At 32.4% G+C, this 72,089-nt stretch overlaps 3 protein-coding genes and 1 non-coding gene across 4 annotated transcripts; all 4 read left to right on the top strand.

Annotated features, from left to right (window-relative positions):
* Positions 1 to 6,774: 6,774 nt before the first annotated feature.
* TRNAA-UGC (transfer RNA alanine (anticodon UGC)) lies at positions 6,775 to 6,846 on the top strand. The gene has a single exon. It is a non-coding gene; the product is annotated as a tRNA-Ala (tRNA).
* Positions 6,847 to 30,747: 23,901 nt separating this feature from the next.
* Positions 30,748 to 31,831, top strand: LOC135957694 (putative mediator of RNA polymerase II transcription subunit 26). Its single transcript, XM_065508480.1, has 2 exons — positions 30,748 to 30,810; positions 30,885 to 31,831. Exons 1-2 carry the CDS (start codon positions 30,808 to 30,810, stop codon positions 31,743 to 31,745), a joined length of 864 nt encoding a protein of 287 aa, XP_065364552.1. The 5' UTR covers positions 30,748 to 30,807; the 3' UTR covers positions 31,746 to 31,831.
* Positions 31,832 to 50,411: 18,580 nt separating this feature from the next.
* LOC135957712 (cuticle protein 16.5-like) lies at positions 50,412 to 51,368 on the top strand. Its single transcript, XM_065508506.1, has 2 exons — positions 50,412 to 50,472; positions 50,591 to 51,368. The coding sequence occupies exons 1-2, from the start codon at positions 50,470 to 50,472 to the stop codon at positions 51,191 to 51,193; spliced, it is 606 nt and encodes a 201-aa protein (XP_065364578.1). The 5' UTR covers positions 50,412 to 50,469; the 3' UTR covers positions 51,194 to 51,368.
* Positions 51,369 to 52,587: 1,219 nt separating this feature from the next.
* LOC135958425 (cuticle protein 16.5-like) lies at positions 52,588 to 64,684 on the top strand. Its single transcript, XM_065509330.1, has 2 exons — positions 52,588 to 52,632; positions 63,824 to 64,684. The coding sequence occupies exons 1-2, from the start codon at positions 52,588 to 52,590 to the stop codon at positions 64,568 to 64,570; spliced, it is 792 nt and encodes a 263-aa protein (XP_065365402.1). The 3' UTR covers positions 64,571 to 64,684.
* The last annotated feature ends 7,405 nt before the right edge of the window (positions 64,685 to 72,089 follow it).

Here is a 72,089-nt window from a genome sequence, read left to right as displayed (position 1 = left end):
ACATGTCTCCAAAAACTGAATAGGGTTGGTAGTGAGTTCCTCATTTAAGAATAGAGGATGAAATCCTCTATCAGTCTATAAGAGACTCATCAGACGGAAATGATTGATGTCAAGCAACTGGCGATATTTGAGTATTTACTAGTAGTATGGACGATATTAATGGAACTGCAGTATCAAGGTTAACTGAAGAATTAGGGGAATCTCTGATTGAACTGTAAAACGCTTAATAAACTTGCACAGACACTAGGCGATCCAATAATGCTGGCAGGACGAATTTACCTATTAAATTGCGTTGCGAGCAGATAAGACAAAGTATCAAATATTACAGGACATGCGGCTGAGTATTCCGTTCAACAACTATTGTAGATGTTTTCATAATGAGGGAGACACCTGTCTCTAGGATATGTTGATTCCAGTGATACTCCAATAGATATATAATCGAGAATAAGCCGGATAAACTCTACAAGCTCAAGACATTTGAAAGACTTTCGCTGGTCACACTGTATTAAGGTCTCATATTCAATATATTACTCACTTCTGGTCCATCTACCTATGCACAAAATCTGGCTTAAGCCAATACTTAAGTCGTCATCTACCAAACTGAAACTCTGCAAAACGAAAAAAAACACAGATTTTTTTCACTAAATTTATGCGAATGTTAAATATTTACGCCATGCACATGAGCATGCGCTAAGCACACAATTCAAATGTTATTTGTTGCTCTTTCAGCTGATGTTGCTGTTGTTGTCATAGCCGCTTAAGCCTTTTTTTTATTGTTGTCTTCTATTTTATATATAGAATATACATAAAAATCACGACCCTTGAAGCCAAAAATAAAGAAAAAAAAACAATCAAAAAAAATCGACAAGATGAAAAAAAAGTAAAGTTGACTTTTAATAGAAGGCGATTACTTTTCTATGGATTATTGTTAAAGTTGCAAGTCAAATGGAGGGGACAACAAAACAAATCGGCGCTGCATTTATAATGAGGCATGTTTATTGATATTGTTGTTGCTGATGTATGTAGCTGTTGTTGGGTGTTATGGTTGAACATGTTGTTGTTCAATTCCAGCCAATATGTTTTATACAAAATATTGCCTGTGTAAATGTTTAAATATGACTACAGTTTTTTCTTTGTTGTTCTTGCTGAATTTTTTTATTCCTTTGCTAAAATGTTTATTGAGATGTTTGGTTTTTGATACGATGACAACAGTTAAAAGTTAAGTGGAATTAACATGCAAGAAGTTATTTTTATTGAATTTTAATTTAAACGGGGGAAAAAAATTACTCTATTAGCTAAGAACGATTAGTCGTTGCTGTAATAAAATTGAAAGAAATATGTCTTGTTTTGACTAATTTGCAAGATATTTGTTAGATCAATGTGGGATTTAAAGGGTGGGAAATGTTTTCATTTTGAAGTATTTATTTTTTTAGCTTTTATGCAATGTATTGGCCACTGTTAGCTATGACCTTTTCCCATATTTCTGGCAACATATGGATTCCGTGCCAAAAGAACTGCACATCAAGGCCAAGAACGAATCAAGCAAATTTCGGATACTCTGTTCCAAAGTGAAGCGTATCCCAGAGAGAGCGTTCTGCTTCGATCGAATAGTAGTAGGCCGGGCAAGGCCTGGACTATAAGGTGGGTGAGACAAAACTTCCCAACCACTTCATTCTAAATAGTTTTTAACAGGTATTGCAACATGTGGTCGATCGTTGTCATAATGGCGTTTATCGACCAATGCTCGCTTCAAACGAATCAGTTGCATTCGGTACAGGTTCCCTGTAATGGTCTAGTCAGATTTCAGCAACTCGTAATAGATAGGACCCTTTTATTACCATCAAATATAAAGAATTACTTTAGCGCCAAGAATATTTGGCGTTGGTGTCCATTCGGCTGGTTGTCCTGGCTTTACATAAGATCTCTTACATTTCGGGTTATCGTAATAGATCCATTTTTCATCCATCAAAATCATCTTTCAATGTCTAAGGGCTTCCAATGGTATCCAATTTTTCTGCATTTGCATGCATCCCAGTGCTCCAAACGTTTTAAAATTGCAGCTTGAGTAACTCCCAATGATTTTGCAAGCTCTCGTTGAGTTGGACAACACTCTTCATGGAGTAGTGCCTCCAATTCTTGGTCTTCAAACTATTTTAGCTGGCCTGGGCGATCTTTGTCTTCCGTATCAAAATCAACACTTCTGAACCGAACAAACCATCACTTTCGCAACAAAACCAATGGAATCGGTGAGTAATCGGTATGTTTCAGCGGCACTTGTTTAAAATTAAAGAAGTAAAGCAAAACTTCCGGGCCTATAAAGATTCGTTGGTACAAAATTCCAAAGACAGATCTAGTTACTTTTTATCAAATGTCATCAGTACACAATTTGCAGGTTGTCAAAAGTGCTGACATTTTATTTAACGGAAATCTAATAGAATTTTCAGTATTATGGCAGCCTGATGACATTTAAAATTATTAAAAATGCAGCCGAAACAACAAGCAAACTGTGAATTTCTTATAGATTGTTAATAATCTGACTTTAAAGATTGTTTATTACCATTTATTTTTGATCGGTCCCACTGTGTTACATTGCTTTAACAAAACATGTAACAGAAAGTGTTAACATGTTTAACAATTTAACATGATCATGTGGTTTAACATTTTTAACTTAAAGTAACAAGATCAAATTTAGAATTTAACACCTTAACATATGCTATAGAAATATTAAGCTTCATCGATATTTGCAATTTAAATAGATATTATTTAATTTCTATAGTTTAACATTTTTATTAAAAGCAAGAATGCAGAGAATATTTTGGGGAGTTTGTAAATCATGCGATCACAAAATCAAGATCTAACATTTTTTAAACACTTTAGTGGAAATTATATGAAAGTTTTTGAATATAATTAACTAATGTTAACAAGAAATTGCAAAAATCATGAAAAGTAAATGTAAGTTATATAAAACAGTCGTCAAGCAGTTAGATTTTATTAAAATGTCCATTTGGTTGGAGAAGAATGACAGAAGAAGTCATGAGAATGTGAACGACTTTCCTGTTGAAAACCTCTAGAGGAGATCTAGATCGTATAAACACTGATGAATCTTGTACATGATACTCTCGATCATAAATCAAAACTCTGCCTAAAAAGCATCATACTGAAAATGTATAGGATGTTAAAAGTTAGCATTTCGTGCGCATTGACTAAAAATTAGATATTTTTTAAAATTTGTAGCTTTTATTTTGAAACATTTGTACCAAGAAGACCAAGAATATGAGCCAAAATAACTGTTCGTCTTTTGAGGCCAAGAACGAATCCAGTCAATATCGAATACTCTGTTCCAAAGTGAAGCGTATCGCAAGTGATCGAAGCAAAAGTAGACGGACGGGGCACGGTGTGGACTATAAAGCGGGTGAGGGAATTCTTCCCAACCATTTCATTCTAAATACTTCTTAACAAGTATTGCAACATGTTGCCGAGCGTTGTCATAATGAAATATTACAGTTTCATGTCCGGCCACATATTCTGATCTGGACAGATTTCAGCAGCTCACGATATATAGGACCCTTTTGTCTATGGTGTCAATTCGGCTGGTTGGCCGAGCTTCACATACGCTTTGCGTTATCGTAATGTATCCAATTTTCATTGAAAATAAGAATTCAGTGCAAAAATTATTTTCTTTTATAGCGTTCAAGCATTATTTCAGACATGCAAAATCGTCTTTCAATGTCTCTCGGCTTTAATTCGTATGGTGCCCATTTTCCCTGCTTATGAATGGTGAATCCTGCTGCAAAAGTTTTGAAATCGCTGCTTGAGTAGCTCACAATGATTTTGGAAGCTCTTGCTGAGTTTCACAACAATCACCATGGAGCAATGGCTCCAATTCTTCGTCTTTAAACTTTTTTAGCTGGCCTGGGCGATGTTTGTCTTCCGTGTCAAAATCACCACTTCTGAGAATAAATGACGTTGGATCTGATGTCTTCTATAATGAGCTCGGGTTTGAAATATATCTTCCAGATAATGCTATTGTCTTTAAGACCGAAATATTGGGGATCAATAATGATTGCAAAGTTTCAAGCGTCAGGAACATTCGAAAGAGCAGTGGCATCTGTATTAGGTGGAACTTAAGGTACTAAAAATTATTCCACGTCTTCTAATGTAGAGAGGATGCTCAAGAAATAGGATAGAACGTTTACCTATGCTTGTGCATATTCCAATGAGCAAACGTCTAAGCTAACCGTAGGGGGATCTGCTTTAAATGCAGTATTGCAATATCGCTTAGGATGATTATTAAAAGCTAAATATTACATACCTTCTTCAGAAGGTTGACGATAAATAGCGCAAAATTGTAATATGAAAATAGCCAGACACTATATTCAAAAGGATGACAATAGATGGCCCAACATGGAAATATGCAGTGTTTCCAGGAAATTTATACCTGCACTATACAACTTTTGAATGGAAACAGGCAGGGTTTGCATTCGGTAAGCATGCCATCAAACTGGGTTTTCCTTTCAACAGTTACAGTCGTAGCCGCTGGGATCCCGGAGAGGAGACAGGTTTGCAACTTCTCTATGAATAACCGTCTTTTCATTTATTAAGTTATAAATATACAGTGGTGGTCAAAACATATGCAACCAGCAACAGAATTTTACAAAAGTGGTTTAAACTAGTTTAAGATGTAAACAAAAATATTCATTTGCTTATAATATTTTTTAATTAATGCTTTAAAAATAAGAATATGAAATTTAATTCAGAATTTTTTGCATTGAAAAGAAAAAAAAAATAAAAAACTACGTATGGGTTGATATTTCATTGGCCAAAACATATGCAACTAATTGCTTTTAAAACATTTCTGTCTATAAAACTTAATATTTCGTGGCAAATCCTATATTTTCAATGACGGCCTTACATTGGCAAGGCAGTGAAGCTATCATGGAGGATGCAACGTAATGGTATGGGGGCAGTTTTTCTGTTGCTGGAGTTGTCCCATCGCTCTAAATTAATGAAATAATGGATGGATTTATCTATAGAGACATCTTGAAAAGAGTAATGCTTCCAAATGCTGTGGATAATATGCCTCTTCGATGAGTTATTCAGCACGATAACGACCCCAAGCATTCTTCACATGTTGTTAAATCGTGGTTAGCACAAGAAAGAGTTTCGGTAATGGAATGGCCACCACAATTACTAGATTTAAATCCCATTGAGAACATTTGGGAAATCGTTAATCAAAGAATCGACCCCGAAAATTGCACTAATTCAGATATTATGTTTCAAGGATTGGTAGATGCTTGGAACGCTATTCCTGCAAATTTTATTACCAATTTGATAGCTTCACTGCCTTGCCGATGTAAGGCCGTCATTGAAAATATAGGATTTGCCACGAAATATTAAGTTTTATAGACAGAAATGTTTTAAAAGCAATTAGTTGCATATGTTTTGACCAATGAAATATCAACCCAAACGTAGTTTTTTAATTTTTTTTTCTTTTCAATGCAAACAATTCTGAATTAAATTTCATATTCTTATTTTTAAAGCATAAATTAAAAAATATTATAAGCAAATGAATATTTTTGTTTACATCTTAAACTAGTTTAAACCACTTTTGTAAAATTCTGTTTCTGGTTGCATATGTTTTGACCACCACTGTATGTGTGAACATACAATGAACGATCTATCTGAGACAGTGCGACTTTATTGGATCATTTCAATATACTTATATGTTGATATAGTTCATGAACTCATTAAGAATTGTGGTCTTGTCTAGTCAGTCAGATTTATTGAAGTTTTGGTTACGGTACTATGGATTAAAATAAGTGAGAATATAGTGAAAATAATTAACTACAAAAGATCGTCGGTACTTGTATAAGATTTTATTTAGGGTGTAACATATTAGTGCTTTGGTACAGGGTCGATATACATAATTTTACTAATAATAGCGCTATCAATTGATTGATTATGTTACTTTTCATTTAATAAAATCGTAGACAAACTTTTATGCAAGAAGATCTTTTTAGATGATCATTACACAAGATTTTGTCATTATATGATCTAAATTCTAATTCATATTCCCAATTTAATTACAGAATTTAAATTTACTGTCCCAGCTCCACATTAAACAATTCTAAAAACCATTCCACATTAGTGCTTGTTTGAGTAAAATGCCTCAAAGCCAAAAATGTACTTCAACTTAAGGCACCCTAGAAATAAATCTCCAAAAAAAATAAAACACAGCAAGAAACAAAGAAACTGAAAAGGCGACATATTAAAATCATTCATATGAAGACAATTCATTCAACTTTTTCTTGTTCCCCAACTAAACAAAAAAATAGGATTTTCTTAAATACATGATGGTAAGAGTAAGAGCTCTAAATAAAAAGAAAGACAGGAACTAACTATCCTTTGGGGTATATGAAAAGATATTAAGAAACGGAAATTATAGTAGATGATGACAATGAGATGAGCAAAAATAAAAGTGATGAACGTTCGAGTGTTGAAATGTTTTTAATTGACAAAAAAAAAATTTGAAAACTCCAGTTTTTTCCCAATTTTTTTTTTGGTAAAATTTCATTTGCATTGAAAGTAATTTTGTTGATGTTTAAATTGCTGTGTAGTGTTTTGGTAAGTAGTAAAATGACTCATTAAAAACATTTTGGCCAACTCTTTTTTTTTTGGTAATTTTGTTCTTATCTTCATTATTGTTATTTTAATATAATGATCATTATTGTTGTGTTGGGTTTAAGAAACTCATTAGATGGCCATTTGATAAGAGGGGATGTAGCTCAGTGGTAGAGCGCTCGCTTTGCATGTGAGAGGCCCCGGGTTCAATCCCCGGCATCTCCAATTACTTTTTTGTATTATTTTGTTTTGTGGGTAAATAAGTAGTTAAATACGTATTAATTGTTAACAATTGTTTAGTAAGTATTGCAATACAGCCTAAAAGTATGTAATTAATAATCTGTATTAATTTTATTAGTATAAATTTTAGATGCACAGAGAAAACAGATTCGTGATAGCAACCGAATTTGTTGCCAATCGTACGATTCTACCTTACTGACTGAATTTTACAGTTGTGGCTAAAAAATTTTAAAAGTTTTATTGCTTCAAGCTAAATTTCTCTTTATGAACTGACTTTCTGTTGATAGAACCAAACAATGTGCAACCGAATCCTTCGATTAGGAACAAATTCGGTTGCTACGACGAATCTGTTTTGTCTGTGTGTAAATTGAATACTACCCTAGTCATATAGCGGAAACTCTCCTGTCAAAGACCTAACTCAGTTGTCAAAAACCCAAGTGGTGAGAATGTTATTTTTTTTTTCAAAAATTGTTTTTTTTTGTTATTTAAATATTTTTTTTAAATTGTTTAAATTTTTCAAAAATTTAAAAAAAAATTTTTTTTTATTTTTTTGTAAAAAAAAAATTCGGGTTAAAAAATATTTTTTCCGATTTTAACCCACAACTTACTATGGTCTTATATACGTCGCACAGTGGTATAAGAAAAAAAAGAGGGAAATAAATCTGTAACTTAACCCTTAGCCCGATTTGAATGAAATTTCACATGCGCAAAGAGGAAGTGTAGTTTAAGTTTTGAATATGGACATCATGAGTCCACCAGGAGCGGGACCAGGGGTCCCCAAAGTATTACACCTCGGGTATGGTCAATTTTAAAAATGATCCTATTTCTTCATTTGTGTTCCGATTCATCGTAGCTATCAATTATCTCTTAAAACTTAGGAGATATTCGCATTTGAAAATTAAATTTTCAACATTTTTACCCACCCTAATCCAGTTTTTTCGATGAACCCAAATTATTTCCGATTTTCTCCATCTTCTTTTATAGGATTAACAACAGATATATATATATCAAATAAAGAAAGAATTGTTTAAAAATCATGACTGAGTCCAATGTTACATGCATTTGAATTTAAAAAAATTAAAAAAGACGATTTTTTTGGGAAAAAAGTACATTTATTCTTTTTACGTTATCTAAACAATTTTTAAGAGGATGTATAATGAATTTGTACTTTTTGAAAGGCTAACTTTACATCAAATATTTTAAATGAAAAAAAAAAATTATAATTTTTGATACCAGGTCCACTCAAAAAAACGCATATTTTTTATGTAAAATTCAACTTTAGTGCAAAAATTCTCAAATCGCATAATCAATATTAAAATATAGTAACCCATTTTAGATGGCCCAATATGTTCTTAATTATTTTGTAAAGGGTTCCGATAACTCCGCCCCTGGTATGGATATTATAGCCAAAAAACGAAAATATCCCATTTTTGAAATTTTTCAATACTTTTTTTGGGAATTGCGGGTTTCCTGATTACAAATTTCAAAATTTGTTTTTATATTTCCATTTTCAATAAAAATGTCTATAAAAGTGTAAAATTTCATTAAAAAAATATTTATAAATAAAAATTTTATTTCAATTTGAAAAATTTGTATCTATGCAAAAACTCAATAAAAAGCATTTTTTGTCATATTTTTCAAAAAAGTATTCCATTAATTTTTAAATTGTCAAAAGTTATATACATTATTGAAAAGTAGACAAAATCCTCTATGCATTGATATATAACATGTCTACCTTATATTTTTTACGTGGCAAATTAATTAGGGAAAACTTAACAACTCGCAGAGAATATATATACCTAACGTTAACCCTTAAATCGTGAAGGTCATAGGTCAAATTTCTCAATATTTGGAATTTCTCTTGAAAAGATTTTGAAATGTTGGAAATGTTTTATATTTTTGGGCCGATTGATGAAATTTAACAAAAATATTTACAAAAACAGCAGAAAAAGTAAAATTAACCCTATATAGCACTCGGGGTTAAAATGACCCCAAACTTCTAAAACAATAAAAAATTATGATTTTAAAAGTTTGGGGTCATTTTAACCCCAAGTGCCATTAAGGGTTAATTTCCATTCTTGTGCTGTTATTATAAATACTGGAGTTTATGTTATATTTTTCTTAAGTTTCATTAAAATCGGCCCAAAAGTATATAATATTTCGCTATCTCTCCATGAACAATTCCAAATATTTGAAAATTTTACATTTGACCTTCACGATTTAAGGGTTAACGTTTTCCGATTTTAGTAAAAGTTTCAGAGAATATTTAGAATTATCTGGACTATAATATTCTGACTAGGTTTTACTTAAAGTTCTTAAGAGTGAGGAAATAGAGCTCATTCGCCAAAAAATGGCTTTTCTCGAAAATTTCAAAATTTAAATCGCAGGTACGGAAAAACTATAAGAGATATTTTCATAATTTTTATTCCCTATTATATTCTTAATAAAGCCCAATGAGATTATCAAAAAATTCTGAAATTTGTTTAACAAAATTTTTAAAAATTTGAAATTGGAGTTTTGAAACTGCGTTTAAAAAATTTAATTTTTTTGGTCATACCTGCGAATAGGTTAACGGTATCCTACAAAGACAAAAACTCATATACAAGTAAATATGGACATATCTTAAGTAAAAATGAACTTTTAGTTTAATATTTATCAAAATATGTTAATTTTGTTCCTACCTTTCTTGTTCTAGTTGCCTGAGACACGTTAATGGCCTGGCGAATTTTTAATAACTTTAACATTTTTTGACCAATTTCTGTTTTTTATGTCTCATTAGAACAACAATTACGTACACATTTCGATTCTTTTAAATTAAATTGCAAAAGTAATTTTTTAATGGCAAAATTTTTACAAAAACTGAAAAAAATGCATTTTTTCCCCTTGTAAATGCATCTCAAAACTTCAGAGGGCTTGCGGCACGTCTTAACCCCAACCGATTTACCTAAAATTTTTTCAGGATGATTTTTTTACTAATGTTCACCAAACTGGAGGGTGAGAATGGCCAAAATCCAACTTTCGTTTATTAAGGGCCACCCTAACATACATACATTATTCTTTAATCAATTTGTGAGAAAATAAAATTTTATACTATCAATAACATATTCCTAAAAATATATGTAGTTTAACACGATCGAAGACGTCTTAAAAGAAAAGCGCAACCAATTATTGTTGTCGTTTATGACAATTCGAATCGTAAAAATCAGCAAACATCAGAAATACTTTCCGAGTTCATTGCATTGGAAAATGAAAACACATCTAACGCAACATTCTTGGATAATAATAAAGTTATTAAATATCACTTCAAGAAAAAATTGCTCGATGGTCCATTGAACATGGAATAATATATGCAGCAGCAAATGATTTGCTTAAAATTATGAATAAACCCATTGATACTATTAAGGTGCCAAAACACATTCGCACTTTAAGAAACACACCAGCAAGGATACCAAAATTGAGCATGGGGGGAGGAGAATATATGCATTACGGCCTGAATTATAACATTGATGGCTTACCCCTCAACTTTGGCTACTCCTTGTGAATATACAGAACACGCATTTTGTTTCACTAATAGGAGTTTATGAGGGAAACAGTAAACCCATCGGTAATAATCATTTTCTTGTTAAATTAAGTACTATTATTTGCGATGCCCCTGCGAGGTCTTATGTGTTAGGAATAAAGGGTCACACAGGTTATTATTAGTTAAATGTTACCAAGAAGGTGGATAATATAACGGGTTTTAAGCTCTAACGGGTTTATATCCACGAAATTGCTCATATATTAATCGAAATCCAATCATTTTAGAAAATTTTTAATATCGAAAGAGGTATAGTTTATCGATAAAAATTAGATTCAGAATAATAAACGATTTTCGACTCTATATCGCTCTGCACTTTACATAGGAAAACACGCACATTCTCGACATTATATCGAAATCTATATCGATACAATTTTACGAAAAAATTATTAATTTTCGATATAACTTCGAATCATTTTGCATACTGGGTAGATATCCATATTGTCTATATTAATGACTTACTAATCCAGATATAGGTAAAAAATCGAGGTTGTCCTGGTTTTTTCCTCATATCTCATATTTGTGGACCGATTTTGCTGATTTTAAATAGGAAACTTTTCGAAAACATGTCTGACAGAATTATTGAAGATTTGAATCCCGAAGATATCGGCTATCTATAAGGATCCAGAATATATATACTTTATAGGGTCGGAAAATTATATTGTTGAAATAACAAACGGATTGACAAATTTATACCTTCTCACGAAGATGAAGGTTATAAAAACTATGTGATAAAAAAACAACACTTGCTTATGTGACTTTTTTGAGATTTTTCTAGTTTCCGTTCTATGTGTATTTCTCTACGACCCTAGTACAATAATTAACTAAATGTTTGTGCTGAAAAAATTAAATAATGCAGATTTGTTCTCAATACATCATTATAATGTATTGAAATTTTAATTTTTTCAAAAAGACATGTGCAAATAATTTCTCCTTATTAATATTATTAATATCTTTCGGATCGCACAAAGATATTTAAATTTGAAACATCCCTCAGTAAAATAATTAATTTCCATTGTGATATATTTATTATACTAGTAGTCATAGTCCTTTTTTGTTTAAACAATTTGTATCTATTGATTTATTAATTGTTTTCACTCAAGCTTCATTAACTTTATGAAAGTAAATCTTTTGTTTAAAAACTGAACGGTCATAAAAATTAATAAAAAAAAACTCTAATAAATTTAAAATGTAAAAAAATCTGAACAAACAAAACATGAATTCATTATACAGTTTTTTTTGTTTTAAATCTAATATTTCCAATCCAGGTATTCCCTTTAATAAAACATCTTCTAAAATGTTAACCAGTTTTACAAATGAGAACATTGACTCAATTAACCGCAGATGATGTCAAACTTAATGACTTTATATGTTTTAATGCAGAAAATTAGGAGTATAAGGAGGCTATACGAGGCGGTATATAAACATTTGTGTTAAGTCAAGCAGCAAAACTAGATCAAAACTAATTTTAGAATAAGGTGGTTAGTTTATTAACCACCATGGCGGTTGGCATTAAAAATAGTTATGATAACAGTTTTGTAGTGTATCCATTTGTTTGAGTAGCTCCCAATGATTTTGCAAGCTCTTCATGAATTTTACAACAATCTTCATGGAGTAATGCCTCCATTTCTTGGTCTTCAAACTTTTTTGACTGGTCTGGGCGATCTTTGTCGATCACCACTTCCGAGCCGAAAAAGCCATCTCTCGCACGTTGAAACTGATGAAACACATTCAAAAGATACGCTATCTATTGTAAATCCCTTATTATAATTATTGTGGTCTAGCCAGACGTATGTGGTCCAGTCAGATATATTTTAATCAAGTAGTCAGATAAGTTTGAAATACCCATGAATCTAACTAACTTCTGTTCTCACTAACTGATATTACCATCTAAATTTAGTATAGTGCGCTCTTAGACTGAAATTCCCATCAATTTTGAAAACAATAGTAACAGTATGTTAATGAGTGGAAACTAAAAGAAATGCCAAATAAAATATATGAATAATTTATATGATATGACGTCTTGATATTGATTCTGGGGGGATATTTCCAATGTTTTTTTTTGTTATTATTATTTATTAATATTTTGTAACGGAGTGCTAATTTGACATTAAACTTAAAGTTCAAGTGGATAAGATAAGCAAAATAAATTAACATGATCTTAAAAAAAATAAACAAAATTAATAAATAAATAAATAGTGGTAAATATTTGTGTTTGCTTAAGGTGTAAATTGATGCGTTAAAACAAATATGTATGACTGCTTAAACATGTAACAAATTGTGTTAAAAAAGACATTTTAATTAAAATGTCGTTAAGGCGAATTGAGATGATTGACCGCAGCGAATTTAGATGATACGCTATACTGTCTATGTAGAAAATACTATGACAAGCCTTTAGATAATTTTTTTGTAGACTATTTCGTATAAATTTGATGAAATATTAATTTGCAGTAAGTTTTTCCAATATCCACATCCAGGTTTAATTAAGTGACTGCAATTTCTTATATGTAGTATCAATATATAAACTCAAAATTATTTTTAATAGGGCAATGATTATAAAAGGATTCCTCAAAAATTCTTGAAGGGTATTTACTATTCAGTATAGCCTTTTGTGATAAACCATAAACTGACCTACACTTGCAATAAATCTTTGCCGAATTTAAAAGCAGTTATTTTGTTTTTATTTAATTTGTTAAACTGGTATTAAGACCTCAACAAATATTGTCAAATATATTTTTACTCAAACGTTAATAAGATTTTAATTATCATGTCATAACGAAGCAAATAAGTCGTATATAAAAGTAACAAGTAACTGCAAGCAGCAACAATTAATTACAGACGTCTGATATTATAAAAATCGTTAACCCTGCAAAGGAGAAGTGATCTAAATGGACAACTTGACAGAGCATGTAGAATCTATAGATTTTTTTAAAATAAATGCATTTGATGATAATTGCTTATCTCTGTCAAGTGTTAGCGCGAAGTTTTGCTTAAAATCTTCAATTTGAAAAAAGTGCCGCTAAAGTGTTCCATCGGTTTCAACGTTCAAGAGATGGAGTGGTCGGTTTAAAATTGGTGATTTTGACACGGAAGACAAAGATCGCCCGGGTCAGCCAAACAAATTGAAGACCAAGAATTCGAGACATTACTCCATGAAGATTGTTGCCGAACTCAACAAGAGTTTGCAAAACCATTGGGAGATATTCAGGCAGTAATTTCCAAACGTTTGCGAGCAGGATTCATCCAAAAACAGGAAAATTGGGAAAATATGACATGAAGCCGAGAGACCTTGAAAGATGGTTTTGCATTGAATCACAACTATTGATGAAAAATGGATAGATTACAATAACCCGAAGCGTAGGAGATCGTATGTGAAGTCCCACCAGCCCATTCGACACCAAAGCCAAATATACATGGCGCTAAGGTAATTCTGTGTATTTGGTGGAAGAAAAAGGTTCATATCTATTATGAGCTGCAGAAATCTGATCGAAAATGTCCAATTTTCTTCAAAAATGTCCAATTTTGTACCAACGATCGATCAAAGTTCCGCTGAAACACACCGATTTTTCATCAAATCGATGGTGGATGTGTTCCATCGGTTTCAACGTACGAGAAATGGTTTGTGCTATTGAGAAGAGGTGATTTTGACACGGAAGACAAAGATCGCAAAATGCAAAGTTTAAAGACTAAGATTTGGAAGCATTATTCCATGAAGATTGTTGCCGAATTCAACAAGGTCTTGCAAAATCATTGGGAGCTACTCAAGCAACAATTTGAAAACATTTGCGTGCAGCAGTATTCATCCAAAAAAACAGGGAAATAACGAACCATACGTTTTGAAGCCGAGAGACCTTAAAAGACAATTTAGCATGTCCGAAGTGATGCTTGAACGCTATCAAAGAAAATAATTTTTGCACCTAATCATTACTTGCTATGAAAAATGGATCCATTACGTAAGATATCGTATGTGAAGCCCCGCCAACCAGATCAATCAACACCAAATCCATATATCAATGGCGCTAAGGTAATGCTCTGTATTTGGTATGAGCTGCATCACAGGGAATCTGTACCGAATGCAACTGATTCGCTTGAAGCTAGCATTGACCGAAAAATGCAGAGAATATGCGGCCAGACATGAAACCGTAATATTCCATCATCACAACGCTTGGCCACATGTTGTCCAGACCTTGCCCCGTCCGACTACTATTTGTTTCGATCGCTGCAAAACGCTCTATCTCTCTGGGATACTCTTCACTTTGGAACAGAGTATCCGATATTGGTCTCAATCCATATGTTCCCAGAAAGATGGGAAAAGGTCATAGCTTCTTTGAATAAATTTATATTGTAAAATGTTTCAAAATAAAAGCTAAAAATTTGAAAAAATCCCGCATTTTTATGGCATACACCCAATAATATTAAAAAAAACAAGTGTTTTTGGGTTAGTTCCGTGACCAGTCACAGATTCACTACAAATTGTCAATTTAACCCTCTAGGACATTGGTGTATTAAAGTGACAGGTCCCTTTCAGAACTAGAACAAATCCCTACAGCGAGGAACAGATCACTGAACCGTTTAGTAAAAGTTGTCTTCTCTCCAGTTATAGGAGTTATAACGAACTCATAGGGATCACTGAATTATGTTCATTAGAGGTTTTTCAATATCAGATTTTAATATTTAAAATACTAAAATGTTATAAGTAGTTACATATACTTATTATGTAACAAAACTATCTATTCCTGTTATTTAATTTCTTTCACTTCACTTTCATTTTTCTTTAAAGCTAAACCCATAAACTAGGTTGACTTTAAATATTAAAACATCAACATCAAAACAGCTGAAAAATATGTGTCAAAATGACATAAAATGTCATCTTTAAATTAAAATGCAAATATACTAGTATTTCTTGCCCACTTTTTGTTTTACTATTTGCCATAAACGTTTACCGCATTTAGTAAAACATTAAGAAAAAAAAAACGCATTCCATTATGTTAATTTTTATGTTCGTGTCTATTTTTCTTTTCGAAATCTTGCATATTTAAAAATAATATATATAAAGTATAAATATTTATGTATTCGTCTTCATTTATACGAACGCACTTCAGAGGTAAATGACTTTTATGGCAAAAAAAAAGTATTAAACGCGTAAGAAAATTAAATAAAAACTACATATTTGAACTTTAATTTTATCACTTTAAAAGATATTTGGGTGATGGCCCCGTCAAATGCAGGCCAGTAAACATGTGCTTTAAGACTACAAGTTGGGGGAAGTATGTTTTAAAGAATGTCAGGGAAATACATTTGAAGATAAAAAAGGAAATAGATATTTGAAGATTTCACGTGCAAACAAAACGTTTAATTCTGCATCATTTTATATGAAAACAAGTAAGCAAGTATGATCGGTCAAGCCCGACCATATAATACCCTACACTAAGTAAAAGAGCAAAAACATTTTTCTTTTAAAATTTCAATAATTTATATTTTTGAGTGATATTCGGTAGTGGGCCTTATATGGGGGCTATGACTAATTATGGACCGATCACCATGAAATTAGGTCGTGTTTGTGTCCACATGAAAGTTTACTATGTTGAATTTTGTGAGTATACCCACATTTTTAAGCGATTTATGCACGTTAAAGTGATTTTCGGAAGCGGGTCTATAAGGGAGCCATGACTAATTATAGACCGATCGTAACAAAATTTGGTGACATGAATTTTGTATATTTAAAACTTATTTAGAGCGCAATTTGTGGAGATACATATATAAATTAAACATTTATGACCGATAAATGTCCAATTTCGGGATTACATTTGTATGGGGGCTAGGTGAAATAATGGACCTATTTTAGCCAGTTTCAATAGGCTTGGTCCTCGAGCCTATAATATGTCCCAAATTTCATCGAAATATCTTCAAAATTGCGACCTGTACTCTGCGCACAAGGTTTACATGGACAGCCAGCCAGCCTGGCTGGCTGTCCGACCATTATAGGTCGGACCTACTATGTTAAATACGTCGTTGCAAAGGTCTTTGAAATATCTATCATTAGATATCCATATTGTATATATTTATTCGGCTGGGCTGAATCTTATATACCTTTTACCAAATAAACAATTAAAAAAAAAATTTTTTGTTTTTAATATTTATGTAAATATGTAAAAAATCAAGGTTGTCCCGGTTTTTTCCTTATGGAAGCCATTTGTGGGCCGATTTTCTAGATTTTATATACCCAACACCGAATCTTAGGACCTACGACCAATAGCGTAATAACAGAATATTTTTTGGTGGAGTGTAATGTATTTTCCGGATGTAGGCTTTACGGATTCGGATTTGTTTTGTTAGTTAGACAACTAAATTTCCAATAATATACAAAAGATTTCAGAGCAATATCAATTATGTATCTAAAAAAATAAACGATTTTCAATTTAAAAATTAAAAAAAATAGTAGATTTTTGCTTTTTTTAACGAAAAGATGACGAAAAACTTTCTTTAAAAATATATAACAATTTATGTTTTTCTTTAAGATATATTCACAGAGAGCATTTTGGTATAAAAAACATATCCAATTTTTTATCACAATTTCAAATTTGGGCCACATGTTCTAAAATCCCAAAGCTGGGATCAGAAAACGGAAACTAGCCTTGGAAACCTTGATGTGTTCACTATTTATCCCCAAAGTATTTTCCCAGCTCCGAAAGAAATATGGTCAAAATTTCATAATAAAAAATTTGTATAAATTTTCTTAATATTTTATTTATTCTGAAAATTTATACTAAAATATGAAAAAGTGCAATATTTTTAAAGGACGGAGTTTTAAAGTGGCATATTTTTGTACCTAATTGAGATATTGACTTGAAATTTTTTTTGTAATACCAAAAATATCAGCCTTTTAGAAATATATTTCGAATACATTTTGATTCTGTCCCACTATGGGCTGGGAGAAATAATCGACCTATTCTTACCATTTTCAATAGATCTTGTCATTTTATCATAGGAATAATGGGTGCAAAATTATTCGCAGATGGGATAGTTAAGAAAGTTTTTGAGAAATTTTGTACACAAAAGAAATCCTATAGAAGAAGTAGACAATAATTTCTATCCAAAAAAAACTGGATTGTGATTTTAATTATCATTTTTATTACCATTTTATTGATTCGTTTATAAATTGTTTAAATAGAAGGTAGATTTTTCTAAATTATGATTTTATCATTTAAAAACCACTTTTCAGTTAATTTAAATTTAGTCTAACCGTTGTGATAGTGTTTTAATGATGATGCTGCTCCAAATAAAGTCCATAGTCCCATTTGAACTGTTTTTCTGGGTTCTTTTGCCAATACTAATACTTTAAATTTTATGTTGTTTGTTATGTTTTCTCATAATAAAGTATTATTTTTATATTTATTATTAAACTAGTTTATGAATCGTAGAACACTTCTAAATTCATTTCAGAAACATTTTTTGTTATGAATAGTTAAAAGTAATCTAATGGGTATGTAAATTAGTTTCTTAAACGAAAACAATATGATGTCACAATGATTAAGGTATTTAATTGCATAATAATATTAATTTTTATTAACTTTATTAATCTAATTATTGATAGCATTTTGTTAAATGTTTAGAGTAAATGAAAAAACAGGAATTATTTTAAAATAAATTAAGAAATTTGTGGTCCTAAAATGTGTATGAATAAATTATATTGGTATATAAATAATAAATAAATAAATATTTAATTTCTATTAAATATAAATTCATTCATATTGAATTGATATTTCGAAATAGAAGTTTTAAATTAAGTTTCTATGACGAAAATAATATGGAAAATCTCAGAATATGAGAAACAAATAAGTTTAACATTTGTTGTTCTCCGCTAGAGGATCTTTAGATGTTAAGCAAATGACACTTTGATCTTAGCAATACTAATCTAAAATTTCCTATAGAAAATGTCTTACATTCTGTGGAAATTTTCCTCTAGACAATATCTCATAATCCGTGCAAATGTTTATCTAGAAAATGTCTTAAAGTTTGTGCAAATTTGACTCTACAATATGAGTTACAGTCTGCTCAAATTTTCCCCCTAACAAATGTCCCACAGTCTATGTAAATTTTCCTTTAGAAAACAGTCCGTGGAAATTTTCATCTAAAAAATGTCTCACAGTGTAAATTTTCTTCTAGAAAATGTTATTCAGTCTGCACTAAAAATGTCTCACAGTTTGTGCAAATTTTCCTTAGAAAATTTCTAACAGTTTGTGAAGATTTTAGCTATAGAAAATGTTTCAAATTCTGTAAAAATTTTCCTTTAGAAAATGTCACACAATCCTTGCATAATTTCTTACAGTCTGCGCAAATTTATCTCCAACATATGTCACATAGTATGTGTAAATTTTCCATTATAAAATGTCTCACAGTCCGTCGACATTTTCATCTAGAAATTGTCTCACATTGTATTAAAATTTTCTTATAGAAAAATCATTCAGTCTGCGAAAAAAATATCTCACAGTTTGTGCAAATTTTCGTCTAGAAAATAACTTAAAGAATGTGCCTGTGGATTTTCCTCTGGAAAGTGTTAAGCCAATTAAAACCGGTTTGACAAAAAAGGAATAGTGGTTTAGATAGATTTTATTTCGAATATAATTCCGTTGCTCGTGAACCAATGAATTTATCTTTAATGAAAATTTACAGTTTGTAAAAATTGACCTGTAAAAATGTCTTACAATCTGTTCAAATTCCAGTATGTGAAAATGTTTGCTCTAATAAATGTTTCATATTCTGAGTAAGTTTTTTCTCTTAAAACTGTCTACAGTTTAAGAAAACTTTCCTTTAGAAATTATCTCACAGTCTGTGCAAATTTTCCTCTATAAAATGTCTGAGTCTGCGGAAATTTTACTCTAGAAAAGGTTTCTAAAGTAAATTTTCCACTACAAAATGTCTGACAGTCTGTGCGAATGTTTTATCTCCAAAAAACGTCCAAATTTCGATCCAGAAAAATGTCTATTGCAAAAATTTTCTGCAGAAAATTTTCCACTCAAAACTGTCTCTCAGTCTGTGTTTCCTTCTAGAATAGATCACATTCGATGCAAATTTTCCACTAAAAAATTTACAAATTTCGAAAATTTTCATCCACAAAATGTCTCAGAGTCTGCGCAAATTTTCTAATAAGAAATGTCTTATAGTCTTCGGAAATTTTCCTGTAGAAAGATCTGTTAAACTGAGAAAATGTTCCACTTGAAAATTACCCACAGTTTGTGTAAATTTTCCTCTAGAAAATACTCACAGTTTGTGCAAATTTTCCTCCAAAAAATGTCTCAGAATGTGTTCAAAGTTTTTAGAATTTGTGCAAATATTTTTCAAGAAAATCTAAAAAACAGTTCTTTTGATAATTTATCAAAATCTCTGAAATTACTTAAACCATAGAGAAATATCACAAAATAATCACACATACGTGTATTGTTTTTGTATTCACGTAGCTTTTTTTTACTAATACATTCTTAACACTTAGGTTTTGGACAACTGAGTTAGGTCTTTTCCAGGAGAGTTTCCGCTCTATGGACCTAACTCAGTTGTCAAAACCATAAATGATGAGAATGTATTAGTAAAAATAACAACAAACAAAAACAATACTCGTATGTGTAATGATTTTGAGGATTTTTTTGTTGGAGTTTTTTTCTAGTTTCCTATCTATGTGTATTTTCCCTATGACTTAAACTATAGAGTAATACACATAGAGTGGATACTATGAAAAAACTACAACCAAAAAATTACCCAAAATAATCACAAAAACGAGTATTATTTTTGTTTACACAGGAGAGTTTCCGATCTATGTGTATTTATCTATGACTTAAACATTTTTCAATATATTTTTTTTTATGTATTGTATTTCTTAGTTTATTTACTCTAAACACTTCAAGACTGTCAGTCTTGTGTGAAGTTTGATTAAAAAAAATACATTGCCTTAGGGAATTTTTCTTGTTAGATGTTGATAAATGGACATTTTTGTCAAATTTTGCACAATGTATTTGCATATTTTTTTTTTAACTATTAACTATTGTCAACAGCCATTAAGTCAATATTAAGTGGATTTTAAACAATTTCGAACAGTAAATAAACAAATGCGGAAGTAAATACCAGCAATTAGTTAAAGACAAATATGCTTGAAGATTAACATGTGGGTAAAATTGCAAGGGGTAATGATTAAAAAGACAAAAAAGATAATAAGTTCATTAATATGCATACAGTGGGGGTGAGATAAAGTAGATAATTGGTATTGGTTATAAAGCGTTAGTACAAGTTTGATCTTCATTCCATTTTTGCTAGTGTATACTGAACTGCATCTTTGTTTAAACTTATAAATGGTTATTAATACTCGTTTAAATAAATAAGCTATTGCATTTGTTGGTTAATAATTTAAACAAAAAAATATTGCAATCGCAGGTGTAGAAGGAAATGCATTGTCAAACAAAGTGCGTTCACACTTCAGTGAGGGGCTTGTCATTTGTATGTATTACTGACCGAATGATCGACAAAGTTTACAACAGCAAATTCATGTAATTTGTTTGCAATTTTATTGAATATTTATTCAAGTTATTTGAAACGAATTCGCTACGCTCTACAGTAAATGCATTGGAGTTATATGTTTGTTTCTCGCTCATTACTGATACCAATATTGATGTGTATTGTGTCCCATGAACCGACTTAATTAACAGATTCTAAATATAAAGTACGTTAGATTCTGCCGATCTTCACTACTGGGAATATCAAATGTACATATATATTTTGGGGTATTTGTCACGTATGTATGTGCTTTTATAGTGCAGAGAGAAGTCAATTGGTTACTTTATACAACCCATGTAATCTAGCGTGAAGTCCATTGTCACATTAGTGTCTCTAAGTAATCGAGAGAGTAATCAATTTAATCGTTTATTTTGTACTGCATTTTAAAGAAAATTTATTTGATATACCAGAAATAATCTTATGGAGAGTTGTCGGAGGAAGGTTTGTTTAGAAGCAATTGGTTATTGGACTGTCTATTAGATGCCTTTTTAACTGACTATAAAAATTACTAGTTATGTAGCTGATCAAGTATCCAGTTAGGTAGCTCGTAAGTTAACTGCATCTATGTAACCGGCATGCTTTGACTACTTTGGACCAGCTATCAGACTGTCTCATTGCAATCGAAAAGGCTCAAAAATAACTACTCACGTAGCTAGTTATGTAACTAGTTGTCATCCAAAATGATAGGGACAGCCTCCTATACTGCTGGGTGGAGAGTCTTAAAATCCCTTCATATTTACAGTAGGGTGCAAATTGCCACATTTGAATATATGTATTTTTGAAAAAAACTATCCGCTTGTGTTAAACACAAAACAAAAACATAATAATAAAACAATAAAACAATAAAATAAATATATTTCTTTTCCAAACAAACTTTATTTATTTACTTAAGTTTTACTTTGTTGTCTATATCTGTTAAAAATAGTTTTATTTATTTTATAATTTCGTTTTTTTTTAACACAAATCAAACAATATGTTTATTGGCCACTATGAGTAAACATTTAAGCCACAACTCACTTGCGTATTGATGATCTTAATCAAATAAAATTCAACAGCACCACTCACTGCTTCAAGACACACAACTGACAAAGACGGTGACGACCATATTAAATGTCGTTTGAATAAACCACCTTCTCCTCTGATCTGATGTGTGATTTAAATTGTGTGCAATATAAATAAATATATTTAGGTATAAAAAGCATTTGTGGAGTTATACGGGTAATAAAGATGTTTTTTGTGATATAAAGGAATTAGTTCAAGGTTAAATTATGGCAAGAGTTTAAAACGTTTTATTTTGCAAAAATACAACAGGCTTCAAAGCTTAAGTTATCAAATAAATTAAAGGTAGGCTATTGTTTTAATAGTTCGATTAGTCCATTATACAGATCACCAACTTGGATCACCAACATCGAAATAAGTAGTACAAATGCCATACAACTCAGAAAGATCTCTGTGTAAAATTGCATTAAGATATCTCCAATTGTTTACGAGCAACGGATTTACTTTCTAAATATAATCGTTCTAAACCACTATGCCTTTTTTGGCTTTGCACTTTGCAGAGGAAAATGTACAGGCTTCAGACATTTTTAGGGCCAAATTTGCACAAACTATAAGTTATTTTCTAGAGGGAAATTTTTCCAAACTCTGATACATTTTTTGTGCTAATTGAATGACATTTTCTAGATACAAATTTGCACAGACTGTGAGACATTTGTTAGTGGAAAATTAGCGCACACTGTAAGACATTTTGTTGAGTCAAATTTGTACAAACTGTAAGGCATTACCTGAGAGAAATTTGCACGGACTGTGAAACATTTTGAAACATACAGAACAATTCGTGCAGAATGTAAATTTGCATTATAGATATCTTCAATGGTTCACGAGCAACGGAATTATTTTCTAAATTAAATCTTTCTAAACCACTATGCCTTTTTTCGCAAGCGGGTTTTGTTTGGATTAACACTTTCCAAAGGAAAATGAACCGGCTTCAGGAATATTTGAACATACTGTAAGTTATGTTTTAGAGGAAAATTTGCACAAACTGGGAGATATTTTTGAGCAGACTGAATGACATTTTCTAGATGAAAGTTTGCACAGAAAGTGAGACAATTTGTTAGAGACAAATTTTTGCTCAAACTGCAATACTTTTTCTAGAGATAAATTTTCACAGATTATGAGACATTTTGTAGAGTCAAATTTGCACAAACTGTGAGACATTTTCTTGATGAACATTTCCGCGGACTCTGAGACATTTTCTAGAGGAAAATTTGCACAGACTGTGAGACATTTGTTAGAGGAAAATTTGCGCAAACTGTCAGACATTTTCTAGAGGAAAATTTGCACAAACTTTAAGACATTTTCCAAAGAAACAGTTTTACATACTTTGAAACATTTTCTAGAACATAAATTATGACAAACTGTGCGAACTTTTCTAGAGAAAAATTTGCACAAACTGTGAAGACATTTTTTGCGCAGACTGAATGACATTTTCTAGAAGAAAATTTATATTGTGAGACATTTTCTAGATGTACATTGAATGGATTGTGAGACATTACTGACAGACTGTGGGACATTTTATACAAGAAAAATTTCACAGACTGTGATACATTTTCTAAAGAAACATTCGCACAAATTGTGAGAAACATTATCAAGAGGAAAATTTGCACAGCTTATGAGACATTATCTGGAGGAAAATATCAACAGAAGTTTTTTAGCGGAAAATTTGCACAAACTGTTAGTAATTTTCAAGAGAAAAACAAGCACAGACTGTCAGACATTTTCTAGAGGAAAATTTTCACAGATTATAATTAATTTTTTTATGAATATTTACGCCGAGAAACATTCTCACACTGTACGAAATTTTTTTCAAAGAAATACAAAAAGCTTCTCATATTATATTGGGTGTAAAATATACAAATGCGGGATTGACAATAGATGGCGCATTTTTTAACGCGCAATTTATTCTCACTTATTTATTGAACATTATAGTGCAAACAACATTAAAGTTTTTTACTTCTTAAATTTGAAGAAAGTGTCGCTGAAGCACCCCGATAGCTGACCAAAGCAAATGGTGAGCTTGCGCGGATCAGAAGTGGTGATTTTGACACGGAAGACAAATATCGCCCAGGCCAGCCCAAAAAGTTTGAAGACCAAGACTTGGAGGCATTACTCCATGAAGATTGTTGTCAAACTCAACAAAAATTTGCAAAATCATTAATGGGAGCAATTTCAAAACGTTTGTGAGCAGCAGGATTCATCCAAAAGCAGGGACATTTTTGCACCGAATTACTTACGAAGTATAATGGATCCATTACCATAACCCGAAGCGTAAGAGATCCTATGTGAAGCCCGGACAACTAACCGAATCGATACCAAAGCCAAATGTCCACGGCGCTAAGGTAATGCTCTGTATTTGGTGGGAGCAAAAGGGTCCTATCTGTTATGAGCTGCTGAAATCTGACCAGACAAGAAATCTGGCAATACTGTTAAAAACTATTTAGAATGAAGTGGTTGGTAAGTTTTGTCCCACTGCATTATAGTCCAGGCCTTGTCCCGCTCTACTGTTATTTATTTCGATCGATGCAGAACGCTCTCTCTGAACTATGCTTAATTTTGGGACAGAGTATCCGATATTGGCTTGATTCGTTCTTGGCCTCAAAAGATGAGTAGTTCTTTTGGCTTGGAATCTGTTTTCTCTGTGTACATCTCAACGATTTTTCTTTTTTTCGTCGTTTGCCAACTAGAACCTCCTTTAGATGATGGATATTTTCCATTTGGAAAAACTCCTAGTGTTAAAAAGGCATTATTGCCTCTTTAGTTAGGTTTTTGATTGCCCATTCCTTTAATATACTTAGTTAACTATAAAGAATATAATAACGACTTAGCACAAGTATTAAAACAAAGACTAAATGACAAAAATAAAATCTTTTATTAACCAACATAAATAAACAAAACTAAATTCAGCAATTTAGCACGATTAACAATAAATCGAGTTATTTCAGTCGCTTTTATGTAGATTTAATAAATCTTCTTCAAAATCAAACTTAATAAAAACAGAAAATTTAACTTAAAACCTAAAATATCTTAAACTCTAAACCCGTTTCTGACACCCAGTTTTGTTGAGTGATGGATAATGGGAAGTAAGAAGTCTCTTACATATGTATTTATGTGACTATAATTTTATGCAAGAATTATATTACAAAAAATTTAAATAAACTTGTATATTTATTTTAATGATCTTTTAATGATATTACATCATTAAGAAGTGTTTGTTGTCTATCTTCGCTAATAAAACAATGTTGTAAATTAAGAAAATCTTAATTATATTAAACCATAAGCACTCGCTAGAGTCGTTTGGGAATACCTGTTTAAAGGCAAGGGATTATTTGATAAAATACATTATTTCTGTTAATGTTAAAACAGATCTAGTCCATCTCTAAACCAGTTTGTGAGACATTCAGCGGAGTGACTCTGCTGGACACCGGCAAATTCAATTCTGGCTTGCTTTTAAATCACCCATATCGCCCGATTGATAAGTTCTAGAAGAAACTCTATTATTGCACGCAGACAAGATGGTTTCACGAGAATAGCTGTGTACAAACATATGCGCCGATCGATAGCTCTGATAAATATTCCGTGTGCTCAAGCTATGAGAATTGAGACTTGGTGCTTGATGCTTCAGAAGAGCTTCGACATGTTCGGTAGCTTGTTTTGTACGACCAGGCATGTTTATTGGATATATGCATTGATACAGTTCGTGCTTTGAAATAGTTTGGTTAAGAATTTTAGAGGATCGATCGATATCATTTGATCATCTTTATTAATTATTGAATTTATTTATTGATAAAAAAATTAATAATAGGTATCACCTTATAAACTAATATTTATTGGTATTTTCTTGTTGGACGTTAATGGGTTAATGATACATATTACTTTGTTGTACAAGAATTTAATGAGTCCACTTATTATTCGTTTAGAAAGTGAATCTTGTTGGATAACCACTAAAATTGTTATCAACAAATGGCCAATAAAATATGGACAAATATTTTGAAGTAAAATATTTGAAAAATGTAAAAATAAAGTATTTTTTGGTTAACTAATGATTTATTTGACATTAGGTAAAATCGGAAAATTTAATTTTTTTCAAAATTTTATTTTTTTAAATGTCATTAATGACACATGAACTAACTAATACGAGGTATGGTAAATAAGTCTACGACTTTTTGAATTTACCGGCTCTTAACTGAAAGGACAACACTGTTCCTGTCAACAGGCATCTGTCAGTTGACTTCTGTCGAATTTTGAACAAGCTACGTCATTTAGTTTGTGTTTGATAGCAGACAACCTCGTGACTTGAAGAAAAATAGGAAAAAAGTGAACATCGTCTGCACATTAAGTATTATTTTTGCGAAAAAACTATCACCCAATTGAAGGCTAAGCTTGATAAATACTATGGGAACTCTGCACCATCAATTTCAATGGTAAAAAAGTGGTTTACTGAATTTCGTACAAGCTTGGACGATGCCGAACATTCTGAATGCCCAGTTGAGGTCTCTACACCCGAAACAATTGGAAAAATCACGATATGGTGTTGGCGAGAGATTGTGGAAGAATCTCACATGGCTGTGGTTTCTATTCTGAATGATCACTTGGGTATGAGAAAGCTTTCCGTAAGACAGCTGCCACGTTTGCTCGCAATCGGATGCACAAAAGGGTATACACCTGTGAAGATTCCATGGCAAAAATCCATGAATTAGGCTACGAAATGCTCCATCTTCAGCCCTATTCTCCGGATTTAGCCCCGAGTAACTTTTTCTTGTTTTCAAACCTGAAGAAATATCTCGGCGAAAAGAGATTTGACTCCAACGATGAAATCATCTCACAAAAATACCTATTTTGATGACCTCCACAAATTTGGTTTATGGGCAAAGTGCATTCAGCTCATATACCTCATCCAATACAAAAATGTAGTTAATGAAGTGAGTCAAAACACTTCAGTGCAATTTCCCAGCAAAAACTTTACTTACTTAGTAAGCCAGCAAGTAATATTGGAGCCAAGGCATAACTACTTATTATTTGACTTAAACACTACTTATCTTTGTTCGAGATTTTTAAAAAATGTATGGGTCAAGCTTACAAATGTACTTACAATCAGTTAAGAAATAAGTAGTAAATTGACAACAAGAATATGTAGCTAAAAAAATAAACACAAAAAATATTGCCTTGTGTGGGAATCGAACAGTCACATTATTTGCTTGTGTTTGATAGTCAAACTATAAATGAAAAATATAAATGAATATGATATGAACAAAAAAATTAATGGCTTTGACAGGTGGTGAACCACTAACCTCCCGTTTTTCCGTCAAACACACTAGATAGCTGTGCTAAATGCAAAAGTTCATTACCAACCTGTATAAAAATAAGTACTTATTCTAGTAAATAAAATAATGTGCTGGGTAACCACCACTCATTACAAAATAATGCATGAAATAACTAGTTGTTTATATCGAAATATATGGATTTCATGGCAGCTTTGTACAGTTTAATAGCAAAACGGTTTATTTTCTGTCAGACATCTGACTATTGGCAATTGACATTTCTCCTTAATGTTCACAACTTATTACGAAACATGCCATGAGAAGATACGTTATTATCTGAAATTTCGACCAAAGATTAGCCAGGAGATGGCAGCCCCATTATCCTAGCACCTGCTACAGCCAAAAAATTATCTACTTAGCTGGGACAACAACCGATTAACGAAACTGATACAAAGCAAAATAACAATATACTGGATATTATGGCAACATCGTATATGGAGACGTACAATACTCCAAGAACTAGGTCAGTGCAATCTTACATGGGAAGACGCGAAAACATATGCAAAAAGATGGAGATGCTTTGTGGAAGCCCCAAGAGAGGTAATGGAGATTTAAAAAATAATAAAAGTTCCAGTGAACTTTTTGATGGGGTTTGGCTTATGCCTTAAAATCGTAATAACACAGAAATCGTTTCTACAATGGTCCAAGGCCGTTTCTGGCAAACAGCATGACTCCAAAAACACCTTGTTTGAATTGCCAGGATGAATACTAGATAGTAAAATTAAAACTTAGTAAGTAAGTTAGTAAGTTTGTAGGTAGTAAGTTTGTAGATCAGTGAGCTAGTACAAGACGCCTATTAGTTATAGTGAGTGAATGCCGTGGGCAATTTAGTGTCAGGACGAATGAGCTTGTCATTCGGTGCAATACCTTATGGCTTCCATTAGCTACTCTCTTCCAAACTAAGAGCCGTAGAAGCTTAGCTCCGAAGATCGCCACCAGAAACTGTGTCAGGATCTATATATAGTCCTTGCTTGTTCGATGACTAAGTGGCATATATCTGTGCTAGTGTCTGTGACAACTGAGCTCTTTTTGTGCGGCATTCGCACCGATTTCTATAAATGATTTCCGTTTGAGTTATGGAGATGAAGAGTACCAAAATCCAGTCTTATGGTATTATAATGGCGACTAGTTCTAATTATATTAGACCAACATACATTTCAAAAATAACAATGAAAAAACAATTCGATCAGTGTCACGTAAATGAAAATATTCTGCATCTAGAGAATATAATATTTTAACAAACACAGAGCCATAAGCATAAAAACTCCACATCGTATGTGAATACCCTCTAACATTCGCGGGGTTTCTACAATATTGATCAATTTAGTTTATATTATTTCAAATTAATGAACATGTTAATACAACGCTAGTTTTATCCACCCATAATTTATCATAAATCTTGTCCAGCAATTATAAAACAAAAATAGATCTAGTGTTTAAATTTACTAAAACCAAAAAAAAAAAAAATCAAGTAATAGAGCTATATTCGGCTTTGCCGATTCTTATATACCCTTCACCAAATTATACTTAAAAATATTTTTTTTTTTTAAATATTTTTATTTAAACAAAATCAAATTTTTTTTTTAATGTTTTAAAATTTTTTTTTCCAAATTGTTTTTTAATTTTTTTTAAAATTTCATTAATTAAATTTTTTGGAAAAAGAATTTATGACAAAAAAAAATTTTTGGGGAAAAAAAAATTCGGGTTAAAAAATATTTTTTCCGATTTTGACCCATTGTGTGTCCAACTTACTATGATCTTATATACGTCGTTGCAAAGGTCTTTGAAATATCTATCATTAGATATCCATATTGTCTATATTAATGACTTAGTAATCCAGATATAGGTCAAAAATCGAGGTTGTCCTAGTTTTTTCCTTATATCTTAGCCATTTGTGGACCGATTTTCTCGATTTTAAATAGCGACCGAGCCGCAAGAATTTCGGAGATATTGATGTATGAATCGTGTATGTAAGTTATTTGGGGGCTTCGGAAAGTTGATTTCAACACACAGACGGACATGGCTATATCGATTCCGCTATCTATAACGATCCAGAATATATATACTTTATGGGGTCGCAAATGAAAAATGTGGAAATTACAAACGGAATGACAAACTTATATATACCCTTGCCACTCATGGTGAAGGGTATAAAAACAAGTAAGAGAGCTATATTCGGTTGTGTCGAATCTTATAAACCCTTCACCAAATTATACTTCAAAATAAAAATTTTAAATATTTTTAGGTAAACAAAATTAATTTTTTTTTGCACTTTTTTGAAAATTTTTTTTTCCAAATGTTTTTAAATTTTTTAATTTTTAAAATTTTTGTTTTGGTTTTTTCAATTTGTTTGATTAATATTTGGCGAAAAAAAAACTTTTTAAAAAATATTTTTTCCGATTTTGACCCATTGTAGGTCCAACTTACTACGGTTTTATATACGTCATTGCAATGCTGATTTTAAATAGGTAGCTTCTCGAAAGCATGTCTGACAGAATTATTGAAGATTTGGATCCCGAAGATATCTGGGGTCTTCTGAAAATTGATTTCAACAGACAGACAGATAGACGGACATGGCTCAATCGACTCCGCTATCTATAAGGATCTAGAATATATATACTTTATAGGGTCGGAAATGAAAAATGTAGAAATTACAAACGGAATGACAAACTTATATATACCCTTCTCACGAAGGTGAAGGGTATAAAAAAGATAGTAAAGTAGCACAATGGCAAGAACTTGAAAGGTTTTTTTTCACTATACAAAATCCTAATAAATTTAGATAAACTAAATTTTTAATTACTAAAATTAACTAATTGACCGGCAAGCAAAAAATAGTAATTTATTGTTCACATAAAAAACTCAGGGATTTAGTGGAGAGAGGGATGGTTTGATTTTGAAATTTTTGATTTTTTGAAAGTTCATCTTAATATTCATGTTATAAAGATTTATTTATTTATTGATTTGATTTTTAATAGTTGGTAGTTTTAAATTTCAACAACTGGTTTTTGATTTGTTTTTATAGTTTTTTTTTAGGCTTTAAACTCAAAACGTCATCAATTTACGAGTGTGCGAGATTTATTCATAGCAGAAATCTTAAGAAAACAAATATTCTGCTAGAGTTTTGAGTTTTTTTGCCTTTTGGCATACGATGATGAACAAAATTGAGAAAAAAAAAATTCTTAATTAAATAAGATTTTGTGAATATTTAAATTTTGTTTATTTGTTTGTCTGATTCTTTTCTTATGTAGTATATTCTGTTTACAAAACACCGATGAACATTTATTTTAGATTGGCTCTAATGAAATTATGAATAATTTTGTTGAGTTGTGGGTTTTTGTACGCCATGCCACATATAAATAGTATGACCAAGAGCCATTTAGAATATCAGTTCGGGATTCAAAGTCTTTGGATTAAGTCGCAGAAATTAAATAAAAAATCTTTAACAAAATGGTAAGTTGTAAGAATAAAAACAAATGGTTAAATTTGTGTAATAATGTGTAATTCATTTACTTTTATTATTACAGAACTTCGCTATTGTTGCTTTGGCCCTTTTGGGTGTTGTTGCCGCCGATGTCTCCCATTTGAACAACATGTACTTGCCTCCCGTACTTGCTGGTTTGGCACCCAAACAACACGTTTCTTATGCCCAAGAAACCCAAGAAATTCCCCAAGCCTCTGTACATGAAGTTGTTGGCAACTCAGTTGTCGAAGAAGCTGCTGCTGCCCAAGAAGAAGCCCAAAAGGCCAGTGGTCATCTTGTTGTAGAAAGTGTTAAGTTTGGTGGTGCTAGTTTCGGTGGTGCCGTTCAAGGTCATGCTGCTGCCGCTGTTGTCCAACATGTTCAAACCGCTGCTGCCGTTGCCCATCAAGTTCAAGCTCATGCCCAAGAAGTTGTTGCTGCTGCTGTAGAAGCTGAAGCTCCTGCTGCTCCCGGCTCTGAAGTTTACCAATCTACCCATCAACAAGCCGCCTACTACACCCAAGTTAGCCAACAACAAGAACAAGAACAGGAACAACAACAAGAAGTACAAGAACCCGAACAAAAATACTACACCGGTTTGGTATACAACCAAGGACAAGAAGCCGTTGAACAACATCAAGAACAAGAAGTTCAAGCTGAAGTTGCCGCTCCCCAACAAACTGCTTTCTATGGCCAACAACAACAAGAATTCCACCATGTTGAACACCACTCTGGACCCCAACACTCTGCTGTTCATGTTGAACACCATGTTGCTGTTTCTGCTCCCGTTGCCCAAGAATTCTCCCAACATCAAGAACAACAAGCTGACTACTTTGGTCAACAATCTGCTGGTTCCTCTGCTTCCTCTTCATCTTCCTCTGGTGTTGAAACCCAATATGCTGCCAATGGTGGTTACGTTTATTAAATTTAGTCCTAAGCTCCCATTTTAAACTCGAACAACTAGAATTTAACTAAAAAATTAAAATAAAAAAAAAAATATTATAACACAAACTTTCAACTCCCGTCTTTGTTTTTTTTTGGTTTAATCATGTTGCAAATCAATTATATGATACAGCCTTGACTTCATTGTTTTTTGATAAATTGACTTCTTGATGTTGGTCACAGGAAATTCCTTTCGTTTTCTTTGTCCATTTTACTGGCTGTTGCCAGGCGTTTCCCTTCCCTTTTTGGGGTTTCTCTTTTGACCATAACGAATGCAGCCTCTTTATTTTTGAAACCAGTTCTTCCAAGACACACACCTCTATGAAATTGCAATTTGGTTTAAATCAACGTAAAGACTTCTGTTTTTCTTTTTGTTGGTTGGTTTTGCCAAAAACTCATTTTAATAAGTTTAAAGTTTACAGCAGAGGTTAATTAAATAAAAGCATTTTATTCAGTTTATAAATTTGTTTAGCTGTTCAAATGCCATCTTCCAGCCGAACCCTCTCTACACAGCCAAAATCCAACATATACTCGAGTTAGAAGCAATTCAATACGGCCAACAGGAATGTTAATTTGGCCGAATGACACTTTCAAATGTTTCAAAACTCTGAAGGATACTATGATATTTTTTGGTGTCATAACGACTATAAATATTATGAACCGCTATAATTCAATCAAATATAATAATTTTATTTTTCAATATAGTTTCCTTTGAGCTCTATGTACTTTGTCCAAAGTTTCTCCAATTTTGATATCCCTTCCAAAAAGATAAGATTTGTCGAGCTCATCATTTCTTTAGCAGAGACATTTCTTTAGGTTGGGCGGAAGAGGGAGCATTTCGTAGCCTAATTCAAGGATTTTTGACGCAAAAAAGTAATGCTCAATGAGCACTCTTTTCTCCTCAAGTCACGAGGTAGTCTACTATCAATGGCAGTCAAGCACAAACTAAATGACGCAGCTTATTCAAATTTTGACAGCCGTTAACTGACAGATGTCCGTTCAGTTAAAAGCAGGGAAATTCAAAAAGTCGCGAACTTATTGACCCATCCTCGTAATTAATGGGCGACATGAATCGATGTAGAAATAGTGGGTATATGTCTTAAAAATGCGGGATTTTTTTTTTCAAATTTTTTAGCTTTTATTTTGAAACATTTATTCAAAGTGTTGGCCGTTGTTAGCTTTTCCCATCTTTCTGGCAACAAATGGATTCCGAGCCAAAAGAAATGTTCATCTTTTGAAGCCAAGAACGAATCAAGTGAAGCGTATCCCAGAGAGAACGTTCTCCATCGATCAAAGCAAATAGTAGTCGGACTGGGCATGGTCTGGACTATAAAGCGGGTGAGGCAAAACTTCCCAACCACTTCATGGTAAATACTTTGTAACAGGCATTGCAACATATGGCCGAGCGTTGTCATGATGCAATATTACGGTTTCATGTCTGGCCGCATACTCTGGGAGTTTTTCGGCCAATGCTCTTTTTAAACGAATCAGTTGCATTTGGCACAGGTTCCCTGTAATGGTCTGCCCAGATTTCAGCAGCTCATAATAGATAGGACCCTTTTGCTCCCACCACATACAGAGAATTACTTAAGCGCCATGGATATTTGGCCTCTCTTACGCTTCGGGTTATCGTAATGGATCCATTTTTCATCGCAAGTAATGAATCGGACATGCAAAATCATATTTCAAGGTCTATTGGCTTCAATTCAACCTTACGGGTACACAATTTCCCTGCTTTTGGATGAATCCTTGTACACGCAAACGTTTTGAAATTGCTGCTTGAGAAGCACCCAATGATTTTGCAAGCTCTTGTTGAGTTTAACAAAAATCTCTATGGAGTAATGCGTCCAATTCTTGGTTTTCAAACTTTTGGCTGGCCTGAGCGATCTTTGTTTTCCTTGTCAAGATCACTACTTCTGAGCAGAACAAACCATCTCTCGCACGTTGAAACCGATGGAACACATTCACCAGAGTATTTGTTGAGCAATCGGTAAATATTGAAAAAAAATGTATTACTTATACCCTTCACCATGAGTGGTTTGCAATACCACAAAGTATATATATTCTGGATCGTTATAGATAGCGAAGTTGATATAGCCATGTCCGTCTGTCCGTCCGTAGCCCCCACATAACTTACAAACATGATTGATACATCAATATATCGGGAATTGATCCGGCTCGGCCCACAAATGGCTGAGATATAAGGGAAAACCCGGGACAACTTAGATTTTTGACCTTTTTTTGATAAAAAAACAAGTAAGAGAGCTATATTCGGCTGTGCCGAATCTTATATACCCTTCACCAAATTATACTTATAAATATATTTTTTTTTTAAATATTTTTATTTAAACAAAATTAAAATTTTTTTTTAATGTTTTAAAATTTTAAAAAAAAAATCAATTGTTTTTTAATTATACCCTTCACCATGAGTGGCAAGGGTATATATAAGTTTGTCATTCCGTTTGTAATTTCCACATTTTTCATTTGCGACCCCATAAAGTATATATATTCTGGATCGTTATAGATAGCGGAATCGATATAGCCATGTCCGTCTGTGTGTTGAAATCAACTTTCCGAAGCCCCCAAATAACTTACATACACGATTCATACATCAATATCTCCGAAATTCTTCCGGCTCGGTCGCTATTTAAAATTTTTGACATATTTTTGACCTATATCTAGATTACTAAGTCATTAATATAGACAATATGGATATCTAATGATAGATATTTCAAAGACCTTTGCAACGAAGTATAAAGACCATAGTAAGTTGGACATACAATGGGTCAAAATCGGAAAAAAATATTTTGTAACCCGAATTTTTTTTCATAAAAAATTTGTTTTTTTTGTCATAAATTCTATTTCTAAAAAAAGTAATTAAAGAATTTTAAAAAAAAAATTTTGAAAAAACTTTTTTTAAAAATAATTAAAAAACTTTTTTTAAAAAAAATTTTGGATTTTGTTTAAATACAAATATTTAAAAAAAATATATTTTTAAGTATAATTTGGTGAAGGGTATATAAGATTCGGCACAGCCGAATATAGCTCTCTTACTTGTTTTTTTTTAAAAAGGTTTTTTCAAAAATTTTTTTTTTAAAGTCCAACTTACTATGTTCTTATATACGTCGTTGCAAAGGTCTTTGAAATATCTATCATTAGATATCCATATTGTCTATATTAATGACTTAGTAATCCAGATATAGGTCAAAAATCGAGGTTGTCCTAGTATATATATTCTGGATCCTTATAGATAGCGTAGTTGATTAAACCATGTCTGTTGAAATCAATTTTCTGAAGACCCCAGATATCTTCGGGATCCAAATCTTCAATAGTTCTGTCAGAAATGCTTTCGAGAAGTTTGCTATTTAAAATCAGCAAAATCGGTCCACAAATGGCTGAGATATGAGGAAAAAACCAGGACAACCTCGATTTTTTACCTATTTTAGACCAATATCTGGATTCAAGTCATTATCATACCCGATTTTTTTTTCACCAAAAGGTTTTTTACGCTAAATATTAAAAAAAAATTTAATAAAGAAAAAAATTTTTTTTTTTAAATTTAAAAAAAAAATTGAAAAACAATTCGAAAAATTTTTTTTTACAAAAAATTAAAAAAACTGCAAAAAAATTAATTTTGTTTACATAAAAATATTTAAAATTTTTATTTTGAAGTATAATTTGGTGAAGGGTATATAAGATTCGGCACAGCCGAATATAGCTCTCTTACTTGTTAATTTAAATCTTGTGTTAACAGTTAATTTTCTGGTTATGTTGAAGATTTCTTGTCAGCAATTCGGGGATTTTCATACAACTGCACTTAATTACATATTACCCACTGTACAAATTCACAAACGACACAATGTATAACACTCACCAGAAACTGAATCAAGTTCACGATCATCTACACGTGTGCGAGCATAAATTCATGCACTCTGTTGAGTACAAGAAGCAATTTTTATGCCTGATGTAGACAAAAGAATCGTGTTTTTTATTTAACACAATTTGGACAACATCCATAAAACTTATTTACGAGTTTATGTGCTACACAACGAAATATTATGATGTAATAATTAAGCCGATAACAACGATTAATGCAAAATTGTTACAAGTGTCTTTAGTGGATGTTGCATGCAGAATTGCATTTCTGGTTTTGAAACTTTTATCTAAAAGAAACAAGCTTTTTGAAACACAAAACAGAAAAAAAATTAAATACTTTTTAACATTAACTTAGTCATCAGATTTAATAAAGTTTACGCATTATTTTAGAATTTATTAAAACCAGTACGTAATTTTGAAATACTTTAATAGTCTGGTTTATTTAAAAAGATTTTTAACTTAAATTATGTTTCAAATTCTTAATGATTTACTAGTTTTGTTTAATTTGCATAAACATTTTTTATATTGTATTAAAAACTTCAAAAATTACTGGTATTTCTTTATGAATCAGGAACAAAAACCGGCCAATAAATTTTTTTTTATAAAAGGAAACATAAAGTACTACTACTCGGCAGCTTCCATTCATTAATAAAATAGTCACAACAGTTAGTTGTATTTGAAGAATAGTTTATTGGCTTATACTTAGATACTATTTCATAGATATGAATACATATTTGGGTGTGTTTCCTTAACTAAGAAAAAAACTGCATTAAAAAATAACTAAATGCTATTCACATCACAGTTCATCAATTATCAGCATCATGATGCTAATTGGTATTCATTGTCAAAAGAAGCTCATGGGAAATGCTTGTTAAGGTCGAATAATTGAGCCGCTATCATCATTTTTCAATCTCTATTAATTAACAGAAAATAATAAACATATATTATGGATTATTTACACTTTTTTGATTATGAAATCTTAAATCGTTTATAACTTCGTTAATAATGAGGCAACACTTCCCAACCAATTCATCCAAAATACTTTATTAACAGATATTGCAATCATGATGGAATATAATTGGGCGTTTTTCGGCCAATACTCGCTTCCAATGAATCAGTTGCGTTCGGTATATATTCCCTGTGATGGTCTGGTCAGATTTCAGCAGCTCATAATAGATGGGACCTTTTTGCTCCCACCAAATACAGAGCATTATGTTAGCGCCTAGATATTTGACTTTGGTGTCGACTCGGCTGCTTGGCCGGGCTTCACATACGATCTCTTACGCTTTGGGTAATCGTAATGAATCCATTTTCCATCGCAAGTAATGATTCTGTGCAAAAATTATTTTCTTCTATAGCGTTCAAGCATAATTTCGGACATACAAAATAGTCTTTTAATGTGTCTCGGCTTCAATATGTATGATACCCAATTTGCCTGCTCGCAAACGCTTTGATAGTGCTGCTTGAGTAGCTCCCATTGATTTTGCAAACTCTTGTTGAGTTTGAGAACAATGTTCTTGGAGTAATACCTCCAATTCTTGGTCTTGAAACTTTTTTAGCTGATGTGGGCGATCTTTGTCTTCCGTATCAAAATCACCACTTCTGAACAGCTAGAGTTGTCAAACCGGTTTTCGAATTATTCGAAAAACCGGGTTTTTTCCAATTTTCCGGTTTTTTTAAACCGGTTTCAAGTTATTCGACAAACCGGTTTGTTTGTCTCGAATTATTCGACAAAATCGAATATTTTTTAAAATTTATTTTAAGTTTTTATGCGATTATTTTTAATAATTTTAATACAAGTAAGAGAGCTGTACCGAATCATATATACCCTTCACCAAATTATACTTAAAAATAGTTTTTTATTTTTTTTTTTTAAAAAGTTTTTTTTAATTTTTTATTTTTAAAAAATATTTTTTGGGGAAAAATTATTTCGGACAAACAAAGGTCTTTGAAAAAGGTCTGCAAAGGTCTTTGAAATGTTTATCATTAGATATCCATATTGTCTATATTAATGATTTAGTAATCCAGATATGGGTCAAAAATAGGTCAAAAATCGAGGTTGTCCTGGTTTTTTCCTTATATCTCAGCCATTTGTGGACCGATTTTCTAGATTTATAAATATAAATAGCTATCGAGCCGGAAGAATTCCGGAGATATTGATGTATGAACCACGTATGTAAGTTATTTGGGGGCCACGGAAAGTTGATTTCAACATAGTGGCGGACAGACGGACATGGCAATATCGACTTCGCTATCTATAACGATCCAGAATATACATATATACTTTGTGGGGTCGCAAATGAAAAATGTAGAAATTACAAGCCAATTAACAAAAAAGGCTAAAAACCGGTTTTTGATAGAAAAAACCGAAAACCGGTTTTTAAAAATTATGCTTTTTCGAATTATTCGAAAACCGGTTTTTAGAATATGTCGAATATTTGAAAACTCTATGAACAGCACAAACCATCTCTCGCAAAATTTTCAAATTACAGAAGTAAAACAAAACTTCCCGCATATGACGCATTGTTGGTTGTTTTCGAAGAAAAAAAAAAACTTTATTGTGAAAATTTTCCATTACCTTTTTTATAACTTTAGCTAAATTTTCTCCTGTGTGGCTGTGGAATTGTTGGCATAGTCCTCTGACTTCAAATAAACCCCACTATTCTGATCGATGACACGACAGAGTATAATACCAGGAAAGATATGATGCTTTGATTGAAATGTTTCATGGTCTTTATAACTTTTTGACTTAATGATGACCACATCAATATCATCAGCCACTGTTTATCCAGCTTCCTTTTCGAAGAATTGAATTGTTTCACGGGCTGTATGTAAATTGTTTTCATGAAACCACATGTCGCCTATATTAATATCATCCATTTTAGGCAGAAGGAAATGTGTTATCATATCACGATATCGTGAATCAGTAATAATCACTCCTTGTCCAGCCTCATTTTCGAAGAAGTTTGAAACATTTCTGCTTTCCAAACAGTCAAAAATCACATGTGGGATCTCTAAACCCCATATGCTGCCAATTTCACGATTAACAAACTAAACAAGGTGAAAATGTGCTTCAGAACTTGAGATGATTTTGCTCCAAAAATCAACATACACTTGTTGATGTTCAATGATCCATTTATCGAACTTTTATCGCTGTACATGGTCAGCAGGCCTCAGTTCTTGTGTCAATTGAACATTGTAAACTTAGAAACGCAAATCGTCAGTGATTAAATGCTGTGGAAACCTTCTTGAAGTTTGCAATTCGTGAACATGTCGCAACGCCAAATTGATGTTCCTGGACTTTCACCAACAGTCTCACCAACTGCGTCGATAATGAGATTTGAATGACTTGTTTTAGCACGACCAGTATGTTTAGCACCATCAATTTATCTACTATCCCTGAATTTCTTAATTTTTATATTTTTAACCCATCTATTGTCCAATTCTAATCATCGAAACAAGAGAGTACACGACTAGGAAATGTCTAATGCAGTAATTGAATTGTTTCACGGACTTTATGGCATTTAGCGTCCATATCAATAATATAGAATATAGCGAAAAATTACTCTATTATCATGTTGCGATAACGAGCTCCTGTAACGATCACTGCTTGGCCAGCCAGATTTTCAAAGAATTGGGGTGCAATGATACCTTCAGCCATAAATGCACAACAAATGTGTGTTCTCAGAATTCCAAATGCCCAATATTTAAGATTATCAAAGCCAACGAGTTGAATATTTTATTCATAACTTGATATGATTTTGCTCCAAAAACCAGCATACACTTGTTAATGTTCCATAGTCCACCCAATAAACTCTCTTCGCTGTACCATGTACATTAGAATTCAATTCTTGTGTCAATTGAACTTAGCTTAGGTTGAGTACAGGGGCAATTTAATGCTTCATAACCGTTCCGCACTTCCTTAGGAAAGGATTATTCTCCATATACATAAGGCTATCCAAATAAAAGTCGGCTAATTTGAAAACTTAATCCCCTCTTTATAGTTTCTCAGTGATTTCCATTTTTAATTCCAATAATATTCCAAGTTTACCATAGTGTTTGTCTCTAATCCGACATAGGTAATGTTCCAGCGTATCGTCCTCCTCTTCACATGCTCTACAGACCTTATCGTTGCATATATCCATACTTCAACTCTGTATGTCCAGTTGATCTATTTAGTTTCAGAATCTCCATTGTATTCTCTTGGTTTGTGTTGTTTGGGGATGTCGGTTTGCAAGCATGTAGAGTATAAGCAGTAAAAAGCTTCTTGAAATTAGCCATTCTCATCTACGACGACGAATTGATGACCCCGGGAGTCGCTATGCTTCTATATTGGCATTTGAATTGCTGATTTTTGTGCAACGGCGAAAACACATTGATCTCTCTTGTATCCTCCATTTCTACAAGTTTTAAAGTGTCAGTCGTCAGTTGTTTTTGGTTGGCAACACTTAACCTCACAAATGGCAGTAAATTCAAATCTTGCATGAATTTTTAATCTCGTTTTATTTTGCATATTTTCGGGAAAATAACGATAATTTGGTGTAGGATATAAACATAATGATACAGACTTAACTTAGCATTAACTTCTTCTTAAAAAATTTTTAGCAGTATAACTTTTTTTTAGATTTGGTGATCACTCATATTTCTGTTGAAAAAAACCGATTTTTCATATGAAAAACTCAACAATTTTAAATCATATAAAACTTCTTCAATATGTAGCGTATCGAGATGATTAATAAATATACCACCACCTACTTGTAATGGTTGGTCATTAAGATAATCACCAACATTACCAAATCATGACTCAGTCTTAAACTCTTTTATGAAACAAATCTATTACAATTCATCAAAATCTTTATTCCATTGTTGGTTAAAATGCAGATAATGTTTGATGTTTAAATAGGTTTTATTGCTGATCATGAACATTATAAGAGTAAGCAAAACGAAGAAATCACTGAAAAGGGAAGGCACTGTGCAAGGTTATATCACCCGCTGCACATTTACATTATGGTTTACATTATGGATAAATAATGGTTACGAGAGTCCAGGTTAACCCAAAATGAAAAAGACTTGACCGAATTAGGTTGCTAAAAGTGAGCAAACTAAAAAAAGAAGCAAAGATCTGGCTGTCTGAGGGAATAGTGTCTTCAATTCATTTCAAAAAATTACTATAAATAAAAAGACTATCGCTATTATTTATTTTTCTTTACCGGTTTTTTTACTCAATTTACTTTGTTATTTCACATGCCGGTATTGTTATTTGATTGTTTTTATTTTTTATTGTTATTGAATTGTTTTTTGATTTTATTCATCATTCAGCACTACCTAAAATTGAGACATTTTTTGTTGCTAATTTTGTTGAAGTTCATACATCCATCCATCCATTCATCTATCGTCTGGTTTTTTTGTAGATAGTTTTAGTGGGTTTATACTCTACACCACCATAGTGGGGAGGGTATTATAAGTTTGTGCTGATGTTTGTAACACCCAAAAATATTAATCTAAAATATTAGTCCAACACCTTAAAGTATATAGATCGACAGAGAATCATTTTCCGATTTTTAAAGAATTGGTATCCAATGATACCTTCAGCCAAAAATGCACAACAAATGTGTGTTCTCAGAATTCCAAATGCCCAATATTTAAGATTATCAAAGCCCACAAGTTGAAAATCTGATTCATAACTTGGTATGATTTTGCTCCAAAAACCAGCATACACTTGTTAATGATCCATAGTCCACCCAATTAACTCTCTTCGCTGTACCATGTACATTAGACTTCAATTCTTGTGTCAATTGAACTTAGCTTAAGTTGAGTAGAGGGGCAATTTAATGCTCCATAACCGTTCCGCACTTCCTTAATCCTATATAGATCGACAGAGAATCATTTTCCGTTTAAGTATGAAATAAAATATCCATCAAATGGCCCCACTGCTCTGATGACAGGCCATAAAATTTTCCATGGATTTTTCACAAAGATGTGACTGTATCTCACCGACGCACGGTGGCTCATATCTCAATTTCATCGGCCAAAAGTCCAACTTTTTGTTAACTCCGATTTCAAAAATTTTAATGCCATTCAATAGTAAACTCATTGAAACTAATGTAGCCAAAAAATTAGATAAAAATATTGTCAATTGTGTGCGTGGTATGCTGTTAAAGTCAAATATTTTATGTCATTTTATAAAAAATGTGATTTTTGTAAATTTGATCGGAAGTAAATTATCATTACTCGCAAACTATTACAGATAATTGGATGATTTTTCTTTTGTTATGTTGGTAGGATAATAGCCTTTAAGAGCTGATCTGATTTGTCACTGTACCGTTTATACCTTATGTGTTATTAATTTTTTTCTCAGGTACTATATTTTAGCCAAATTTGAATTTCACTGGAATGAAAGTGCTTAGGGTCAAAAGGGGTTAAACAAATTTTACTACCAGGAGAAAGTTCAAAGTGTCCTCTTTAAGCCTATATATACTTGTTGACCTGTTTTGACCTGTTTGTTGAACACTTTTTTCATTTGAATGAAATTACTCCCAAATTTTTGATCTATTTTTATTTTACTTGTTCATATGACTGGCGCAAAGTACAAGTCGCAATTTTGAAGATATTGCGATAAAATTTGGTACATAAATTTTTTTCGGCCCGAGGACGAAGTCTATTGAAAATTACTGAAATCGGTCCACTATTTCACCTAGCACCCATACAAATGTTCTACCGATGTTATACTTTATCGGTCGTAAATGGTTAATTTATATATGTATCTACACAAATTTTGCTCCAAATAAATTTTATATAAACTGAATTAATGTCACCTAATTTTATGATGATCGGTCCATTATTAGTCATAGCTCCCATATAAGACCCGCTTCCGAAAATCACTTTAACGAGCATAAATCTCTTAAAAATGTTGGTATAAACATAACATTCAATAGAAATAACATTCATATAGATGTAAATCACACGACCTAATTTCATGGCGATCGTTCCATTATTAGTTATAGCTCCCATATAAGACCCGCTTCCGAAAATCATTCACGAAAATAAATTATAGTGTAGGGTATTATATAGTCGAGCTTGGCCGAACATACATCCTTACTTGTTTTTATCTGTTGATAACTTTTTTAATAAGTATAGCTGATTCAAAAAACAAAAAATTTGCATTTTCATACTAAATGCTATAAAAAATTAAAAGTTCAACTTTAACTTTAAATTGCACAACAACTGCTGAACCGATTTTAATGAAATTAAAACTGGAGAAAAATTAAAGAAGTTATCTGTCCACCAAAAAAATTCTACAATATCTCTATCGGTTCAAAAGTTACAGAGTTTTGGCCGATCAAAAACGAAAATGAGCCACTGTGCGACGACGCATTGACCTAAGGAATTGTTTCTGGTTTATTCGTATAAACGCGAGAAAAAAATCGTATAATCTTGGTAGACAGATGACATCAGAATTTCTTGAGATATTTTGTACTGGAAATCGTTCCAGCACCGCATGCGCGGTGTGTCAGGTGGTACCGTCTTGCTGAAATCACATGTCATCCAGATCCATGCCGTCCAGTTGAGGCCACAAGAACTCCATTATCATGTTTCTGTAACGAATGCCAGTCACAGTCACAGCCATTTCGGCCTAAGACAGTTGTTCGTTGTAGGTGCATTTGTATCTCATGGATTGCATGAGGATTGTCTGAGCCCCAAATTCGACAATTTTGTGTATTTCCGAAGCCATTCAGATGGAAATGCGTTGCATCGGAGAAGATGACTTTTTCGAAAAATTGGCATTGACTTCACTTTGCTCCATTACCCATTCAACGAATTGACGGCGCTTTCCATGGTCTTCTGGTTTAAGCTCCTGAGTAAGCAGAATTTTGTACGCGCTTCGTGAAATTTTAAGTTGATGTGTTCGGGTTTTCGGCGACACTTTCGTGTCAAAGTTTTCAAGAGACCGACGTTGTCGCACAGGAATCTTACTGTCCATAACCGACCCAAATCGCCAAATTTACTGAGACACTCTTTACATCGACAATAACGATATCAAATGAAAGACAATTAAATACCTTTCCAACGACATATATTACGTCATTGAAATTCGGATGAACTCTGAGCCAAAATCCGAAAAATCCAAATTTTCATTCACCAAAAATATTTGTGTTCAATCTTTATCTTAAAGTATACTTTGGTGTAGGGTATATAAGATTCGAGACAGCCGAATATAGCACTCACTTGTTTTTTATAAAATGTAAATGACCAACGTTTTGTATCGTTTCGATTTTAAAATGTTTTGCTATTCATGAAGTTGTGAGTTAAAGAAACGCCTGCAAAATAGTTGAAATAGTCAGTTTAACCCATTGTGTGAAATGAAAATCTAAAATTAATTTGTTCCCTACAATATATTTCTCTACTGATTTAAGTCTCTGATATCGAACAATGCGTTTCCCTGTTTTTAAGGTTAAACAATTTAGAAAAAGAGTGTTGTGGCAGAGATTGGAATCAGGATATATTTTAAAAAATGTTTTCGGATAACGTTTATAATATTCATATCTATATCGTTAGTTAGGAATGTTTTATTTTCAAGTTTACCTCCCCCCACCATGGGTTAATTGTGTGCATTATATATTTAATTATATCTGCTGAGTTTAGCACGCATTACAAATTTGGGTTAAAAATAACTTTTGCATTACTTCAAACACCGTATAGCTGGCTGGTTGATTGTAATTTTTATTACTCCGCACAAATGCTGTTAGATTTAGTTTAGTTTTTTTTCATTATTCCGATTAAGACAATGACGAGGGATTTTGAAAGTTTCAGTTGTGGTGTGCATGTGCATGGGCTGCTGAAGTAAGATCGATTTCTGTTTAATTTATACATTTCAGCAAAGACAAAAAACAACAGAAAATTAAATATCATAAACATTATGCAATATTTCAAATTTTATTAAATTAATTATTCAAATATTTACTTTATTTTAATGGAATGTTTTTCTCGTGGCTTTAATTAAATATTTAACAAGCCAGCGGCAAAGGTTAAGGTTTTTTTTGCGATTGATTTATTTAGAATTATTTGTTGGTTTTTAAATTTGTCCATAATTTTTTAATATGTTGTTAAAGCAAACATTTCTTAAATGTTATAAACACATATTTTATGTTGTTTACATTTAATACACATACTTTTTTAGAAAACCACAAATCTTTTTCTCTGAATAATCTTTAGATCATCACTCATAGCTGCAGAATTAAAAGCGGTTCTATTTAATGACCTTCATCATATGAAACGTGATTACATTAAAACTAAGAGTCATCAAGCCTAAATTTTAACTGAGGTTCTTTAGTTTACTAAATCTTGTTTGGTATCTGCACATTTTGTGGTACTCATGGGCTGTGCTAATGTTTCATTATTTAATTCATATAAATTTCAGTTTGTTTTATGATCGTAATTTGTCTTATTTTTATTGGGAAGGCAGGCAATTGATTGATGTTTTAGGGATTTTAGTTTTAATGGTGATGAAACCTGTCTGCTCAGTGAGCGTTCGTATAACGAAGTGTTAAAATCATAAGTTGCCAAACACTGACCAGCGGCAAACTGTCCCACTTCCTCTTGTTGTTACAGCTTTTGCAAAAATGGAGTCTTGCTATATTAACCGCAAAATTTTTATCAATGCGATCTAGAGTAGTTTCCAGGAACCCATATGATGGTAACCTTTGAAGGACATGCTATCTGCTCAGATATACTCGGTGTTATTAGTCAGAAGATTTTAAAGCATCAACTAGCTTTTTCCTTAAAAATTTATGAATTTTTCAAATTCTAAGAAATCACAAAAAGCAACATAAATATATGCAAAAGTTACATAGGCTCGTATTGGGGAAAAGATTAATTCCGCAACTTTTTATTGGAATCTACACGTAAACACCGATGGCTCCAAGTGAAGAAAGTGTGATGCTCTCTTCGAATAGGCTCAAATTAGTTTAATGAATTAATAACACTATACAACACCAAAAAAAAATTACGAAGTCCGACCAATAAATTTTGATAGAGGAGATAAAAAAAGACACGGCGTTTTGAAAGTTTACATCTGAATTTCATTTGACAGTAACGAAATTAACCGTAAGCTCTCTTTTGTTGTGTATTATTTCTGACTTTCTGGTTGAATTTTCCGTTTTGGTGTATTCAGGGACTTATAATAAAATTTCACGGATAATATTTGTTCGGAACATTTTAACCCCTTAAATCCCTGTTTTAATGGTGTTTGTTGCTTTTTTTTAAAAGAAGGACAAAAAAGACCCATGTCTTGAGCATTTAGAGGGTTAACATATTCTACAAAAATGTTCTTCGTAACATTTTACATAAATTTTCTGAATACATTTTATACCTAAAATGTAAGGATCACATGGTTTCTTATGACGATTAACAATAAGAATGTGCCAGAGTTGGAAAACTTTAACCCCCCTTCAAATGAAATTCAGATGTAAACTTTCAAAACGCCGATACCCGTGTCTTTTTTTTTTGTCTCCGCTATCGAAATTTATTGGTCGGACCTTGTAATTTTGGAAAAAAAAAAATGATTTTTTTGTATAGTGTAATCGACATGATCAATAGCAAGATCCATATGATCTAGTTTGGATCGAACTTGACCAATTCGTATCCATTACGACTACAAAAGCCGCATATTGCCAATATGGTAGATGTAATCATAGCACACAAATTCGGTACTCCTGCCAAAAGGATCCAACGGCTGTCATGAAGAATCTTCTTTATCGTTAGTCAGCACTGGACACACGTTAATGCTAAGAGGATTCTTCGGGAATTTGTTTGCTCTCTCCATCCTTCTCAATTGGGTCTTCAGAGTAATGTCTCCATATCATCAGCATATATTATATGATTTCAGCTCATACTTCGATAAGAAACTATACCAGAATACGACTTATTTGCTTGATATCTTTCACCTATTGCTCACCAAAGCTTATGGGGAATGTGTTCCATCGGTTTCAACGTGCGAAAGATGGTTTGTGCGGTTCAGAACTGGTGATTTTGACACGCAAGAAAAATATCGACCCGGCCATTACGATAACCTGAAGCGTAAGAGACTGTGAAGATGTGAAGCCCGACAAACCTGCAGAATCGACTCCAAAGCCAAATATCCATCGCGCTAAGGTAATTCTCTATATTTGAGCAAAAGGGTCCTATATTTTATTAGAATCTGAAATCTGTACCGAACGCAACTTATTCGTTTGAAGCGAGCATTTACAGAAAAACGCCCAGAATTTGCGGCCAGACATGAAACCGTAATATTCCATCATGACAACGCTCGGCCACATGTTGCAATACTTGTTAAAAACTATTTATAATGAAGAGGTTGAGAAGTTTCCCCTCAACCGCCTTATAGTCCAGACTTTGCCCTGTCCGACTACTAATTGTTTCGATCGCTGCAGAACGCTCTCTCTGGGATACGCTTCACTTTAGAACAGAGTATCCGAAATTAGCTTGATTTGTTCTTGGCCTCAAAAGATGAGAATTTCTTTTGGCTCAGAATTAGGGTTTTTAATTTCCTGACCTTTTTTGAATCCCGGGAATCGGTAAAATTTGTCTCTACATTCCCGGGTACCCGGCTATTCCCGAAATATATAACAATACTGTAAACTATGAATATTATAGCAAAATTTCATATACAAACTTAGTGTTATAATCATTATATATAGATAGAACTTCGTAGTAATTAATTCAATTTGAGCTTAATTCACTAAAATCTTAATCCGTAATTAAAAAATGTCAGCCTTTCATTTCATAAATCCATTCCCAATAACTAATTCTTTAGCTTCCTTTTTAGTAAAAGGAATGAATTCAATACATTTAACTTAATAGTTAAAAGATAAAATTTATGTTGATCTCGAAAATTTCCAAATTATTGGATTCAAAGGAGAATTTTTATAATACAACATCTGCAAAACACACTCATTATAAAGCTGACATTGTTACCAAGGACTGTTGCTGTGTTTCCTTTCAAGGCCAAAATCAATTATATACTTTAAAATACCAAATGGTGTGCCGCGATCAAAACTAGAGGCCTTCGCACCGGTCAATCTTGGCATTGAAGATTATTCACCTTTATTTCTAGATCGTGCAGTTTTCCATATGCTTTTTTAGATGTCCATTTGAAAAACCCCAAATAAATAATAATAATATTAAGTGGTATAATATTGCCGAGATATTAACGAATAATTGTAAAAAAAACTTTTCACTAAAACAAAAACAAACAAGTCGGTCAAGCCCGACCATATAATACCCTACACCAAGTAAATGAGTAAAAAAATATTTCTTTTAAAATATCAATAATTTATATTCGTGAGTGATTTTCGGAAGTGGGCCTTATATGGGGGATATAACCAATTATGGACCGATCACCATGAAATTAGGTCGTGTGATTTATGTCTATATTAAAGTTAACTATGTTGAATTTTGTGTGTATACCAAAATTTTTAAGCGATTTATGCACGTTAAAGTGATTTTCGGAAGCGAGCATATATGGGAGCTATAACTAATTATGGACCGATCGTAACAAAATTTGGTGACATGAATTTTGTGTATGTAAAACTTATTTGGAGCGGAACTTGTGGAGATACATATATAAATTAAACATTTATGACCGATAAAGTCCAATTTCGAGAGGACATTTGTATGGGGGCTATGTGAAATAATGGACCGATTTCAACCAGTTTCAATATGCTTCGTCCTTGGGCCGCAAAAATAATATGTACCAAATTTTATCGAAATATCTTCAAAATTGCGACCTGTACTCTGCGCACAAGGTTTACATGGACAGCCAGCAAACCAGCCAGACGGACGGAAGGACATCGTTTAATCGGCTCAGAATTCAGTGATTCTAAGTCGATCGGTATACTATAAGGTGGGTGTTAGACCAATATTTTTGGGCGTTACACACATCTGGTGTAGGATATAAAAATAGAGTTCTAACATGTTTTCTTTGTAGTTTCGTCCCGGGAATCCCGACTAAAAATCCCGGGAATCGGGTAGTGAAAAATTGGCAATATTCCAGGGAAATTTGTCCCGGGATAAAAACCCTACTCGGAATCCATATGGTGCGAGAAAGAATTGTAAAATTTTTGAGTAAAATTTTTAAAAAAAATTACATTTTATAAAAGAAAAATAATTTCAATTTGGGGTTCTGCATTTTTGTTAATTTTTCATTTTGATCAAAGAAATATTTAAAATTTGAATAAAAACGATTCGTAAACATAAATTTTATTTTATTTTAAAAATTTAAATTTTCAAAAAAATTCAGCTGACATATTTTCCTTATTTCTTAGGAACGTGAAATGAAATTTCTATGAAATTTTGAACTATAATCAATTTAAATCGCGGGCATCGCGATTCTTGTTCTATGTGTCATTCCAGGAAACTTTGCCGAAGAAACCATAGCTCAAAATTGAATTTCAAGTCGCCTTAGCGGAGTCCGCTTCTTGATGTTTAATGTCCAAATTCAAAACTTAAAATCAACTACAACACCTCTATAGCCATGGGAAATTTTATTAAAATCTGACAATTTATAAGTTACAGATTTATTTGTACTGTCTTTACTGTCCTAATCATTTCATAAGTAGTAAAATTGGCTTAAGAAGAGACAGTTCACAGAGAACTTCTTCGCTATTTTTTAAGAGATTTAAGAATCTTTCAAATGCTACATTTCTTGCTCTAAAGATGTACATACTCGTATAAAGCGATAAAAATGGATCGTGTAAAAGTTACAAAATGTATGGCTAAACTTTTTCCTTTAACAATGTCCTAGACTCATAATCATTATATTTATATCCTCGTAGTTTTGGATGAAATACTGGATTTGGTGAATTAGTGGATTTGTTAAAATAGTGGATTTTGTAAGCTATAAAGATTACTTTGAATATTTCTCTGGCTTCTAATCAAGTGTGACACGATGATCCAGTTACGAATGAAAGTGATTTCACACTTATTATTTTAAGATTTCTTCTACACTCTTTAAAAGTATAGGTTTCTTTTTTAAGATCATTTTCACAAAATTATAGAGCTTTAAACAAAAATTTGATTTTCTTTCAACTTTGTAATTAATTTGCCGACAGATTCACTTGTCAGCTTAAAGTATTTACATAATTTCGCTAATGTTGTCTAAACATAGATCTACACACAATTCCATTAGCCATTTAACAAATCTACTTAAGCAAAGTGATCAATAATTAACTGTTTTAAATCATTTAATTAAACAGATTCATTAGCTTGTAAACAAATTGAAATGCCACAACTGATTCATATTTAGAGTGCATAATTATCAAATACATTCATCAGTGATGGGAATTTTTAACATTGAAATTTAAATGACTGTGCGATCTTGTTGTTGCTAGTCAATCAAATGATATTGATTCCATCATCTACAAATTTCTTTGCGTTTTTTGTATTTTGCAGCTTTTGCTCATGTATTTGTTGCTGTATTTTTTTGCAGTTTTCGGTTATTGTTTTTGCTTTATTTTTGGCAGCTTAAGTTGTATACCCTCACAGTTACCGATTTTGTTTTTATCAAAACATTGTAAATCACTAAAACTTGTTTAGCAGCCCTCTTTACAGCTGAGTGCTGCTTAGGTAAAAACAAAAACAAATAATGTCTGCGACTGCGTTTTAAAGGTTTTTTGTCATGTTGAATTTTTTTTTTTTTTGATTTTTTTGGAATGGACCCCCTCATAGCATAGTTTTTAGTATAAATTCGCCTGTGAATTTAACGAAGAGTATCAGTTCCAACCTTCACTTTGTTAAGATCACAACTTAAGCAAAAAACAAAAAATTCTACAAACATGGTTAGTACTACAGTTTCAGCTTTTTTGGCAAAAATGCAATATATGTGTTAAATTTAAAATATTTACTCAAAAAAAGTGCTAAATTTAATTAACAAATTGATTTTTTTTCCACTTTCAGAAACTTTTCGTAGCTGCTGTATTCGCTCTCTTGGCTTTGGCTTCCGCTGATGTCAGCCACTTGTCCAAAACCTACTTGCCTCCCGTACAACAATCGTACTCCGGTCCCAGCTATCAGCAATCATTCTCTTCATCCGGCAGTGGCGGCTTCTCAGCTCCATCCAACGAATACTTGCCTCCCGTACAACAAACCTTCTCTGGTGCTGCTCAATCCTTCTCCGGCCATGTTCAACAATCTTATGCCGCTCCCGTTCAAACCTACTCAGCTCCTGCTGCTCAATCTTACTCTTCCTCCGTATCTTACTCTGCCCCACAACAATCCTTCTCAGCTCCCACCAGCGAATACTTGCCTCCCGTACACCAACAAAGCTTCTCAGCTCCAGCTCCCATCCACTACTCAGCACCCTCAGTCAGCTACTCAGCTCCATCTGTACAATCGTACTCTGCTCCATCTGTACAATCATACTCTGCTCCCTCTGTACAATCTTACTCTGCTCCCGCTGTCCAATCTTATTCCGGTTCTTCTTTCGGCTTTGCCTCTGGCTCCGTTGATGCTGGCACTCAATATGCTTCCAACGGTGGTTACGTTTACAGAAAGAAGTAAATTGTTAAGAGGATCTAAACTGTGATTCCAATTTTCATTTTGTAGAATTGATGCTTAAGTAATTGTTTAGTAGATCATTTCATTGTTAAAAAATCATTAAAAACAAACCGACATATTTGTTAAGTATATCAATTTTTTTATATAAATAAAACAATTTATATTTTAAATATTTAAATACTCTGAGTTTTTTTGTTTATTTATTTAGATAAAACACAAAAATAGGTCAATTAAAAGTAGCTCAAGTTTAAGAAAATATCAAATCAATGCTACATTTTGCAAAATGAATTGCATTATTCAAATTTAAACAACAAGTAAACATTTTTTCAATCGTAAATATCAATTTAAAATCTAATTTGGAATTTAGTATTCAAGTCATGGCAAACTGTTTTAAAAATTCATAACGAAATTTTGTTTTTGTGTGCATATCTTGTATAGATGATCAATGCAGATTTGACATAACCCTACTGAAATGAAACTAATTAGTAAAATATTTAATCAAATGATTCTTTAAAAGTAAACTTGAGTAGTAAATTAAAATAAATTGTACACAATTAAATACCAGGGTTACTAATTAATTATACTTATGATTGTAACCCCCATTAACACGAAGCCTGGTTATGCGTTAACTAAAAGTTATACTGCCGGTTAAAATTATTTTTGTATGAAAACTGTCAGTATAACTATTAGTTAACACATAACCAGATTTCATGTTACTGGGGGTAAATCATAAAAAAACCAATAATTATCATCAATTTAACTTATTTGATCTGCGAGACTATTTGGCGAATGATCTATCAATTGGATATTTTGGCTGCTCAAATACTCACTTGTTTCAGAGAATCTATAAGGCTAGTAATCCTTATTATTATTACACTCAGATGATGTCCCCTACTCATGAAATAAACTGGAATTAGAAAAATTCGTCGTCTCTTGTATGATCGCAAAACTATCATACATACATTGAATCAGGAGAAATCGTTCCATTTAAGTGGTTCTCAAGTTTAGTTCAATGGGGAGCAAGTTTGTGAAGCTATTGTGAATAGTGCGAGAGATAAGTATCACGAGGGCTCCAAAGACAGCCGGAGTAATGCTTCTAAGTATCGTGAACAGTTCGTTCACAGTTAAGAATACTGCTCAAACCGAACTGCTCGCGAACAGTTCGTTCACAGTTAAGAATACTGCATAAACCGACTTTTAATTGTGTCAGTGTTGAACGGGTTTGCCGCTCACTATCCGGAGGATGTTCCTTAAAGACCTTACTGAATCTGTAGGCATTGACAAATACAATGAGTCGACGTCAGGTGGGATAAAGTCAAAAGTTTAACCGTATATGTCAAGGAAGTGGATTGACAGACAGCAGCCTGATCTACTCATGTAGGTCATTTAGACTCATCATGTTGCGTTTCGGACGTCTGGAATACTTGCCATTGAATGTTATGGTAATAAGAGGATATTGGGGATATTTTGGATTGTTGATTGTCTTCAATTTTTACACCAAATGAAAATATAGAAACGTTAAGGGGGAAAATTGCAGGAACTTTAAGAAGAGTATGGGTGATAATACTCCTTCTTGTACATCGATTTTTATTTTGCATTAATTTAATTTTTGGCTTCTGAACACAACAAATGCTTGTCTGCATAAATTTGGCAATTTTTTTTGCGTTTGACATTAAGTGAGTGGTCAATCGTGGCAAATTCATTGGATAAAGCCAAATTAGCAACAATAGAGCGTTGACACGATCACTGCTGATTGAGTCCATTAGCGTTCTGGGTAAATATCAAGTTTAAAGCCGTAGTTGTGGTATGATATTACTGAAGCTATATATGAATGAGACGAGGGAGAAATTATTTATCCGGAATACAGGAGATTAAAAGAAATTCGAGCGGTATGAGTCCTAATTAGCGTGTTTGTCAGGTTTCAAAATAGGAATAATTCGCACAACCTTCCAGTTATCTGGCAATAGCAACTGGTAAATTGAAAATTAAACCAGAAGTGTAGAATATTCCAGAACTACACAGAAAAAACTATATCTTAAACCGTTTCAATTCAAATATTTGTCACATAATGAACTGCTATCAATTATTTCATAATTAAATCAAGTATTCATTTGCTCAAAAACAAAATTTCTTGATATTTTCTATTGAATTTTGAGTTTTGCATTTGATTATTTTGACAATTGAATATACAATTTTCGTTATTGGTTGAATTTCAAATACAAAAATTATTGAATAATTTTTGTATTTGATAATTTCAATAATTTTTGTATTTGAAATTCAACCAATAACGAAAATTGTATATTCAATTGTCAAAATAATCAAATTCAAAACTCATAATTCAATAGAAAATATCAAGAAATTTTGTTTTTGAGCAAATGTTATAATTGAAACCAGTTCAATATGGGATAAATGTTTGAATTGAACTATATTTTTTTCTGTGTAAGAGGTTTGAGAGTTTAGATTGAATATAATGTTTTCAACATTAATGGGAGTGAATCTCGCTTGCTTCGAAAAATGTTCAGCAGTACAGAGTTGCGCACTACTGGGCATCTATATGCTGTGAGTTATTAAATGTGATAGCAGCGAAGTTGTTACTATTATTGGAGGCCATTGTCTACTTTTAAAGTGGACTCTAGCTTTTTCGAGACTATTTTGCAGTGGTTGCAATGAACTAATCATTTGTTGCGAAGATGATCATTCACGAGATACTCAATATCAGGCATTATTCACTCTCCAGCTGGGTTGCAGACACACAAGTGATCGTCTTATGCTTCCAGATATTCTCTTCCAATTGAGGCTTATACTAAAGATTCGTCCTACTAAGAACAATATCTCTTTTTCACATGATTATATTTTAATACGAATGGAAAATTATACTGTCGTCTGCAAAATAATAGTTATGAAAACTAAGAAATATAGTTGAATATCCTGAATTTCGCCAGATTGTTAATGCATCTCTATGAATTTGACTACAATTTTGTTCGTTTGATTACATCAAGCTACATGTCTGGTATTAATCAATTTGTGTGTGTGAAATGAAAGTTTTCATTCCACTACTTAACCAGGACATTGATATTATTCTCCAAGAAACAAAATTTCCAAGCTCAGCCCAATCAGCCTTTTTGAAAATTACGACTTTTATAAGTCCGTAAATGCCCGAGTTAGACAATCAAGCTTTGTTTGTCATAAATGAGCGAGAACCTGTAGATGTATTAGGAGTATGACTTAAAAATACGGGATTTACAATAGATGGCCTATCTTTTGAACTCGGTTTTTTGTTTTAATTTATTCTCTCTTATTTATTGAACCTTTGTTTTTTCTTGTTTCAAAAATCTCGAATTTTGTACCAACGTCATGACGCGTCATATGCCGGAAGTTTTGCTTTTCTTCTTTAATTTTCAAACAAAAAAATGCCTCTACAGCCCACCGATTGCTCACCAAAGCTTATGGTGAATGTGTTCCAATGTATTCATCGTTCAAGAGATGGGTTCTTCAGTTCAGAAGTGGTGATTTCGACACGGAAGACAAAGATCGCCCATGCCAGCCAAAAAAGTTTGAAGTCCATGAATTGAAGGTATTACTCCATGAAGATTGTTGTAAAACTCAACAAGAATTTGCTAAATCATTGGGAGCTGCACATGCAGCAATTTGCGAGCAACAGGATTCATCCAAAAGCAGGGAAATTTAGTACCATACCATAGAATTGAAGCCCAGATTTTACATAAAAGAAAATAATTTTTGCACCGATAAAAAATGGATCCATTACTAAAATCGGAAGCTTAAGAGATCGTATGTGAATGATCTGTATTTGGTGGAAACAAAAAGGTCCTTTCTATGACCTATGAGCTGTTGAAATATTGCCAGACCATCACAGGGAACCTGTACCGAAGACAACTGATTCGTAATATTATATCATGACAATGATCTGCCACATGTGGTTGGGAAGTTTTGCTACACCCGCTTTATAGTCCAGAACGCTCTCTCTGGCGTGCATGCACTTTGAAACAGATTATTTGATATTGGCTAGATTCTTTCTGGGCCTCAAAAGGTGAGCAGTCCTTTTAGCTCGGAATCCATATGTTGCCAGAAAGATGGGAAAGGATCATAGCTACCAATGGCCAATACTTTGGATAAATTTATATTGTACAAATGTTTTAAAATAAAAGCTAGCAATTTTAAAAAAATCCGAAGTTTTAAGTCATACTCCAATTATAGCTTACTGAAAAAGACTGCATCGGTTCTATTCAATAAGATAGCTTCAGTTGATAGAATAAATTGTGAAATTTCCCACTTACAAAAATACAGCTTCGGTTCTACTCATAAGTTATACGACAATCTATTCTTTTGTAGGGTATTAGAAATAAAGAACCAATCAAAAAACTAATTTATAAACGATATTAATTCAATTACAGAAATTATCCTTCTCCTTGAAATTTATTTTGCTTTTATAGTTTCATTAAACCATTCCTTAGAAACCCACTAACACTTTTTAATATTCAAATCATACGAGTATTATTGAAAAGTATATAATAAAATAAACTTATTATTAAAAGTATAAGACCAAAACATAACATAACTTATTATCATATTCTCTGAATTAAGTGTTAATTTAACCTTATGATCCATATAAAATTTTACAATTTATAGGTTATAATCATAGATACTGGCACTCGTACTGGCAATCGTATAAACAATTTAATTATTTATAAATAAATTTATTTTTAATACTTAATTATGATGGGCTTGGTAATTTATTTTTTAATGTACATCAAAGTTTCTTGTTTAATAAACACTTTTGGCATTAAAAACATTCCTTTATCTGTGTAATCATTCATTTATTCATAAAAAAATCATAGATTTGTTTACCGGCCCTCTAGTAATTGTTTTTTGCTAATTACTCACATACTAATTACTAGCATGCCAGTAGTAAGTATTAAGATTATTGCCTTCAATGTTAATTATTAAAATTTGGCTTTTTAATTGAAAATAATTAAATGATTTTTTTTAATTTGCAATAACTGACGTTAACCCATTAACGCCTGCTGCCATATTCCGTTGTGCGATTTTGACGAAATTTCATATAAACAGTATTTCAGGTATTTATATTAATTAATGAATATTTTATTTTTATCTGTTACACTTGAACCAGTGGAACTTCGGGATTTAATTTCAGGGACGCTCTCCGCTAGCTCATGTAAATGAAAAAACCTGGAATCCATTAGGATGAAGTGCAATTAATATATGTACATATAGTATGTAGAATTCGAACTCTCAAAGTCTGTGTAAAGTATCAGCAAGCTCTAGAAATATGCAAATATACATGACAGTAGCTATAAAAATTTTCGAAAGATCATGGCATTAACATTTGAAAATGATTTCGGGCATATGGCCACCTAGGCTGTGACGAAGAACATTCTCGAATACCATGAACAATGTTGGCCTCCCAGGCGTCAACTGTTGCTGGTTTATCAGTTTAAACCAGTGACTGCACGTGGCCTCTCAGGAAATAATCGAGAGGTGTCAGGTCCATTTCTCGAAATCAAGTTATCGCCAAATTTTGATTTCAATAATTCGATGGTTACTGTCGCCTTAAGGCACATCTCTCCCGGATTAATGTCATCCATATTTTCAAACAAAAAATCATTGATCATGGTGCGATCTCCATTGAGCGATAATTTTTGAATAAATAATGTCCGATAAAGCACTAGAGTGTTAACCACAGCACCAAACGGTGCATTTTTCTGGATGTAATGCAGTCTGTAGGGTCAAGGTCAATTGTGCAATGGCCTAACTCCATATGCGGCATTTTTGTTTATTAACAAACCCGTTAAGCCAAAAATTAATCTCATCGCTGAGCACAATAAAACAGTCGTCAATAAGTTGCGCGAATCGATGACTGATTTTGAAAGTAAATTTTGATAATTTGGTAGCGTTGTTCAAGCGTCAATCTATTCATGATGATTTACCAGAGTATACTGATCATAAATGCCAAAAAGTGAGCGCAGTGTGTCAGTTCGTTTTACAGTTAACTCTTTCGTAAGTTCTATCGGGCTCAAAAACCCTTTAGTTGTATTTTCATGTTAGTGTTGATGAAGCAATGATAAAAATTCCTCAATATCATTGCCCTGGTTTTGGTGAAGCTGTCACGATTGCACAAATGTCACTTGTTTGATACGTCTTCCCCAATATAAATATAATAAAATAGGTTTTCCAACGAATTTCTACAAAAAAATCTGTAATTTTTACTCGAAATAGAAAACGGACTTAGGTTTTTGCCCATAGAATAAACACATAGAACGGAAGGAGAGAGTAATATATATGGATAAATTACTCTCTTTTCACACATACGGGTGATACAATAACAAACTACATGCAATACATTCTCATGAATTAGGTTTTTATCTAGTTCATATCTAGTTGACATCTATACCTAAAATAGAGGACATATAAAGCTATAAGGGACCAAGAGGGTTTTATGAATTTCCATTCCACTTATTTTCCAGAGGCATTTCTGTTCAGATTTTTGAATTTGTAAAATTGCCTACATTTGACCTATTCGACCCCATATGACAAGCAATTTTTAATTTTGTAGGTATTTTCTAATTTTTTAGGTATTTTTTAGCCATCCGGCGTTAATGGGTTAATGTATTTATGTGAGGAGGGTCTAAATAGGACTAAATAATTTATGAAATTAATATCATGACCTTGTGATCAATACTAAATTAAATTTGTTAGTCTACACAACATAATAAGCGAGTAGATAAGAGCTTTAAAATTATTTTGTATTTCAGTTTATTTCTTTTTTGCCTCTGGTCTCGTGCCTTATGTTGTACACCCCTTAATACTCATAATTCGTTAAAGAAGATCAACATGATCAACAACAAATATTCATTCACACCATTGGTATTGCGAATACAAGCAGATATTGTTAAAAACTGCTTGTTAAAACTGCTAACTGATGTAGGCCTAAAAACATTGATAATGTCAAACACGTTTAATTTGAATGAATTTAAATTAAAACAAACAACAACTTTAATAAAGTTAACCAAAAAAAAACCTACAATAATTATAATGTTTGTTTAAAGAAAATTATTAAATTGTTTCTTGCAGACAAGAAGGCACCATTGAAATGCGTTTTTATGTTGCTATTGGTGTGAAATACATGCGTTTATTCAGTGATTTATTAATGTATTTATGTATTTGGGCTTAGATTTATATAAATGTGAATAAAATACTTATATATTTATTTATTTAAAAATGTATTTGTGCATGTACCCAGCAGTTCTAGGAGACTATTACGAATCAGTTAGGGTGATAACTAGTTACATAAATAGCTAATCTTACCCCATACATAGATTACAAATATATTATCTAATAGCTGGTCCGACGCAATGTATTGATATACCGGTTACATAGAGTCAGTTACCTTCCTAGCTACCTAACTGGTTACTGATGAACTTTATAGTTATTTCAACATTTACGGGTGCTAATTGACCGCAAATTGTGACTTAAAAAGAATCCTCATAGACAGTCCAATAACCGAATGTAGGTAAACAAAGCTTCCTCCGACAACTCTTCAATAGATTACTTCTGGTGGGTAAAAAATTTTGTTCACATTCGGGTTGTTTGAGAAAATCATCGTAACCTGAACAATATGAACGCCTACCATGGCACTAGAGTGACGATTGACTTCACGCTAGATTACCTGGGATGTATAAAGTAACCAATTGACTTCTCTCTGCATTACAAAGTGCATATATATGTCAAATGACCCAAATATATGAATTGGACAATGATCAGACATTAGTGAGAATTACTATCTATAAGGGATACATTGACTACTTGCTTAACTGCTGGGTAGTCTTCACCTATTACACACTCACACTCCCAGTTAGACATGTTGAATAAATATCAATACAAAGTAAATATATTTGAAATTTATGCAGTTTATTTTACGCCTTTTTGATAGTTTGGTAGTTTTGTTTATCCGATGATTTAATCGATTTAGCGCTACAGAGAATATGATATGCAATATTAATTAATAAAATCATTTGGTTTCTTAATATAATCTTCTTAAAAAGTTATATAAATTCCATATATGGGGTATTTCATGTCAAGTGAACCAACTTTTAAAATCGATGTCTTCCGATCGGGATGAAATTTACACCAAAATTTGATCTATTGGATAGTAATTCAGAAACAATTTATCAACAAGATCGGTCAAGCGTCCCACTAAGCGACCAAATAGGTCTTCAAGGAAAATATCTAAGCTTTATTTTAAGAAAAAAATGGGCCCATTTTGAAAAAAGAAGTCAAAAAAAATTTTTGATTTTGGAAAACAAATATTAAAATTTTTTTATTTTTTTTTTAAAAAATATTTTTTTTCGAATGATTGAAGAAATATGTAGCTATCTAAACTATTTGGAAGTTACATGGATGATAAAAAACACATGTTTGGCCATAATTTCAAATTTTGACCCCCAAACACAGAGAGTTCTTAACCGATCTTGTTGAAAAATTGTGTCTAAATTACTAACCTTGGGTGTAAATTTCATCCCGATCGGAAGACATCGATTTTAAAAGTTGGTTCACTTGACATAAAATCCCGCTTCTAAATCTACACTTCTGCCAACTTTCATAAACATTTTCATGCCCTTAAAGAGTACGATTTTAAGATCTCTTCGATATTATCATAGATTTCATGTAAACTCTATATTTGTGCAACCATATCTTCATATTTAAAAACAAATTGCAAACACTTGGAGCCAGATCTTCAAATTATGGCTGGAAGTTTTTCGTAATGCAAGGAGCTCAATTTTTCCAAGAACATAATGGAAACTCTTTTATTGGCCATTGTTTAAATGCTCCATAAGATATTGTCCGTCTCAAGAACTTTAACATTTGATTTATCAATTTGATTTAGTTTTTAAGTGTTCTGCAGAAACTGAGCCATCATGCTGATCTTAATATAATCGGCAATTGTTTGAGTTTAGAATACATACTTAATTATAGCCCATCTTGGAATACATACTAAAATTTATTAGACATTGAGTAAGAGTGTTAAAATCGACTGCACCGAATCTTATAAACCCTTCAACAAAGAATAATGATTGAAAACAATATTTGGTGAAGAAAAATTCGGATTAAAAAATATTATTTCCGATTTTAACAAATTGTCATTCCGAATTTCCGAACTTTTTCAATCTTTCTGACAACATATGGATTCCGCGCCAAAAGAACTGTTCTTTTTTTGAAGCAAAAAACGAAGCAATATCTGTTCTGTTCCAAAGTAAAGCATGACCCAAAGAGAGCGTTCTGCATCGAAATAAAGAAATAGTAGTCGGACGGGATAAGGTCTGGACTATAAAGCGGGTGAAACAAAACTTCCCAACCTCTACTTTTTAACAGGTATTGCAACATGTGGCCGAGCGTTGTCATTAATGGACTATTTCGGTTTCATTTCTGGCCGCATATTTTAAATGTTTTTCGGCCAATGCTCGCTTCCAACGAATCAGAATCCATGCAATGGTCTGCCCTGATTTCAACAGCTCATAATAGATAGGACCCTTTTTCATCCACCAAATATGGAGAATTACCATAGCGACATGGATATTTGGCTTTGGTGTCGATTAAGCTGGTTGGCCGGGCTTCACGTACGATCTCCTACGCTTCGGGTTATCATAAAGATCCATTTTTCATTGCAACTAATGAATAGGTGCCAAAATTATTTTCTTTTATAGCGTTCAAGCAGCATTTCAGATATACAAAGTCGTCTTTGAAGGTCTCTCTGCTTCAATTGGTATGGTATCCAATTTCCCTCTTTTTGGATTAATCCTGCAGTCCCCAATGAATTTGCAAGCTCTTGTTGAGTTTGACAACAATCTTCATGTAGTATTGCCTCCAATTCTTGGTCTTCAAATTTTTTGGATGGCCTTGGCGGTCTTTGTCTTCCGTGTCAAAATTACCACTTCTGAATCGAACGCACCATCTCTGGCACGTTGAAACCGATGGAACAAACTCACCATAAACTTTGGTGAGCAATCGGTGTGCTTCAGTGGCATTTTTTTTTTTTCAATTGAATGAAGTAAAGCAAAACTTTCCGCATATGACGCTTTGTTGGCACAAAATTCGTTTTGATTCTATCAGCTATTGACACTATAAAATTAGTATCGTTTCAATTTATTTACTATCTCTAAAATACTCTTTATGTGTAGAGTATTGCACAATTCGTCTTACCCTCCAAACACTAAATACACTATTACATATTATGTAGGCAATGCTATTTTGCTAACAAGGGAGTGATAATTATATACTGCATTACAACGCATTGTGTTATCGAATTAATATTTAAATTTTTTGATATATTTAACACTTTGAAAATGCTTCACAGCCTTCGGCCATCAAAAAGACATTGATTAAATTAGAATTGTGTACTTTCTAAGACGATCAATCTTCCTTTTGTGTTTGTCTAATCATGTAAACCATGTAGAGACTCCAAGTTTTTGTCTGTATTTATTTACAAAACAATAAGTAATTTACATAATCTATTGAATTAGTTAAATTATAATATGAAATTATTAAGTTGTTTGGATAAATTTAAAAATTAAATTTGTTTCTTTAAAAATAATGCCTTTTAAATGTTAATATTTGTAATTGTTCCACAGGAATACAGATGGTTCGATAAAGGATAAAAGAGAAAATTGCCTGTGCATATTTGTGGACCCTGAATTGAAGGTATTACTCCATAAAGATTGTTGTCAAACTCAAAATGAGCTTGTAGAAACATTGGGAGCTACTCAGACAGCAATTCCAAAAAGTTTGCAAGCAGCAGGATTCATCCAGAAGCAAGGAAATTCGGCATCATACGAATTGAAGCCGAGAGACCTGGAAAGACGATTCTGCATGTCAGAAATGATGCTTGAAAGCTATAAAATATCATTTTTGCACGGAATCATTACTTGCGATCAATAATGCATTACAATAACCCGAAGCGTAAGAGATCGTACGTGAAGTCCGGGCAACCAGCTGAATCAACACCAAAGCCAAATATCCATGGCGCTAAAGTAAGTGTCTGTATTTGGAGGGAGCAAAAGAGTCCTATCTATTATGATCTGCTGACTCACAGGTACAGGGAACCAACTTATTCGTTTTAATCGAGCATTGATCGAAAACGCCCAGAATATGCGAACAGACATGAAACCAAAATATTCCATCATGAAAAAACTCGGCCACATGTTGCAATACCTGTTAAAAAGTACTTAGAATGAATTGATTGTGAAGTTTTGCCTCAACCGCTTTATAGTCAAGACCATGTCCCATCCGGCTACTATTTGTTTCGATCGATGCAGAACGCTCTCTCTGGGATTCACTTCACTTTGGAACAGAGTATTCGATATTGGCTTGATTCGTTTTTGGCCTCAAATGATGAGCAGTTTTTTGGCTCAGAATCCATATGTTGCCAGAAATATGGGAAAGGTCATAACTACTGTTGAATAAATATTGCACATAAAGCTCTGAACATAGTATGATCCCTAAGTCGTTCTTTAGAACATTTTTATTTTCACATTTGTTATATTTTTATGAGTCCATGGAAAAAAACTTGCGAGGAGCTAATGTTATTAAAACAACTTATAATAAATTCAACAAAATCTTGATTCGGTTGGATGAACTTAATAAAAACTAAAGTCACTTTGAGGTAAGTTTGCTAATAAGCCATTATTGTTTTATTGTTGTATTCCCTTATAGAATTTTGGGGATTTTTTTATTATTATAAAAGTTCATACAACAACAATACACAGGTCTGTTGACGTTCATGCGTCAAGACAGACCTCCAAGCTACAACTTGTTTTAGGCCTTTTAAAATACATATTTTGTGGTTTCGTTTAAAAAAATAAAAGACTAAAGACTTTAAGAAATCACTAAATAAATACATAAATAAAGAGAGGGACAGCAAGACAGACAGCTAGCCAGACATACAAATCATATATATAAATGTAGGTATGAAGAAAATCAATGTTGTTTTAGACATAAAACAGAAGAAAAGATTTTGAAATGTTGTTGTTAAGTTAATGTTAGATTAATAAACAATAGCAACGGCCAGCAACTACAACAAATAGCAAAAACAACCTAAAACTATGTTGAATCAACATGAAGATGTTTTAGTATAAATTAATCAATGATGAACATCAGCAACATCAGTACCAACGACTTCTTCAGACGGTTAACTTGATTCACTCACAAAAAAATCATCGAAAAAATGGTTAGTTAAAATTTTTAAATTGAAACCAAAAAATTAAATAAACAAAACTCGTACTTTAAACAAATAATGCAAAATCCTATTAAACTAAATACAAATTAAGTACAAATTAAATTCGTGTGTGGTTTATTATTTAAAATTCATTGCTCAAAATTAAATCGATTGCATAAAGATCATTATGTTAATGATATTGTGTCTAAACATTGTTGTGTTGTAAAAGATCAAAAACCAAAACTACTCGTTACTTTTTAAAACTCCCTTTAAATAAATTTTAAACAAACGCCTTAAATTATACTTTAATTTTCATTGTTTAATTTATTAAATGTTAAAGTGTTAAACAATATAAAAATATAAACTATTTCATTGTGTCATTTTAGAAATTCTTCATTGCTTTTGCTCTTTTGGCTGTTGCCTCCGCTGATGTCAGCCACTTGTCCAAGAAATACTTGCCTCCCGTACACAGTGCTCAAAGCTATTCTGTACAGAATACCTACTCAGCACCTGCTGTCCATCACAGCTTCTCTGCTCCCGCTGTTGAATCCGTCCACCACTCAGCTCCAGTTGTACACCAAACTTACTCCGCACCCGCTGTACACCATGTCCAACACCATCACTCTGCTCCAGCTCCAGTTAACGAATACTTGCCTCCCGTACAAGAAACCTACTCTGCTCCAGCTGTGCAAGAAACTTACTCCGCCCCAGCTGTTCACCAAACCTACTCAGCTCCCGCTGTTCAATACTCTGCCCCAGCTGTGCAACAAACTTACTCAGCTCCTGCTGTTCACTACTCCGCCCCAGCTGTCCAAACCACCTACTCTGCTCCCTCAGTAAGCTACTCTGCCCCAGCTGTGCAACACCATTACTCTGCTCCCGCTGTTCAACAAACTTACTCCGCTCCCGCTGTCCACTACTCAGCCCCAGCTGTCCAACACCATTACTCTGCCCCAGCTGCTCAACAAACTTACTCAGCTCCCGCTGTCCACTACTCAGCCCCAGCTGTCCAACAAACTTACTCCGCTCCTGCTGTACAACACCAATTCTCATCTGGTCCCTCAGTCAGCTTCTCAAGCGGTAGTGCTGGCACTCAATACGCTTCCAATGGTGGTTATGTATACAAGAAGTAAATCGTTTGTTAGATTTTAAGTTTCATTAAGTGAATACGCTTTAAAGCAAGAGTCAATTTTTTCCATACTTATTTAAGCAAATAATAAAATAATTTAAAAAAACATAATTCAAAATATGTGTTTATGTTTTAATATTTAGATCATGAAAATATCTGGTCCTTAATTGGATAAACAGGGTTTTCTGCAATGTCTATCTTTCGTATAATAATTATTTTAGCTTTTAATCAATCCTTTATAAAGTTTCATGAAACCTTTCTACGTAATTTCACCTATAGCACATTATTACTAGGGATTGTTATGTGGATTGCGAATAGAATTAAAGTATGCAATAGCCTTTATTCGAGAACTTATCTAATGATGCCATCTAGTTACATTAGATGAAGGCTTGTGATCAGTCAATATGCCAATTCCAAATAAGCGTTTAAACAATATAAATCATGGGTCAAAAACTACCGATTAAAGCAACATCAACACTGTCCATTGGTTTGATCTCAGTATTAGATGATCATTCTATCAACAACGTTACCATATTTTCAAAAATTCCTTTGGTTCGGTCGATCCATTCCTCTGAAAGGGGATTCGAATGATATAGTCAATAATACTTTAGACTGACTATGGTGAACCAATGTTTGCCGCGGTCAAGATGAAGTCCAAGAAAAGTTGTCGAATACTATCGAGGGATTGCTTAAAATATCGGAATCAAAGGCAAAGGTGAATGTGTAAGTCGGTGTGCTCAGGGGCATATCTGCCGTATATACTATATATCATAGAATACATCCCAGGGGTAGACCACCGAATATTTGTTGACGAGAAGAGATCACATTTTTAGATCTACAGTAAAAAAATGATTGTCTGGCATTTATCCAGTAGAAGAAAATGTGAAAAATTATACTAGAACCTTTAAAAATGAATGAAGTACAAAACTGACCTGCTAATGAAATGAGTCATAATCGCAAAAGAGATATCTGACATTGGTATGTTTTTCTGCACAAAATTTTAACTTTTCCTTAACACTTTGGAAATTTTTGTGGGGAGGCCACTAACGTTTGATGCTGAACGCAAAATCCAGAAAGAAGATAGAACAAGAAACTGATAGCAAGGTCATGATCAGTCAGGAAACCCATATGTGCATACTTGAAAAGAAATGTCATGACTAGGTACTTCTTTTGGGAATATATGTTTTGGACACATTGGAACCAAATACTTACTAGTACATTTTAGGAATTCTAGACTATACTTTTGAGGCCTTATTCATAAACAATTTTTAAATTTAAACAAAGTTTTAAAATCAAATTTTGCATGGAAATGTTGATTTAAAACATTGTTTAAATTTAAAATTTGGTCATGAATATGGGGGTTGGTGTTGATGTTGTATTAAAAAAAGAAAAAAAAAACGAAATCATAACAGTTGGAAGAGTCGTCTTCAAAAAGAAATTTTTAATATAAACAAGTAAGAGAGCTAAATTTTCCTTCACCAAATTATAAAGAAGTGGCCACTAAAATCCGTACGCACTATAGTAATCATAAAAATGCCCCCTGTTATCAAAATGGAAAAAGATTTACATACGTTTTTAGCAACAAATCTACCATTATGCTACAATGAATTGCAAGTCATTATGTTTAGTTTTAAAAAGTGTAAACATAATGGAAAATGAAGCTAGATATAAAATTGTGCAAAAATATCTAGAAAATACGACTTAGTCGAGTTAAAAGTTAGCCAAAATCTGATTATCGGCAGATATCAGGTCAAAATTTTTACGTCTCGGCAGCTCGAGGTTGTGTGGCCTTTAAATATGAATACGTAAAATTGAACAAAAATATTAATTTTGCAGGCAATCATGTTTTTAAAGAATTTTCAGAATTATATATAAAAAGAGAGTTTGGAAAAGCGATTGCTGTCATTTATAAGACATCACACATCTGATACAAAGTATCAGCCAAGTTTTCATTACTCAATGACAAGTTGTCATTACTCAAATACTACTATAAAGTGTTATAATGAGAATAATATTGATGTTATACCAAACCACATCAATTAAAGAAATTGCCCAAATCTTCGTCCAATCGAGATATATTGGGCAATTGTTAAACGTAAATTGAAAAAGAGTGCAGGTACAGTAAATAACCAGATTTTGATGAGAACAAAGTGGAATAAATATGCTGGAATAACGGTAGAAGTGAGAAGAAAAGTTGTGCAGCTATTAATGGGAGGTGTAAGAAGAAAAGCCAGACAATTTATTCGCAATAAAGACACATAAACCTACAGTTATATTTTTTTTAAAGCTTAATAAATTACCTTTAATTTCATGTTTAAAATGTTAACATACGTTGTTTCATTTAAAAGTTATACTGGCTTTAATCCGTACGGATTTTAAGTGGCCACTTCTTTACTTAAAAATATTTTTATTTAAACAAAATTAAATTTTTTTTCCAAATTGTTTTTTAAAAAAATTTTTATTTTTTAAATTTTTTTTTTTTGGAAATTGAATTTACTACAAAGATTTTTTGATGAAATAAAAATTCGGGTTAAAAAGTATTTTTCCCGATTTTGACCCATTGTAGGTCCAACTTACTATAGTCTTATATACATCGTTTCTATGGACTTTGAAATATCTATCATAAGATATCCATATTGTCTATATTAATGACTTAGTAATCCAGATATAGATCAAAAATCGTGGTTGTCCCGATTTTTTTCTCAGCCATTTATTCTCCGATTTCGTTAAATAGCAACCGAGCCGGAAGAATTCCCGATATATTGATGTACGAATAATGTATGTAAGTTATTTGGGGCTACGGAAAGTTGATTTCAACATACAGACAGACATTAGATACCCTCTAGTTTTTTATATATGTATATAAAACTATAGTTAAATATGAAATTTTGTCTTTCTATCATGATTGCAACTCGGTCTATAATATTCTGAATAGGTTTTACTTAAAGTTTATAACAGTAAGGAAATTCGGCACATTCGCCAAAATATGGCCAAAAAATTAGTTTTTCTCGAAAATCGCAAAATTTAAATCGCAGGTACGGAAAAACTATAAGAGGTATTGTAATGTCATTTCATATTTTTATACCCTATTATGTTCTCAATAAATCCCAATATGATGATTAAAAAATTCTAAAATTTGTTTAACAAAATTTATAAAAATTTTAAAATGGAGTTTTGAAACTGCCTTTAAAAAAATATTTTTTTTTGGTCATACTTGCGAATAGGTTAACGATATCCTACGAAGCCAAAAACTCATATACAAGTAAATATGGATACATTTTAAGTAAAAATAAGCTTTTATTTTAATATTTCTCAAAATATGTTAAGTTTGTTCCTACATTTCTTGTTCTAGTGGCCTGAGACACGTTAATGGCCTGGCGATTTTTTAATAACTTTAAAATTTTTTAACCAATTTTTGTGTTTTATATCTTATTGGAAAGAAAATTACGTACACATTTCGATTCTTTTAAATTAAATTGCAAAAGTAATTATTTAATGGCAACATTTTTACAAAAACTGAAAAAATTGCATTTTTTCCCTTGTAAATGCACCTCAAAACTAAATCGCAAGTCGGCACGGGTTGCAACCATCATAGAAAGACAAAATTTCATAGTTAACATAGTTTTATATATATATATATATATAAAGAGTATATTATGTAGAGTTTACTTAAGTAGAAATGTATTGCAGAATGTTTAGATGTTTAATAATTATGTATAAAACAGATAATAAATTTAAAAAATTAATACATACCAATATTTTGAAATTTAAAAGAATACTCACCTGCAAAGAGAAGAAAATAATAAAAATATTAGTGCGTAAAATAAGAAAGGGAAGAGATTTGTTGCTGTGGATCCTATATATATTTTAGTATTGACTCTTGGGATTTAACCCTCTAATGCTTAAGAATACCTCAAGGCACTCATCGCAAAAATTCCAATAAATGCAAATTTAACTGATTTTTTATTTTAAAAACTTTAAAAGCTTTTAAAAATATTTAAGTACGATTTTTAGCAACTGTTACAAGAGTTTTTGAAATGAAAAATATGTTATATTGGCATTTTTGCGATGAGTGCCTTGAGGTATTCTTAAGCATTAGAGGGTTAAGAGGTTGTGTGGAATAGATCATATTCGTAACCCATGAACCATCCTTTTGACTTTATCACATGACCTATAATAGCTCTGAGAGGGTAAAAAATATATGCAGGGATAATACATTGGCTTAATTAAGACATAAGGGACTCAATTAAAAACAGAAGGTAATACTAAAATTTATCCATAGAAATAATTAATGCATAAAATGTATTCATTCATATAGGTATCATAAATATATTTTGCCCAACATTTTAAAAATTATCCAAAACTGGTCACTCAAAAATTTAAAAACAAGTGCATCATCATTCATCACATTTAACATTTTAAACGTTAAATAAATACTTAAAATACTAAATATTTGATTAATTAAAAGTTACACATTAATTTATGAGCTACGAGCAAATTATACATCAAATATTCAATTCAACTTCAACTTGAAAATACTAGTTCACAAAGATTTGTAATAAAATGGTAATAAGTAATAAAAATAAACTATGACAAGTATGTTAAATAATGTATTAAAAAAAACCGGCAAAATTATCAAAATAATAAAAAAGTGGTTTTGTATACAAATCAGAGGAGGTAGACAAATACTTGAACTGGAATTGGAACTGGTAGGTGCGTCGTGTGTGTATTTAAAGTGGCAAAACTATCAACGCTACTCGTATTTTGATTTTGGTTATATTCACGCAAATAAGCATTTTAGTGATTTGCATTTTTCTGTTTATTTTTTGCCAACATTTTAAAGTGGCCATTATAACAAATCATCACCACACACCGCTAAACAAAAGCAGATTTTATTATTTAAATTTACAAAGTTTAAAAAGCACCAAATTCATGTTTCGTTAAAAGACTTTTCAAAACAAACAATCTCAAAATGATCCCAATAAATTTGCATAACAATTGGAAAGTAAAATAAATAAATAAATAGTAGATAATTAAAGCAAAAATACATTTTACATTCAAATTTATTAATTTGTTTCTTTTCGAACTAATTTTTTTTGGCAACAATCGTAATCATAATTATTTCAACTGGGTTTCGTTAAAGCGTGAGACATTTTTAAAAGGTTACTGTGGGTTTCTTGTACAAATAACCACCGTTTTCAGCATCGTATTGAGTGTCGCTTTTGACTACAAGCAGACGCAATTTGTCATCTTCACCATCTTCTTTTTCTTCCTTTTTGAGTTGCTCCGATGAATAGTAACCGGGATAATTGGTGTAACCGGGGTTAACAAAACCTTGTGAAGAGGGGAAACTTTGGGGTGGAGGGTACCTTTGAACAGGGAATCCTTGACCGGGGAAGCCTTGACCAGGAAAACCTTGTCCTGGGAAACCTTGACCGGGGAAACCTTGTGGAGGACCCTGTTGTGGTGGAAAGCCCTGACCAGGGAAACCTTGTGGGGCAAATCCAGGATTTACAAAACCCTGGGAAGGTGGGAAACCTTGACCGGGAAAACCTTGGCCAGGAAAGCCTTGTCCCGGAAATCCTTGTGGTGGACCCTGTTGTGGTGGGAAACCTTGTCCAGGAAAGCCTTGACCGGGAAATCCTTGTGGGGGGAAGCCTTGTCCAGGGAAACCTTGAGCAGGAAAAGCTCCGGGAAAACCACCAGGTAAACCATTGTAACCATTATAACCATAGGCTGGATCATTGGCAGCATCCTTGGTAAAAGGCTCCAAACTATCCAATTTGATATCATTATCAACAATATCGTTCTTTGTTAAATCTTCAACTTCTGGAACTGTGTCAGCTACCAAATCAGACTTTGCAACGGCCACTTCTGGAGAGGGTGGCAAATACATTCTGGAAAACTCTTTAACACCTGCTACTTCTGTAACTGTTTCATGTACCAAATCAGACTTTGCCATGGCCACTTCTGGAGATGGAGGCAAATACATCCTGGACAAGTCTTTAACATCAGCCACAGCCAGACACATTAAAGTGCTGCATATTAAGAATTTTAGAAACTGTAAGGAAAACAAAACATTTTTATAATTTCTTTTATAGATTATTGTAATTTTTAAACACTTACCATATTGCTAGCCCTTCTTTTAACAATATACCAACTAGATTAACTACTTTTCTTGTAAAAATCTTCTTTTTATAACTTTTTCCTAGTTGGAAAGATTCTAAACTTTCTCTTCACTTTGATTGATGACTCAATAAATTGAATTTCTTGCACTATTTCTTTTGGCAATAACCATACATAGAATTTGTTAATGAGATAAATGAACTATTGGTCAATTAAGTTTATCATAAGATACCCTACTTTAAGCAATATTTTTTGAAATATTTGTAAACATAAAATATTAATTTGCTGAAAATAAATCAATCGAGAGCTGAGCCGAACGGCTGTGCCTAGCCGCAGACGAAATTTTTTTAACTATAGTCGGTTTGAAAATAGTTGCCGTTTTTTGAAAAAGAAACGAATTGTTTGAAATTTTAATTTATTTTACAAATTGTGTAATTTTTCTTTCGAGCATCTGACGACCTTGTTTGAAGTTCTTTGATCATGAGACAACTGATTTCGATTTACAAATTAGTTAAGTTTTTCAGTCAGTTCAGCTCAATAAGGAGCCTGCACAGATCAGCTTCCTTTTACAATAAAAACTCAAACTATTTTGATTGATTTTAGTAAAATTGTTTTTATGCTAAATTCCCAATTTTTAATTTTATAAATTCACTGAAATTTATTGTTGGGGGATAAGCTAGTTCCTATGCGCATTTCACTGGTTGCTTAGGCCAGATCATCAGGAAACCTTTTCCCAAAAGGCTTTAGAAAAACTAAAGATATTATACAAATAAAACTATAGAGTGTTTGAGAATTACAGACACTCAAGCTTTATTTGTAAAAATATCAAAGCTTAAACAGGTTGTAGGTATTGATATAATAAAACTTGATTGATATTCTGAAGAAATCTTATAAATAAATTTCCCGGGTATTTCTAAATTAATCCATATGTGATTGACTAAACTTGTTCAATATATCCTTCATGTTTTATTTATAATTAATGCTGGTATTTTCGGTTTGAGTTTTCATTCACATACAAAAATATCCATCGATCTTTCAGGAGAAACTAGTTTTTTTTTATTTTTTTTTTGCTTGGACCAGCACTCAGGGGATGACGCCTACTCATGCAATGCATTGTGTTGGAACTAGGAAAATAGGTTATGGGAAGGAGGATAGAGGGAGTAGTGTTTGTGGATATTCGATTTGAATTTTCCTACATTGAAAGGGCCAGGAAATACTTCGACAGGCAGCTTATTCCACATACGGAAGGTACGGCTAAAAAACGAATTTTCTCTGTAGTGTGTTGTGCGATCCACTGACCAATCAACCACGAATGGATGAGCCCCCGCTGATGAACGCGTATTTCGTAAGAAACTACGGGTATCGGGAACAAGTTCCCTAATTTCATCAGAACACAT

This window comes from Calliphora vicina, chromosome 4 (assembly GCF_958450345.1).
Source record: "Calliphora vicina chromosome 4, idCalVici1.1, whole genome shotgun sequence".
NCBI lineage: Eukaryota > Metazoa > Arthropoda > Insecta > Diptera > Calliphoridae > Calliphora > Calliphora vicina.
The sequence above is the reverse complement of the archived record's forward strand: the minus strand, read 5'-3'. Positions and strand labels throughout refer to the sequence as shown.

Coding starts and splice junctions, on each gene's coding strand:
- LOC135958425 (XM_065509330.1), top strand. CDS start 52,588: ATGTTGCGTTTCGGACGTCTGGAATACTTGCCATTGAATGTTATG. Junction 52,633..63,823: donor ACTTGCCATTGAATGTTATG/GTAATAAGAGGA, acceptor GTGTCATTTTAG/AAATTCTTCATTGCTTTTGC.